We start from the raw sequence: 60,948 nt of genomic DNA, 5'->3' as shown, positions 1-60,948 counted from the left end.
GAAAAAGAAAATATTTTTAAAATATATGTAAAGTAACCCCCAATCAACCCCAGGTAACTGAGATAAGTACATTTCAACAAAGTAGGATTCCTTATTTATAAATCAAATATTTTTACAGAAAACTTGTTCACCACCTTATATACCGTATATTTTAAAGATTATTAGAGACCTCTAGCCATGAAATATATACACCCTATACAACCCTAATTTTGATTGACACCAGTTCATGGTTTCACCAGTCTGCAAACTCCAACCACAAAGCAAGAAGTGTAATGTGCAACCTCCAACACTAGGTGGCGTACAAGGCGTGCAGATGTTAAAGGTCAAAAGGTACAGTTAGGCTTTCTGATGCAAATAAACACAAAAGCCAAATGATTGAATTAGTTTTATTTCATACAATGTCAAAAAAAACATTACGTTGACAAACATTTCCTCTGTGTCAATAATAAAATCCCCATGCTCGAAAATGACACTTGGCCCTATTTATTTCATTATTCCACTTTATTTTCACTTAAGATTGACACATGGCTATTGGCATCAAATGCTAATATCACACACACACACACACACATGCACAAAGTCTAGTTGATTCCTTTAATTGTGTGGCTTACTATTAATGTATTAAAGTCTTCCCGACTTCTTCACAACAACATCGAGAACACGATTGACACGTGGCAGGGAAGACATCTTTTTTTTCTTAAAAAAAAGGTGTACACAAACAACTCACTGCTCCTCGTATTCCCCCACAATCGCACACACACACACACACACAATGCATTCATCAAACTGGAGAGACTATTTACAGGGTTTGAATTCATAAAATATTGCACTTATTGGCCCATTGCATGTCACAGCAAGTGCTGTGAGCATGCTTTTAAATCTGTTACATAATGTTAATATTATATATTTATATATTTATATATACACATATATTTATACCAGAATTTAAACATACTTCATGCAATTTCCTGCAGCTATGATCAACTATGCAACAAACAACAATGCTAAGGGACTATATATTTTTTGTCTTCTTTTGGCACAATTATTTAATTGATTGCAAGTGTTCTATAGAACAAAAGGCCTTTTCTGGATATTTAAAATAAGCTACAGTACAATTTGGACACGAGAGTTCACTTGCAGTGCTGCACGCGCCCACTAGAGAGAGCGCTTTCTCTATGAACACTAACATAAACAATGAGCATGCTCACTCCGGAAGGAAACTATGGCTGTCGATTCCTCCACCACAGGTGTGTATCTTACACTTATTTTGCTGTGTCTGTGTCATTTCTATTAGACAATTCTGACTCGTTTATGTGTTGTTAATGCTATGTTTAAGACAACTGGGAAGTCGGAAAATTTTGTTCAAAGTCGCTATGGCTACGCTCATGACGTCACACTGTGATGGCGGCGCCCATTGTGAATGCGAAATGTCAGTGTATATATCCAACATACATGTGTATGTATGTATTTATTTGTTTGACAATAAGCCAGTTAAGAATTACAAATATAGCGCAGTAGCTCTGTGTGAGGTTTTTATACTTTAATACACTGGTCATGAGAACAACTAGTCGCCATCTTTGTTGTTGAACCGAAACCCGGAAGTATTGTGTTTCCTATTACCCAGCAGTCTGGAATACAGCATGGTCAGGTTACCATGGCTGGATTTAGGAACATAAACAACACACTGGATTGGCTTTTTTAGCAGCATGCTGAGATCATGTAAAGGGCCTCTTTTGGACAGCGACACACAGGACAGAGGCCATGTTGGAAATGCTAAAAGGCCACTTTAAAAAAAAAAAAAATCCAAGGTAGGTGATTCCTCATCGTACAGTTTTGTTCTTTCTCAGTCACACACAGCCTCCTTGAGCGCCTATATTCACATATTTGTCAGCCTTACAAGATTGGAAATGAAGAGGTACACAAAATTATCACTATGATCAGTTACCGATGACTATAGACTACAAACATGGCGGTTTTTGACTGCGTCTCTAATATGAGTATATCCTGTCACGACTTATTTGCTCATGTTAGAAGGTGTTGAAGGTAAGGCGCTAATACGACAGTGTTTAGTAACTCTACCACTAAACAGATTAGGGGGGACAAGATGACAAGAGGAATTAAAAAAAAAGTCAGGGGCACTAACAGTTGCAGGCGGGCTGCTGGAGGGGCGGAGCACTGTCTGTCAGTTTGGCGGTAGGCGCTCCCGTGGTGGCGGTCGGGTCGCCGTCCAAGCTGTCGGACATCTTGTCACAAATGAGGTCAACCAGACGCTCGAAAGTCTGCTTGACGTTGATGTTGTCCTTGGCACTGGTCTCAAAGAACTCGAAACCTGTGCAAAGGAAGAGAAAGAACGCAGGCTGAAATTACAATATGTGTCTAAACCATTTTGATGTAAATGCAGAGAGTGCGCTGGGAATACAATGGCCTGGATGAATGACAACATTCACAGGCAGCGGATAATATCGCTTTCAAATCATCATGGACTCTGAATGTTCTGAACTCCTGTTTCCACGCATGTGCTTCATTGAGCAATAATGTTATTAGAAGAATGCTTTGATGTCACAGCCACTACTGAGGGCATTTTTGCATGGAATCTGAAGGATTGCTAGGATATGCTTTGACATTTTGTGCAACATTATAGTCCTTGTTTGCTTGCTTTTCCTCTTTTCTGACCTATAAATATTGTTACAATTTTGTATTCCCATGTTAAACGATGCCAGCACATCAGATAATGAGGCCTGTGTGTTTGTAAGTGAGCCCTGAAAGGAAGAGGCGCAGAGTTTGGATAATCTAGAAAGCTTTCCGTGCGGGTCATTTTGTGTAGCTGCTCTCTAGGAGTCCTCAAATCCTCAAAGCATAAAGAGTCCACTTTTGCTCATCATTGTTATTCTTATTTGTTATTCTTATTTCTATGAACTATTACCTTTCTTATTACAAAACCTTCTGGGGTACAAAATATTGCAGTTTTTACCCAAGATACCTTAAATAGTCCAATTAAAGTGGTCATTAACCACAGTCTCCTGTAGTTGTCAGGTGTGTGAAGTTTAAAAGTAAATAACCACTGTGGTCTCTCATTAGCTTCAGCTAAAAAAAAGTGGCATTAACAGGCGTGGCTATAGGCAACCTCTTGATGTAGTTTTTTTTTATGAACTCCGTAAGATAGTAGGAGCTGCATTTTAAGTACCAGGAGTGGTCAACATATCGGTTGTGTACAGTCAACTCCTCAATGGAATTAATGCTGGATATTATAACATTGGTTCTGTTGCTGTTGTGTTGTGCATGCATTTAGAAATAATATATATATACAGTTGTGTTTGTTGGAGTGAAGCCCACGCACAGTGTTAGACTGTGACATCCAATCAGATTTCTCTCCTGTCATATCTGTATGACATCTATACAATACAGTGCATCCGGAAAGTATTCACAGCGCTTCACTTTTTCTACATTTTGTCATGTTACAGCCTCATTCCAAACTGTATTAAATTAATCTCTTACCTCAAAATTCTACACAAAATACTCAATTTTGACAATGTGAAAAAAGTTTTTTTTTACATGTTTTGAATTTATTAAAAATAGAAAACAAAAAAATCACATTTACATAAGTATTCACAGCCTTTGCCATGAAGCTCAAAATTGAGCTCAGGTGCATCTTTTTTCCACTGATCATCCTTGAGATCTTTTTACAGCTTAATTGGAGTCCACCTGCAGTTAATTCAGTTGATTGGACATGATTTGGAAATATAATAACTGTCTATATAAGGTCCCACAGTTGACTGTGCATGTCAGAGCACAAACACCAAGCATGAAGTCAAAAGAACTGTCTGTAGACCTGCGAGACAGGATTGTCTTGAGGCACAAATCTGGGGAAGGATACAGAAAAAATTCTGCTGCTTTGAAGGTCCCAATGACCACAGTGGCCTCCATTATTCGTAAATGGAAGACGTTTGGAACCACCAGGACTCTTCCTATAGCTGGCCGGCCTTCTAAACTGAGCGATCGGGGAAGAAGGGCCTTAGTCAGGGAGGTAACCAAGGCCCCGATGGTCACTCTGTCAGAGCTCCAGCGTTCCTCTGTGGAGAGAGGAGAGCCTTCCAGAAGGACAACCATCTCTGCAGCAATCCACCAATCAGGCCTGTATGGTAGAGTGGCCAGACGAAAGCCCTCAGACCAGAGAAGTTTGTTTCTCATGGTCTGAGAGTCATTCAGGTGCTTTTTGGCAAATTCCAGACGGGCTGCCATGTTCCTTTTACTAAGGAGTGGCTTTCGTCTGGCCACTCTACCATTTTTGTGTAGAAATTTGGAGGAAAGAGATTAATTTAATTCAGTTTGGAATGAGGCTGTAACATGACAAAATGTAGAAAAAGTGCTGTGAATACTTTCCGGATGCACTGTATGTTGCTTACAGTCACCAGGGGGCATATTTGCATGCTCTCTTTTGGGATTGCTAACAGTTACTGCAATGCAACTTTTCAAGTTCAAGCCCCATGTGAGAACTTTGGAGCCAAACTTCCTAAATACATGGACGCATACTCCTGTTAAGGAAAGCAGAAGTTTACAGGGATTTTGTTACATTGCAATTTCAGGTTGCACTTCAATCTGGTTTCTCTCACACTTACCCAACTGCTCCGCCAGCAGCCTCCCACTATCCACAGACACCACCCGCTCCTCATCCATATCGCACTTATTCCCGGCCAGCACCACTTGCGCGTTATCCCACGAGTATGTTTTTATCTGGGTTGACCTGCAAACGACAACACGACACAGTTGGACAAGTTGCTTTGTGGGTCAGTGCATTGCGTGGAACCTCTTGGGAGTCATGGTGAACATGAGAGATGGACAGGATGGGAAAGTGGTCCGCCATTTGGCCGAGGTCATGGGCCGCGATTGCATCAATTTTTGCTGTGTGAATCACGGTGGGTAGCGACAGGAAAGTGGGTCAAGAGCTGTTCTGGGCTGAACATGCGGGCTCATTTGTGGGCTTTTTTTCTTGTGGTCACGACGACAGCACTTTTCATCCCATTTTGTCCATGCTAAAAGCTGAATGTGTTATGGCATCATAAGTGCAGTAAAGTGACCCCAAATGACTCCTATTATAATAATATTATCATGTCCTCCGTCTAAACAGTGTCTCGGTCTTTGCAGAAAAGTCACTGTGACTCACTGAGGGTGCATTTACAGAGAGAGCTTAAGGAGCAAATCTCCTCTGTGGTGAGTGCTGCTGCAGCCTTGACTAAAAGTAGGCCAGCAAACACAGCGCCGCCCAAAAACCCGGAGTGAGAGCAACGGCGAGGCGTGACGCGTCTGAGTGACAAATGTGATGTTGCCGTCCGTCCCCTGTGCTTAAAAGATGTGGATGACTTGAATAGAAAACTGTGTATGAAATGGTGCTCTAAATGTAATGGGTGTGTGTGTGTGTGTGTGTGTCACAGACAGGATATGGAGACGTCACACGGTTTAATTCAAGAGCAGCTGAGGAAGGAATGGTTGCCATGGCAATTCCTTTTTTCTTTTCTGCTCCACGTCACGGGCTAAAATGGCAGAAGGGGAGGGAGGAAGCGGAATCTAAATAAGAGGTAGTAAAGTACGTACAGAAAACATCTGTTGGTGCATGAGGGAGGATTGTATTTCTTCAGGTAATGATTGTAACATAGACAATACACAGACAATACTGTACTACCATAGAAATAAAACTCAAGCTGTAGACTTACTACAGGAAAGTACTGTGAGAGTACAAACCTAAACAGACTCCAACCAAAGCAAATCCCAAAGACAATGATGTAAATCCAATTAATCTGTTCCACACACCCAAAAAAGGTCACACAAAACGCATTTTATAGACAATAATTACAGTTTTACAATTACAAATAACAAATGAATGGACAACTGAACATTTAACCTAGTTTTGTAGGAGAGGGGGGTACTAGTTGTATTAGTACTAGTTGATGGATTCACCTTCAGTTTTAGACTTGTGTTTATTGTGCTGCATTCAAGGCTGGTGGGAAAAAAAAAACAACTGTCATAAATGAGTACTCTGTTTTGTCAGCCATGTTGCGCAGTGCTTTTTGGTGGGGCTCCGCAAGCTTCAAGTATAATGTTTCCTACTTCCCAACAATCTTGAATGCAGCATGCGTCTTGACTGTTTCGGATCTCTTTCACTATTCCTGTGTCTCCAGTGGAATACCTCCATCAGCACACTTCAGTAGGTATACTGTGTACACCATGTACTTCCTGTAGCTGCTGAGGGTGCACATTTCGACATTGTAGTGCCAAATCCGTTACTGCCACTACGCACTCACCAGAAATGACCATCACAATATTTACCCGCTCTTTCCTCTTCAGCCGCCGTTATTTCAAGGTAGTCCCACCCCTTCTGCTACGTAGGGGGCGACTTTTGAGGGTGGTGAGGGGGTTCCGATACTCATCAGGCCCACGTTTTTAAACCTGCCTTTGTATTCCGTTGAGCTGTGTCTCATCTTTGATTAGTTTATTTTTGGTTGTTTTTTTCCCCCTCAGGTGTTGTGTTCCTTCTTCCTCCTCCCCCCAGCCCAGACGTATTGTACAGTGCATCCGGAAAGTATTCACAGCGCTTCACTTTTTCTACATTTTGTCATGTTACAGCCTCATTCCAAACTGTATTAAATTAATCTCTTACCTCAAAATTCTACACAAAATACTCCATTATGACAATGTGAAAAAAGGTTTTTTTGACATGTTTTGAATTTATTAAAAATAGAAAACAAAAAAATCACATTTACATAAGTATTCACAGCCTTTGCTTAATACTTTGTTGATCCAACTTTGGCAGCAATTACAGCCTCAAGTCTTTTTGAATATGATCCCACAAGTTTAGCACACCTACGTATCTCACCTACGCAGTTTTGCCCATTCTTCTTTGCAATAAGTCTCAAGCTCCATCAGGTTGGATGGGAGACGTCTGTGCACAGCCATTTTCAGATCTCTCCAGAGATGTTTGATCGGATTCAAGTCTGGACTCTGGCTGGGCCACTCCAGGACATTCACGGAGTGGTTCTGAAGCCAATCTTTTGAGATCTTGGTTGTGTGCTTCGGGTCGTTGTCCTGATGAAAAATGAACATTTGCCCCAACCTGAGGTCAAGAGCGCTCTGGAGCAGGTTTTCATCCAGGATATCTCTACATATTGCTGCATTCATTTTTCCTTCTATCCTGACTAGTCTGCCAGTTCCTGCTGCTGAAAACATCCCCACAGCATGATGCTGCCACCACCATGCTTCACTGTAGGGATGGTATTGGCCTGGTGATGAGCAGTGCCTGGTTTCCTCCAAACATGGCGCCTGGCATTCACACCAAAGAGTTCAATCTTTGTCTCATCAGACCAGAGAATTTTGTTTCTCATGGTCTGAGAGTCATTCAGGTGCTTTTTGGCAAATTCCAGATGGGCTGCCATATTCCTTTTACTAAGGAGTGGCTTTCGTCTGGCCACTCTACCATACAGGCCTGATTGGTGGATTGCTGCAGAGATGGTTGTCCTTCTGGAAGGCTCTCCTCTCTCCACAGAGGAACGCTGGAGCTCTGACAGAGTGACCATCGGGGCCTTGGTCACCTCCCTGACTAAGGCCCTTCTTCTCCGATCGCTCAGTTTAGAAGGCTGGCCAGCTCTAGGAAGAGTCCTGGTGGTTCCAAACGTCTTCCATTTACGAATAATGGAGGCCACTGTGCTCATTGGGACCTTCAAAGCAGCAGAAATTTTTCTGTATCCTTCCCCAGATTTGTGCCTCAAGACAATCCTGTCTCGCAGGTCTACATGAAGCATGAAGCATGAAGTCAGTTCTTTTGACTTCATGCTCAGTGTTTGTGCTCTGACATGCACAGTCAACTGTGGGACCTTGTATAGACAGTTATTATATTTCCAAATCATGTCCAATCAACTGAATTTACTGCAGGTGGACTCCATTTAAGCTGTAGAAATATCTCAAGGATGATCAGTGGAAAAAAGATGCACCTGAGCTCAATTTTGAGCTTCATGGCAAAGGCTGTGAATACTTATGTAAATGTGATTTTTTTGTTTTCTATTTTTAATAAATTCAAAACCTTTTTCACATTGTCATATTGTCATAATGGAGTATTTTGTGTATAATTTTGAGGTAAGAGATTAATTTAATTCAGTTTGGAATGAGGCTGTAACATGACAAAATGTAGAAAAAGTGAAGCGCTGTGAATACTTTCCGGATGCACTGTATGTGGTCCTGTAAGTACGCAACGCCAGGCTTCAACTGTACGCCTGTTTCCGTCACATGCAGCAGATCTTTTTGCCGTGACAAGCAAGCTTGTGTCACATGCTGCTAGTACAGTGATGAGCAGCAAGTAGACATCAGCCTTAATGGTAATTGTCAGTCCAGTAAGCATCTAGGTCAAAGGTCCAAAAGCTGTATCAGCTATGAAGTTTCTGGATGTAATATTTTTGTGGTGTTTCTAGAGCGACAATAACAACCTGCAAACCTGATTACTAAAGATGGTTAGGTGTGGCCCATTTGGGATTGAATAATATGTGTGACACATATTATTTGGGCTTGCATGTGACTGCATCAGACATGTGACCTGAAGGAAAGGCAGCTTATGAGATAATGTCCAGTGAAAAATACATAGAAGCACGACTCACCAGTCTTGCACAGCGCCAAAGGACTCCTCGTTGGTGATGTCATACATGAGGATGAAGCCCATGGCGCCGCGGTAGTATGCCGTGGTAATGGTCCTGTATCGCTCTTGGCCTGCTGTGTCCTACACACAAACACACATATATGCTCTGTTCATGTCACGCTCATGTAAAACTGATTGCAAAGGAGCGTAAACCATGTAAGTGCCCTGCACACAGTTAATCACATCCTTCTATTGTATTCACGATGCAGACATCATTCTGCTAATTACCTCAATCACTCTGCACTCAGAACAGTGACTCATTCTTTCTTTTCGAGCTCAACCATGTCAGCTGCGAACATTTAGAGTTGAGTTTATGATGATAAAGTACATACAGTATATGAAGTATCTGCTCATAGGCAATGAATGTGAAAAAAAAGAAAATACTAATAACTACTCTAGTAACGTGCCTGATCATGAAGGAGGACTTGTGGGCTCGTGTGTTTGTTTACATCCTGTTTGCATAGTCACATAATGAACAACATGCCTCCCATTTTTTTTTCTGCTGCGTAGTTGTTCCACCCACAGCAAAGTGGGTTTTGCGGGTGTCTGTGAATCATGATGAAGGACTTCTGGCTGCTCCACTTGGCGCTGGTTCCACACAAGCCCAAGCTCATGGTTTGCCACAGTGCTTTGCTCTGCGTCGGAAACGACGACAGACAGCTAGAGGACTGCTCTGACCTTCACTCTGCAGCGATGGAGCTCGCAGTTAAGTACACACACACACACACACACACAACGGTGACCTTTTAACCGCTTGCAATGACACAAAAAAGGCACTTAAAAGCCACATTGTGTGCCTGGACAATAATGCTTCATTATAGTCCTGCCTTTGACTCTTGCAAGATTATACAAGATGGTACCAGACCTATTTTTTCCCTTGGGTTAATTAGACGATAGCTGAGTGCACTACTCTGATTTCCTTTTGTTGCCATTTAAAAAGACAGAGCATGACTGGAAATAAAAGCTGCTGAGTCGTGCAAATTGGAGCTCAATGAAAAGCTGGACGCGTGCGGCTCGCAGGAAATTAATCAATCTAAACAGCTGACACCAGAGTGGAGATGTGGTGGGCGGAGGCTGGATCCTGACTCCACATTTTAGCTTTTAGGCTCAAACCTTGATGAGAGAAGTCAGTTGGCATGTTCCAGCAGTGGGTCTTGGCTGCTAACATTAGCCCCTTTCACACAGGGATTCCTGCAAGATTGCTGAGTTGGACCTATGACGGAAGAGCCAGCGTTTATTCACGTGCGCTTTTTACATATAAATCAACAAGGCGGGATGTTTTCATTGTAACTGTGACGGGGGGAGTTCTATTCAATTGCTGGAACTGTGTGTGCTTTCACACAGCAACACCGTATCCCGCATTGGTGGCCTGGTGTATAGAATATGACAATTGCTTTCAACAACGTAGTGAGTCTCGGATGTCAAACTTCACGCTCCTATCTGATATTGTCTTTTACACAGGCACCCTTCCGCCCCTGTTATGGCTGTGATGGAAAATTGCCCGATCGCCTTTGTCCCCACACCATTTATAAAAAATAGCAACAGAGGCGACTCTTGCAGGCGGTGTGAAAGGCTTATTAGCTTATGTGCTTGCACTAGTAATCAAAGGGAGAGTAAGCACGAGTGGCAAATATGTTAATGTTAAAATGACAGTTTGACACTGGAACGGATTCCATTCCAATATGGGTTGTTTTTGGATGAAGTCTAAATCCTCCTCAGATCAGGCCGCACTCAGTGATGAATATCTCTGTGTATTAATAGAGCAGTGATGACACCATTCAGCAGCCTTAACCAATCACTTAACTGCAGATCTCAGCTCTGTATGGGCCCAGTTAGAAGCAGACAAGTCAGTTAAATGATGCAATTTAAACACACATAACGTGACTGGTCGGTCGCTGTGGTGTTGAGTTCCACTTTACAGTCCTTCTAGAGGTGAATGTCTGGGTCTACCTACAGTATGACAAGAGAGCACCATCTCTGCAGGGAGTATTGTAAGTATTATACGGCTACACTGCAGCTCCTAATTAATAAAGCTTCAGATGATCTTCACTTACACACATAGACACACACATTCCTGTGAAGGTGTTGCGTGCATGTTCTTCCCCACTGGGCGCCAAGCTGACTTACTAGTCTCCTGTCAGAAATGTTCAGACTTCCATCTGTCTCTGCACTTTCAAAGCACAAAGACAAAATACAGGATCGCCCTTAGGACGTTCTTTTTCTGCTGTGAGAGCAGATGCGCCCCACCCTGCTAGTTTTGTTTTTAAGCACACAAAGCCTTGACCTCTCACAGCACCTTAAATGTTGCTAATTGATGGATGAAGATAAGGACAGACAGAGAGTAGAGATGAGAAACAAGGGGGTTCGAGGTCCCCTTTAAAGTGCCCACTTGTGTTGATTAAAATCAATGTGCAGGATAAATCCAAAGCTGACAGGAACATTTCGTACCCATATCTGCAACTTGATCCTCTTGTCGTTTTTATACACCGTTTTCACTTTGAAGTCGATGCCCACGGTGCTGACGAAGGCCGAGGTGAAGGCGTCGTCAGCGTAGCGGAAGAGGAAGGACGTCTTGCCCACGCTGCTGTTGCCGATGATCAGCAGCTTGAACATGTAGTCAAAGTTTTGGTCGCCGCCCTCCCCTTTCCCTTTTGCATCCTGAGTGGCAGCCATCTGCAGCGACATTAAAAAAAGTGACCTCTTTAAAGACACCGCATGTAAAGGCTGGGATGGGACGACAGCTTTCAGTACAGCAATGTCGGCTTTATTTGATTCTTTTTCCTGGTCACATCACTCATTTTTTGATATTCACTCAGTAAACACATGGCCTTTTTTTCCCACACAAAAGAGGTTTTGGCTTAGTTTGTACACTGAATGCCCTTCCTAATGAAGGACAGGAACATATTCTGGTAATACTTTTTTTCAAGTCAAATTTCTGACTGTCTCTTAGTTTCACAACATCTTTTATATGGTAAAAATTATCTTTATTCTGGTAATAGTCTGACTTTTTTATCGTATATAACATCACAACTTCATTCTTTTAATAATATTAGGTTACAGTTTGTTTTTCTTAAAGAGCACCTATTACGCTAATTTTTTGCCCTTTTTGAGTTGTGGACTTCTATAGAGCAGCTACATACAATAACCTGCACAGAAAACTTTCTAGATCTTCCAGAATCTGCACCTATTCCAGCTGTATTACCTTAAATTTATGCTTCCCGCCCAAACCATCTGTTTTAATTTATTCCACCCACAGCCCGCCTCTGGGTACACCCACTCCACTGTGATTGTTCACCTGCCCAAAGTGCCTCCTACTCCTACTCCTACCACGAACAAACCCCACTTTCTAATATAGTGGGTAGAGTAGTTGATAATAAATGAATAAAGTCTTTGGAGAGCTAATTGAAAAGTGTTTAGGATCTATTGGCATCTCATGAGCTTCTGGAAACCCCTGACTTACCGTGTATGAACTCAGAGAATAGGAGGAGCAGCACTCATTGTCGCACACACTTTGTCAGAAGTACCGCTGGTGCAGTTTTTGCTCTGATAACTCTGCCTGGGCAGAGAGTGTATCGCGCCGACAGCCACAGCCACGCCCATAAAGAAGCCCCAAACTTCTTTCAGGGCTCACTTCCAAATGCGCAAACCTCATTGAGGTCTGAAACTTTGGCATCATTTAAAGCCTGAATATATAATTCTAACTACATTTATAGGTCAGCAAAGTGGAAAAAGCATAGTAGGCCCCCTTTTAATACGACCTTGCCAGAAAATATGACTTAAATTCTTTCTATCGCTTTACAACTATTTTCTATTATTCTTGTAAATTGTGATTTTTATGACATTTGAATTTGATTTGCATAACATGACTTTGTTCTGTTTTTGTGAATAAATCACTACTGTGGATTAAAATATACAATGAGAGTGAAAGAGGAAGCATCTGCTGGTTCAGATGGGGCACTGCATCCTCTGCCCCTGTGCATACACAGTCAGTACTTAGTGTCTGATGTAAATACTGTAACCTTCCATCTCTACATCTAACATGCTCATTTCTATGTCAGCCAGTCAGGAGAGGACACACAGTCATCTTGCTCCAAGGTGAGCCATGCAGACAAAACCCCCACTACTCTGATTTGTGCCAAACATATGCATAACTGAGCTTCATTTTTATAGAATATATATATATATATATATATACACACACACACACACACATATATATATTTAAATATATTATCCATTTAACACTTCCTGCATACACATGCACATTTTTGCAAGGGCACAGAACAGCTGCCATATACACATGCTATATTGTATGGCTCATAATGAATGGTAGGAAATGGGGGGTTAGGGGAACGTGGCGGCTAATGCTAGCAATATGATGGCGAGGTCATTTAATAAATTAAACGAATTAGCAACCATTCATAGATGAAGCTAACAGTACAGTTGGGTTATGATGAAAAACAAACCTGTCTCGAAGTCTTTGTTTCGATTTCCGGCCGTGCCAGATAAATTATGGTCCCCTTTTTTATGATTTTTTTTTCGTCCCCCCCCTCCGCGTCGCTCGTTGCCTGTGTTGAAGCGATTTCAGCACCGAGGAGCTGTTCAGCCACCTCCCACCTCCCCTGATGTGGCTCGTGAACGTCATTCAAGCACAATGGGATTTGTAGTTTTCGTGACGTTAAAATCCGGAAGCGCTATCTGTAGTTCACGGAGAACGTTGTCAACATTGCAAAGCATGCAACGGGTTACCTCTGCCCACAGCTGTTTTTTTTTTACTATAGATATGCAATAAAAAAATAAGAATAAAAAACTTGTACATAACGAGTCATAAATATCGCTAATACAGCGAGACGAAAATAGCAAACAGCCGCAATGGCAGTGTTGCATATTGTGTCCATTTTCCTCTCAGCTGGTAGACAGAATTGTTTATTTGCTTTTATTTGACGACGCAAGTACAGTATAATGGTGTCTCCTTTTACGTCACTGGCATCCCCGCCCCTCAAGCAGTAATAATGAAAGAGGTGAATATCATAAGGGGCTTCTCATTAATGCTGCATTAGTAAAGTCATACAAAAGCTGGTTATTATTATGCTGAGTGTGATTTGTTTGCCATCTGAAGAACAGGCGTGATTATATAAGCAGTATAGCAATATTCTCAGGATGGTGGAGTTATTCACTTTGCCATTTATGACATACCTTTTGTGACATAGACACATACTTTCTTTCTGTTGATATATCTTGGTGCGAGCTAGCGAGCCAGCATAGCTAACTAGTCATCTTATCACACTCAAAACAGGTCAATAATTAAGACTATTTCTAACTTGTAGACAATTTAATACCAAAAAATACCCAATATGTATTCAGGAAGTGTAACTGTGTAGATAACTACGTCATCTCCGTTCTCTTCAAATGTGCTGCATATCAACTGAGTAGTGAGAATAGGAGGACAGGAGTAGAAAAGCTTTTTGCTCCAGTCCCATAATGGAGCCACTTCTCTTTAAAAGTTTTTTTTGGGGGGGTTCTTTCCCTGAGACCAAAATATACTTAAAAAAAACAACACTATTTAATAGCTGGTGACCCAAGTGAGTTGCAAGATTGCCTACAGTCTGAGTCAGCACTGGCACTGTATACTGACTATTCAATTGTATATGCAAGTTTCACTTGTATAATATTGTTCTTTGAGAATACATAGTAAAATGATTGCTTTTGTGAGACACTAGTAACCAGGTTTTCTTTTCACATTTGTAGCATTGTCAATAGAGGACTCTATTGAAGAGATCCTGCAGGACTATGACAAGGTCCTCCCCTCAAGTAGACCTCATCCGGTGTTATCGGCCTGCACAGGCGCTCTGCTCACAGCGTTATATGCAGTCTGGAACCTCTTCACCATGCCCGGTTTCCGCAAAGTCCCTTCAGGCCTGAAGGTGTTCCAATTTTTTGTATTATTTTAACCTGTTTGCTTGCATTGCTTATCCAATCAAACATTATTGGAATGGTGGATTAATGTTAACTTGCACATTAACAATGATTTGCTTATTTTGGAGCCAAGTGTGCTCCGATGTAGCAACAAATGTGAGGGAAGAAGAAAGTGGTAAGTCTATAATTGTGATTTCTGATGCTTTTTTGGGACATAATGCAGCTTTTGTTTTCACTGTCAGAGCAAGAAATCTCGCTGATCTGGATGTGATTGTCCTTATGTGTGTGGTATGTTGTGGTTTAATGCAATTATGCTGCGGTGTATTTAATCACGCCACCTCCCATACATATATGTACATTTTACACATACCACCCTTGTACCAGAGTGTAAGTTCTAATTGTATAATAAAAATGTATCTCTGTGTACTGTGCTTCAGGTTCCCTATTTGCCCTCCAGTAGAGATCAGACGCTGAACATTATGAAGCTGCTTGAGGGCCGCACAGGTTGCCTTGCAGATCTGGGGTCAGGAGATGGAAGACTGGTGAGTAAGCTACTACATCTAAAGCAGGGGGGTCTAAACTCATTGTCATTAAACTGCATCCCAATCACCACACTGCCAGGCGCAATAGCCCCCAGATGCTGATGCTGTAAGAATGTTTCACCTCATGTTTTGTTTGCCGCCTCATCTGCTGGCTTCAAGTGCACCGGGTTCGAGATCAACTCCATTCTACTGGCATATGCTTGGACAAAAGCCCGATGGACAGGTGTTCCTTCAAGCCAGACAACTTTTGTTAATAAAGACTTCTGGAAGGTAAGAACACAAATTAAAATGTCGTGGGGTTTTTTCAACATTTAACATTACTTTCTTACACAGACTGATCTTTCAGAATACAACAATGTAACTGCTTTTCTTGCTCCAGGAGCGGTGAGTCTTCAAAGCATTCTCTTTTCCATCATGTTAGTCCATTTGCTTTATGTGGCCTGGTCTGATTGGTCGACAGATGGAAGCGCTCGGTGACAAGCTGCTGAAAGAGCTTCCCGACGATGCACTTGTCGTCGTTTGTCGTTTTCCGTTCCCCAACTGGCCTCACCAGTACACCGTCAGGTCCGGTCTCGACCAGACGTGGGCATACTACATCAGAAGTGTGCTGAAGTCAAGACTAAGGGAAGCATCCAGTGTCATGGATGAAAAAAATAGGGGACAGTCTCTAAATACGGTAGGAATGAAGACTGACTGCACTCCAGATTGAGTCTTTGCAGTATTGCTGAATGTCCTGCACGAACAACATAACATTTGCTCTAATACCTATACAAAGGACTTCTTATAAGACAACTCACTTCACACATGCACTTTAATACAGAAATTTGCAGACTTACCCTGTGTGTTGTTCTGAGCGTTGTTGTGTTCTTTACAAATACAATACTATTTGTTTAAAATTAAATACTAATTTGCATACAAATATGGATGACTTGTTTATCAAAATATACTTAAAGAACCACATAACCTGACACATTGTACAGTATTATCTCATACTGATTATTACTTTTTTTCCAATGTTTTTAATGAGTCCCCTCATCTGTATTTCAAAGGTAGCCCAATCTATTATGTTTAAATCCAGGTGGATAGTATATCGCCAATATGTTGCATACAAGTTTTAAAAAACTGAACAAAAAGAACATTGCAGCTTGTTTTTGAATTTCTTGGAAAGTGTGTGTCCCATTACATCTGGAGTAAAACGCCACTTTTCAGAAAAAGAACATCATGCCAACAGTAAAATATAGTGGAGGTAGTGTGATGGCCCTGGAAGACCTGGAAGAATTGCTGTGAAACTTTTTGATGAATCCTTAAGGTGAATGTCCAGCCATTTGTTGGTGACCTCAAACTGAAACCAACTTAGGTTCTGCAGCAGGATGATGATCCAAACACAATGAATACTTTGGAGTGGCCTAGCCGAAGTCCTGATCTGAATCCTATCATGATGCTGTGGCATGACCTTAAAAAGACGCTTCATGCTAGAAAACCTCCAATGTGGCTGAATGACAACAATTCTGCAAAGGTGAGTGGACCAAAATTCCTCCACAGTGCAGTAAGAGACTCATTGCAAGTTATCGCAAACACTTGATTGCAGTTGTTGCTGCAATTATGCTCATGCTGTAAAAATCCCAACGTGGAGGCGTTGCAATTACTGTTGCAACGACATATCATCAGTAGGGTAAAATTCGGGTTTCATCTAAAAACTGCGTTTTGTGTTCAGTAGTGTTGACTAATATTCAAATTAGTTTTTTACACCACTGTATATTTATTTATGCCAGTGGCCTATAGTGACAGGCACAATAATGAAATACCATTCCCCTTTATGCTAGAAGGTACTAAATTAATCAGTGTGTATACTCTTGTTATATTGATGTTCGGTGATGTGCTAAAGGTTGGAAAACTGGTTTGAGTCTGGGATACACTACCTTTAAGTCACCACCCGAGAGCGCTAGTACTCCAAAACAGTTGCAAAACGACGGAAGTGAGTAGTTTTAGTTAAGACTATTCCATCAGACCTTGTGGACCAAGAAATACACCAGATGAACAACAAATATTAAAATGTCATTTTGGTGTGTGTTTATTTGCTGTTGTTTTTTTATAGAGACAGCCAAGTGCTCTCGGATGACCATTGATCATATCTATGCAATTTAATGGCAAAGCACGTCAGGGTGCATTCAGACGCTGACGTCATATGAGGGCGTGACCCAGACGCCCGCCACACTATATAAGTAACACTGTCTCTTCAGAGCCGCATTGGTTGTGAGAGGGTAACGATAAGTAGTCCACAAACACAAACAAACATATGGACGTACAGAGGGCTCCGGGGCTCCAGCAGACAAAGAGCGGCAGCATGGGCGAGTCGACGCCGAGGTCCTGCGAGCCTCGGCGGAAGAGAGCGGAGGAGCGCGGTGCACCCTCGGAGATGTCCCGGATTATCACGGATCCGGCCACCGGCAAGTGCTACTGCCGGGGCAAAGTTCTGGGAAAGGTAGCTAAACACACGCAGCACGTTTTATACATGAACCCAAACATCAATAACACATTTTCTTTTTGCAGGGAGGCTTTGCCAAATGCTATGAGATGACTGACCTCTCCACCAGCAAAGTTTATGCAGCTAAAATCATCCCTCATGCCCGGGTCTCCAAACCTCACCAACGGGAGAAGGTAACCCCTTCATTAAAAAAAATCATAACTAATCGTAGTTAATCAATGAAATATTGAACTATTTCCTTTTATGTTCAGATTGACAGAGAAATCGAACTGCACAGAGCACTGCATCACAAGCACATAGTGCACTTTTATCAACATTTTGAGGATAAGGAGAACATCTACATCCTGCTGGAGTACTGCAGCAGAAAAGTAAGCAACATGCACAACTTTAAAGCCCTTTTTTTATCAGGGGGCATTTGTTTCATATGATTAATTTTATTGTATACTTTTGCAGTCCTTAGCACACATCTTGAAGGCTCGCAAGGTGCTCACAGAGCCAGAGGTCCGCTACTACCTACGGCAGATAGTCTCAGGACTAAAGTACCTGCACGAGCAGGAGATCTTGCACAGGGACCTGAAACTCGGTAAGCCCAATTACCGAGAAAATGAGACTTAAGTTTGTGCAGCATTTATGCTTTGATGCTCAAATTCTTTCTTTTCTTCCCATCCCCCTCAGGTAATTTTTTTGTAAGTGAGTCAATGGAGCTGAAGGTCGGTGACTTTGGTTTGGCTGCCAAACTGGAGCCGGCAGGGAACAGGAGGAAGACGATCTGTGGGACTCCCAACTATCTTTCCCCTGAGGTGCTGAACAAGCAGGGTCATGGCTGCGAATCAGACATCTGGGCTCTCGGCTGTGTAATGTGAGTGAACTTCCTCCTAAATTTGTCCTTCCGCGGTGAACGATTGACAGAACTAAACATTGCGGTAAAGAGCGTCCATAACAGTCAGGTTCCATTAAGGTCTGCTCAATGGATTCTTTAAGTGTGGCCAAAATGTCAGAACTTCATTAAAATTCAAGAAAACAACACCAATTTTGGCCCATGTTGAGATCTCAAGTACTGGTGCACAAAAAAAAGTGACAAATGCCACGTCTGTTTGGTACAACTAAAAGGAATTTACCCAATGCTAACGGTGACATATGTCTTATTATTGCTTATCATGTCTACTGTAGGCTGCGAGTGGTTAGCGCGCAGACCTCACAGCAAGGAGACCCGAGTTCAATCCCACCACACAGCCATCTCTGTGTGGAGTTTGCATGTTCTCCCCGTGCATGCGTGGGTTTTCTCCGGGTTTCCTCCAACATTCCAAAAACATGCTAGGTTAATTGGCGACTCTCGAAGACAGCTGGGATAGGCTCCAGCACCCCCGCGACCCTCGTGAGGATATGCGATAGAAAATGTCAACTGTATTAGGTAATACGAGTAAAAAGGTGACTATAGGGGTGTTATTTCTTGTCTCCAGTGCTCTATTCATGTTAAAAAGTTCACCACTAGGTAGCGCAGTACTTTTCATACAGCCGTCCCTCGTTTATCGTGACAAGTGAATATCCGCGAAGTGGAATTCAATATATTTTTGATCATTATTAGAGCCCTGCAAACGTGAATTAACACCCCTAATAGTCACTGTTATACTCTTATTATTATTTGTTCACACTACATTGCGCAATACTGACATGCAGGCTATGGGATCACGGCAGGGGCATAAGAGATGTGTGGTTAACTGACGTTCTCGAGATTTCTCATATTGCAGTCAAATTTCGGCCTATAACAAATGTGCATAAAAAATTATGGAACGTTATTGTTTTATGATTAATAGTATTAGGACAGCATAAGTTACATTAATACTTGAACTGTATGGCATCAGAAAGTATGAAATATTAGGGTTGTATGTCTGGTGGGATACATGGTGGTCATCTACCAGCATGTTAACTGTTTTTTTTTTGTTTGTTTTTATTTTTTATTCTACTCAGGTACACAATGCTCTTAGGCAGACCGCCGTTCGAAACCACCAACCTGAAAGAGACGTACCGGTGCATTCGGGAGGCTCGCTACTCGCTACCTTCCTCGCTCTCGCTGCAGGCCAAGCAGTTGATCGCCAGCCTACTTGCCAAGATCCCAGAGGAGAGACCCAACCTGGACCACATCTTGAGACATGACTTCTTCACACAGGTAAATGTCATGTGTGGGAGCAGAGCACTCGCCTCCTGCTCCCCCACCAGCCACGAGGTGCTGACGCACTTTGTGTCCCTGCCAAGGGCTTCAGTCCAGAGCGTTTGCCGGCGAGCTGTTGTCACTCAGCACCGGACTTCCACGTGTCGAGTCCTGCTAAGAGCTTCTTCAAGAAAGCAGCTGCGGCACTCTTTGGAGGAAGGCGGGACAAAGTCAAATACTATGAGACTCTGAGTAAGGAGGATTTACTTCCTGAGCCTTTATACGCCGCCACATTGAGATTTCTGTCGAGTTTAGTGTTGCACTTCACTGCACTGATTTGCACGTTGCATTTGACAGATAAATTAACCAAAGAGGAAGAGGAGATCTACAAACTGCAACACGACCTGGAGAGAACTGTCATCAGCCAGCAGCAGCAGAGTAAAAACATAACCGAGGTACGACTGAATTATTATGGATGATGTTATAGTATAGGGCTGCACGGTGATCGAGTGGTTAGCGCGCAGACCTCACAGCTAGGAGACCCAAGTTCAATCCCACCCTCGGCCATCTCCGTGCATGCGTGGGTTTTCTCCGGGTACTCCGGTACTCCGGTTAATTGGCAACTCCAAATTGTCTCCAAAGGTATGAATGTGAGTGAATGGTTGTTTGTCTATATGTGCCCTGTGATTGGCTGGAGACCAGTCCAAGGTTTACCCCGCCTCTCGCGCGAAGACAGCTAAGATAGGCTCCAGCACCCCCTGCGACCATCGTGAGGATAAGCGGTAGAAAATGAATGAATGTTATAATATAGTCATGTGTACAATTGTGACACCCTATGGTGTTAAATGACATTTCTGGCGCCCCTATGGGTTGTGGTCAAAATGCTATACAGATATCCTCAAAGGTTTAGGATTGTTCCACAATGACTTCTGCATGATGAGTTGCTAAGATGTTTTGTTTGATAACGGTTCAAGAATAGAAGAGTTTCTCTAATTGTTCAAACCATGTAGGTGGAATTTTCATACGGCCCTTAAATAATAAATAGCCTCACACACACTCACAAGCGAGGAGAGGTACCGCGTAACCATGCAATCAAATGTTCAAAAGATGGTTATTTTCGACCAATTTGCGTCGATGGATGGCTGCTGAGTCACAGTGGGGGGAGATGAATGCTCCGCCATTGCACGTTTCAAACCCTTCTGTACGTCACTCCTTCCCACCTCAGAATGGAAGTCTTCTTCCGCCATCTGCCCAAAGCCCTGTCACCTTGGCAACAGAGAGCTGGTCCCAGACGACAGCGACAACGCGGGATCCCATCCGTCTGATCGTCAGGGGGAGTCTGGGGAGCTGCAGCAGCAGTAGCGAGTGTGAGTTTAAACAGCACCCACACACTGGACACTTCATTGGGTACACCTGGGCCACGTGGTACACCATGATGCAGGAAGTCCTTTTAGGCACTTCCTTCATTGTGTCATGACGCTAAACACCTTACGTCTCCTTCCTAAAGGTCTGGAATACAACACCACAGGGAGCGTTGCCGACACTGTTGCCAGCGTGTTGAGGGGATGCCTGGAGAACATGCCTAAAGGTGAGTTCATTACCTCCACCAGCGCTCCAAATATCTGGCTCCTCGGTATGGTATCAGCCCGGGTCATTCTCTAGCATAAATTTATGTATAAATATGTCATTTGCATACAAATTTATACACATGAATAAAATGCTACGGTCAGGATGTTTGTGTATGGATGTGAGCTTTTCTTGTCTCATTCGAACAGCAAGATACGTGTGTTTACACTATTAGTCAATGTGTCGGTGCAGGAGTCCAGATACGAGTCCCAATCCTCTTCTTGTGTTCCTCCCTTCAGCCGACAACATTCCACAGGGCGCAAACAGCTGCAGCCTGCAGTGGGTGACCAAGTGGGTGGACTACTCCAACAAGTACGGCTTTGGATACCAGTTGTCCGATCACACCGTGGGCGTCCTCTTCAACAGTGGCACTCACATGAGCCTCCTGCCAGACAGAAAGTAAGTGCCTGTCTCTCTCTCGCTCACTCACTCACTCTCGCTTTTTGGCATTGCTTGTTCCAGCATGCTTTGCTATGTAAATGCTGCCAGTGCCAACCTACTTGAGTTTACAATAAGCCATTTTCTGTCCTTCATCATCAGGACCATCCACTATTACGCAGAGTTGGGCCAGCGCTCTGTCTTCCCCACCTGCGAGGTTCCGGAACACTTTGTGGGCCAAGTGACTGTGCTCAAATACTTTTCCCACTACATGGAGGAAAACCTGATGGATGTTAGTTTCCTCCTTCGTGCTTTCCTTCCCCACTCCACCCCTCCATAGATGGACACCGTGTTGCAGCATGTCGGAGGCTAATGCGCTGTTGTGTTCTCAGGGCGGGGACCTGGGCACGCTGACGGATGATGCACACATGCCAAGGCTCTATTTGCTGCAGTGGCTCAAGTCGGACCGCGCCCTCATGATGCTCTTTAACGACGGCACTTTCCAGGTAAACACGCCGGGGAAAACAGATGGTTGCTGTGCATGCTCAGATAAGCAATAAACAACCGGAAGGGAGGAGGAAGCGGGGCTGTAGACGACCACAATGTATCCAAATTGGCATCCTCATATAATACTCTATAGGCTGGGCATTCAGGAAAATACATTTCTTTTTCCATGATGTGGTGCATTCAGGAAAGCGCATAATTAGGAAATATCGCACTTGAAGTCTGTCGAATGTCCAGTCTGGATCAGAAATGACTTTTTAAAACTTCTGGTGCTTTTTAGAATCACAAATAAAAAAATAATAATTTTAATTGATTTTATTTGACACAAAAAAGCAAGCCCTTATTGTTTTTTTCTTATCACCCAAAAGGTCAACTTTTACCACGACCACACAAAGATCATCCTGTGCTGCCAGAGGGACGAGTACATGCTGACCTACATCAACGAGGATCGTGTGTCCAAAACCTTCAAGGTCAGCTCCTTGCTGGCATCCGGCTGCCCTGCAGACCTGCGCGAGCGTATGGTCTACTCCCTCAACATGCTGCTGCAGCGTTGCAGCTAAGGACACTATCTATCTCTCTAAACTATCTATCATGGATCTGTGCGAGTGGAATTTTTGGCGGGGATGAGGGAAGCCTGTGTGCTAAGTCATGTAGCATTGCTGTGACTGTTCGGGAGAAGAAAGGACAGATTGTGGGTGAAGAAGGGAAGATGCTGGAGGAGAGACAACTGTTGGACCGGGGATGTTGGTACGATACAGAGAGGATGTTTGTGGAAAGATGAAAGCTGGGCTGGCACCAGCTTATGGGACGATGTTGGGGGGGGGGGGGGGGGTGCGAGACTGTGTCAGTATTGTAAATTATGTACAGTGTAAGCCGCCATGCACAAACACCATGTGGTGATGCGTGTGTGTGTGTGAATGGGCCAGGGTTCAACTGTTTTTAGAAAAAGATATAAATATGTGTGAGTGTGGGAGGTTTGTAATATCACACTACCTTTTAAAAACTGTGATTTCTTCTCTTTCATGATAAGAGGGGTGAGTGAGCAGGAGCATCCTGGTAGAAAATGTTCAGTCATAACTTATTGTGTACAAAAAAAACCTGCAGTATTTATTTATTTAATAATAAAGTGCATTTTGCAAGGACAAAAAATCTGTTTTATATTCAGAAAAATACGACAATTACTACTGCGTCACACCCATACACAACCTCATTTTTCTTAACTCCCTCAAAGCGTACCCATGACCTTGGCACATTTTTTATAAATATTTCTATAAACTCTGATGGCATGGATGAAAGCTTAATGGAACATAATGACGCTCCTATCTCATTCTGCTCCAAATCAAAGCAACTGTGTTATCTTCAAATTAGAACAAGGGAAATAGGCTCAGGGAGATAGACGGACACACAACAAAGATGACCCCGACATCCCCGGCTGTTTCTCAATAGAAACAACCACTTCTATCCAAACTGTGTGATGAAACCTAGTAGCAAACTCATTAGAGAGTCCTGGCAATCCTTATGTGCTCTCTGGCTGTAACCATGGATACAAGTCAACACTGACCAAAAGTATATATTTTTTTTAGCCAGAATGTAAAGAGACGAGTCGGAGGCCATCTTCTTAGATGCTCTACCTCTCCGTTTGTCTCCAGAATGTCCTTTAGAACACCTCTACAGCTTATGTAACATCTCCGTTCCAAACATGGATTTGGATTTTGAGTCATCCCCTTCAGATGAGCTGTTCATTTGGGTGTGCTGCCGAGTTCAGCAATAAATCGTGGAGATACCCACGCCAAACAGGAGGTAGCACACATGAGAAAAGAGCGGGAATTATTCATGTTGTTTGAGGATTGCCTCCAGGTCAGAGTGTTTTGCCAGTAATGGACACTAAAGTCGGATAGAAATAGACTCTATTATTGACGCTGTGTGAGGTTTTAACCTGCAGCAGATGGGTGTCCTTGAATAGTCACACTCTGGTTAATGCATCACAGCATATCATAGCAGCCTGTAGATGCCACGCCTTGTTATGTTATACAGTGACAGTAAAAAAAAAGTGGATAAAGTCCGACATGACATAGTGAAAAAAAATATATCCTCCCATTTAGTGTGGCAGTGGTACATCTTTGGCTTCTTTGTCCCTCGTCCTCACTCAGTTTCAAATCTCTCCTTGGGTTTAAAATAAACAAATTAGAGGCTAACCGATTTGCTCGCTAAATACCGGTTGTTAAGCAGCAGCCATCTCTTGTGTCACTTCCGAGGTCCCGTGGCCTGCATATAAGCAGTACACAGTGTGGTGTAAACAAAGCTAGCAGTACTGTCAGTGGCAGTGTATGGCAGATTAGTGTTAGACTAATAGGATAGGGAGTGGTTAGCGCGCAGACCTCACAGCGAGGAGACCAGGGTTCAATTCCACCCTCTGCCATCTCTGTGTGGAGTTTGCATGTTATCCCCGTGCATGCGTGGTTTTCTCCGGGGACTCCGATTTCCTCCCACATTCCAAAAACATGCTAGGTTAATTGGCGACTCCAAATTGTCCATAGATATGAATGTGAGTGTGAATGGTTGTTTGTCTATATGTGCCCTGTGATTGGCTGGCCACCAGTCCAGGGTGTACCCCACCTCTCGCTCTAGCACCCCTGACCCTCTTGAGGAAAAGCGGTAGAAAATGACTGAATGAATAATAGGATAGGGTGATGCCAATTTTTTTTAATGCCATGCGATTGACCCGCATTATGTACGACAGGGGTGCTCATTAAGTCGATCGCGATCTACCGGTTGATCGCGGAGGTGGTACTGGTCGATCGCTGGTCGATCGTGGCGTGACATTAAAAAAAATATCATCCTAGCATCAATGCCGTCACTTGATTGATATACAGGGCAGCCATTCAGGTGACAACTGAATGTTGCCCTTCGGGTGACCAATCAAATCAAACAACGTCTCTAAGTGCAGCAGAACTTACGATGTCAGCCTATCATCCATCCCCGTTACTTGATTGACATACAGGACAACCAGTCAGATGACAACTGAATTTTGACCTTTAGGTCACCGCTTTGCATCGTTGTTTACGCAAACAACGATGCAAAGTGCTCAGCTCGTCGGCGAATTGCGTCAGATTTTAAGCCCTCGCTAAAGTTTATGGTCACTAAAATGAGTGAAGTAGCTGGACCAAGTAAAAAGGCAAAAACATATCACTTCCATACGGAATGGGAGGTGGACTTTTTTTTCACAATGTCTTTTTCGAAGTGCGTTTGCCTGGCTAACCTGGCTATCAGCAGCTACTGTCCGGACTATGCATCCCTGGCTGATTCAATTCAGTGCAAGTCATCAAAGTAAACTCAGGTACAAAAAAATGTAATAGTTAATTATGTGTGTTTTGCAATATTGGCTCATTTGGTTATGTAAGGTACATCAACATACACTGTACGTACAAATAATCCTCAATACATTTGAAAATAAATAGATGTTTTGCATTTTTGTAGTGGGTAGATCATTTTGACTCGGTCATTTTAAAAGTAGCTCGCATGCTGAAAAAGTGTGAGCACCCCTGATGTACGAGATACTAAAACAACAACAACAAACTTTCCCAATGCTAACAGTGAGTTATTATGTTGTGATGATGATTACTTTACAGTCAAAGGTGACTATAGGGGTGCTATTTAATGTCTACGGGGCTCTAATAATGCTACAAACCTTTTTTAGAAAGTCATAAACAGGTTTTCTATGCTCTAACTATGGAAATATTCAGTTTATTAATATTGAATCTTACTTTGCGGAAGTTCAGTTGTCGAGTCTGAAGCCAATTCACCGCGATAAACGAGGAACGACTGCATTAGTTTCACCTGGCCTTGTTGGCTGGCCCCGCCCTGTGACGGTCTCTTTACCTGCCCTTGTATCCTAATTAGTCTTGAGCATATTGTTGTCTCGTGTTGTGCTATCAAGTAATTTTTTTGCTGTATAGTTTTGAGAAAGTTAGAGAAATTAGGCTTTATGAGTATGACCCTGCTCCTGGTGTTGCCTGGGAAAGTTTTACACACAAGTAAGTGATTTTCATTGCTTTTCTGTATGTTTATATACTGGTTGAAAACAGCCCTGTAGGAAATTCATAATAAAGCTGTACAACACTGTATTTGCTGCCTGGCTTCATGGGTTATTTATAGTTCTACTTCTGTTGGTGGCTATCATTAATAACTGGCGGGAGGAGCGATTGCAGTAATGATTACCCTCGATGTTACTGCTGCATACAGCTGAGTCTGTTGTGTCACACTGACAGAAGGAAGAAGTTGTTGTTGTTGTTGTTGTTATAGTGCATGCAGCCAGCCAGGCAGGCAGGCTTGAGCCATGCGATGAGGCTAAGCTGGACTGACAAAGGGGATGTTTATGCGTCAGCTTCGAGCCCAAAGTTCTCTGCAGGCTGAAGACTGAGTGAATCGCTTTGGCATTGGAAGTGACTGCAGGCACATTCTCAGTTAAAACACACCCAGATGAACTACAAGGATTGGAAAGGGTTTATTGTCTATATTTCTATTATTTACAAGGTATATTTACATCATGTCTGATATCATTTATCCAGATTTCAGTCATTTTACCATTATGAAGTTATCGCTTGTGTCATACACCCAAAAAGCAAATATACACATATATCATATATTTTTGATGACTTTATACGGTAGAAAATGTAAAACTAATAATATTACACAGTGGGGGTGGCGGAACCTTTGTCTCGGGAGCTGTTGTGCCAGGATTGCATTGGGGCGTGGACTTCCGCCAACGCTCAGACGCAATGTGGACGAAGAAGTTGCTGCTCCGTGTCCTCACTGCAGTCCATCCATATGTCCTTACAGGTCAGTTGTTGTTAAAAGTAACAAATACAATCTCTGTAAACTCATAATAGGTGAAGGGAAGTAATTCAAACATATCATATTGTGAAGCGCTTTCGAAATAGAGTAAGTTTATTAGTAGCATCCGACCACATTTCAACGACAGTTAGTACCGTGTCTCGGCCATTTTGGGTTCAGATGGCTCTCAGCCTTGTCTCACAGGCAAGCTCGTTGTATGTAGTTATTGAACTGGACGAAGAAGTTGCTGCTTTGTGTCCTCACTGCTGTCCATCCTTACAGATTGTTGTATTTTGTTATTGTGGTGCCATATCCTGGGACCTGTAACACTAAATCTACACTGTAATTTATTCACTTGTCTTTAATCTGTTTATTTGTATAACGCTATTTATCTCATTCAATGTCAGCCATTTTCCAAAAGACAACCCCTTCAGTGTCGGACATTTTGACGATTTAGATTTTAGCACTGATGCCAGAGCAAAGGCTACATCATCGCCATAGTATATGATGCATTCATGACTGCTAGGAAGTTAGAAAAGCATCTAAATGTAAATAATGAAAAAAACATGACCAACAACTAAAATAAGCTAGTAGCTACTTTGATTGTGAAAATAAAGTGTGTATCTTAACAACAAACATGATCTTTTTTGTAAGCCTAATTGCACAGAATTGTGTAGAAAGCAACACGACAAGGGAGCTAATGCTAACAAAGCTAATTCAATGACTGTACCATACATGCTAAAACGTTAGCACTGATGCTAGTGCTAATGCTACATGAACCCCAGAGTATAAGTTTTCATTCAATAAATGTCAAAATGTCAATTTAAAAAATGGCCAACATAAAGTGTTATTTGCTTTGATTGTCAATGGAATATATGACCTACCAACAGAATTGTCTTTTTGTGAATTGAGAATTGTGTTGAAATATGACATTCATCCCAATAAGGAAAGTGATAGAAAGATGAAATACTTGGCATTGCAGGGATAAAAAGGGGGTTAAATAGGAGGGGGCGTTATATCCTTATTTTTATTTTCACCTTCACAGGCACCTATACTTTAAGATGACTAATATAATAAATGATAACACAACTCATTGCATTCCGTACATACTAGCAAATGGGGGAGGGGGATAGTGTTTCACCGTGTCAGATTGCTATATGGATAAATACAGGAATAAGCATATTGGCAACATTCTATTTCTGCAAGTTTCTGTTTGCGTTCTTGTTTTAAACAGAATAGTGTTGCAATGAGACAAAGGAAGGCGTTCAGCAAATCTTCCTGAAATGTGTCAAGTATTTAAAAACGGCCCTGCCAAGTCGAGGGAGGGAGCTTCAAAGCTGCGTTTCAATCCAGTGACTCACTGTAGAGGGACAAGGCAAATCCTACACACACGCACACACACACACACAATTGTACATGCAACTACACATTGCCCATCTTCCTTGGGATTTATAGCTGGGGCTGCATTACTCAATAAAAACCATGAATGTTCAACATTCTGCGTCATATTACATTTACATGCTTAAATACTGTATTGAAAGGACAATGCCATAGAATAGGGGTGTCCGAAGTGTGGCCCGGGGGGCTTTTTTATTTTAAATATATTTTAACCAAAAAAAAACAGCTAAAATCAAAAATTCAGTAATTTCAAAAAGGTGATTGTCCCATCCACCGTATCACACCTAAGTTCACGTGGAAAAGGTTATAAAGCCATTTTTAAAACTTTGGGACTCCAGCAAACCATGGCAAGAGCCATTATCCACAAGGACGAAAACCCCTGCTGAACAAAAAGAACATTAAGGCACATCTCAATTTTGCCAGAAATCTTGATGATCCCAGACACACACACACACCAACAGTAAAATATGGTGGTGGTAGTGTGATGGTCTGGAGCTGTTTTGCTGCTCCAGGACCTGGAAGACTTGCTGTGATAAATGGAACCATGGATTCTGCTGTAGGATGGATTCTTCCTGAAGGAGAATGTCCGGCCATCTGTTGGGGACCTCAAGCTGAAACCAACTTGGGTTCTGCTGCTGCTGCTGATGATCCAAAACACACCAGCAAGTCCATCTCTGAATGGCTGAATTGCAAGTTTTGATTGATTGAATTTGATTGGGTGGCACGGCGGGCTAGTGGTTAGCGCACAGACCTCACAGCTAGGAGGACCACGGTTCAATTCCCACCCTCGGCCATCTCTGTGTGGAGTTTGCATGTTCTCCCCGTGCATGCGTGGGTTTCCTCCCACATTCCAAAAACATGCTAGGTTAATTGGCCACTAATTGTCCATAGGTATGAATGTGGTTGTTTGTCTATATGTGCCCTGTGATTGGCTGGCGACCAGTCCAGGGTGTACCCCGCTTCTCGCCCGAAGACAGCTGGGATAGGCTCCAGCACCCCCCGCGACCCTCGTGAGGAAAAAGCAGTAGAAAATGAATGAATGAATGAATTTGATTGTTGTTGCTGGTGGCCCAAACATTTATTAGGTTTGTATCACTTCTTCACACAGGGCCACATAGGTTTGGATTTTTTTCTTGCTTAATAATAAAGTTTCATTTAAGAACTGCATTTTGTGTTGAGTTGTGTTGTCAGTGACTAATATTTAAATTAGTTTGATGGTCTGAAATATTTAAGTGTGACAATCATGCAAAAAAATCACACCACTGTAACAATGGTGCTCACACCAAATAGTCACACCGAGGACAGTTTGGACCTGTTTACTTTTTATGGCATTGTGTCCATAGCGAAAATATAATGAAATGTGAGGAGTGGATATGAGATGTTCCGTAAAACAGTCATACACTGTGAACATCAACATCATCACTTCAACCGGTGCTTCCTCTGTGACGTGATGTTGGCGTCAGCGTAGAATAGATGAGCGAGATGCTGAGCTACACATGCCCACCCAAATAGAACGCATTTCTCCGAGTATTTGAATTCATAAAGAAGCCCAGTGCATGCCTCTGCATTGAAAATAACCCAAAAAAAAGTGTGTCGTGAGGTCGGACTGGTCAGGGACAATCACTGCGGGCAGGATTTGTGTGAGAATGAGCCAATCAGTGCCACACGTCTTAATAATAGAGAGGCAGACTGCAACTGAGATGAGTGGGAGGGCCCTGTTTCTATGACAACTGTGTCTAACTTCATGCTCCATGTGTAAACATCTGCAATTCATTTAGCTGTTGTCTCTTTGTCATCCGTCATTATGTGAACAACATCTTAAAGTTATGCTTTTTCCACTTTTCTGACCTATAAATGTAGTTACAATGTTGTATTCTTGTGTTAAAACATGCCAGAGTTTCAGATTATGACGTTTGCACATTTGGAAGTGAAGTTTGAGATGGCTCATAACGCACGGTTTCAGTGGTAAAACTGCCCTTTTGTGATGTCACAGAGGAACAGACTTCCTGATATGGGCGTGGCGCCACCCTCCCCCAACTCAGCTTTTCTTTTGATGTTGCTAGCAATGCCTCGTAAAGGAAAGCCACATTTGTTTACATCTTGAAGTAACCTCTTTTCTTGAGAAACTTTGGACTGTACAGTCTCTACTTGCGTGCATGGGTTTCTGGCGGCTCTAAATTGTCCATAGGTATGAATGTGAGTGTGAATGGTTGTGAGTGGTTCTCCGGATACTTCCTCCCACATTCCAAAAACATGCTAGGTTAATTGGCAACTCCAAATTGTCCATAGGTATGAATGTGAGTGTGAATGGTTGTGAATGGTTCTCTAGGTACTCCGGTTTCCTCCCACATTCCAAAAACATGCTAGGTTAATTGGCGACTCCAAATTGTCCATCGGTATGAATGTGTGAATGGTTGTTTGTCTATATGTAACCTGTGATTGGCTGGCGACTAGTCCAGGGTGTGCCCCGCCTCTCGCCTGAAGACAGCTGGCATACCCGTGACCCTAGTGTGGATAAGTGGCATAGAAAATGGATGGATGGATAATTATCATGCTACCTTTGTTTGCATATGTATGGGCAAGTGTGTGAGGGGTCCCCAACCGCCAGGCCGGGGACCGATACCGGTTCGTGGCGCATTTGAAATAATAAATAATTTATTAACGACAGCATTCTTGCCAAATTAATTTTGGCCTGTGCCCCTTGACACACCAATATCACTGTCTACTCTCTATAGATATAATAATACAACTGGATAGGATGTCATCATAGAAATTCATTGGAGCTAGGAGTACATCTTGTTTTTTTATATCTATGTTATATATATATATATATATATATATATATATATTATATTTATGCTGTATTTTTCTGCCACACATTGCTGGTCTGTGAAAAAAAGACCCAAATCACACTGGTCCGTGGTGAAAAAAAGGTTTGGGACCCCTGATGTAAGGTACTGCAATGCTGCCATGCAGCTGTTATTTCTGTCTTAAGAAGGTTCACCTGCGCATGTGATGAAGCAACGTTTAGAAGATGTGCATGCAGACAAACAGCTTGACTCACTCACGTTGGTTCAAAGTGATGTGATAATAATTGCCAGTTTGGTTGGAGTGTGTGTGTGTTTGCTGAAAAGCCCACCTGGAGTAGAACACTTAGGTCTGACTAAGACCTCCTGAAGTCTAGCTGCATGGCATGTCTGTTTGCAGGTCTTTTATCTTTACAAAAGAGCATCGTATCCGGATAAGAGTCATGTTGATGGTCTCATGACAACCGTGCTTTGTAGTCTAAAATACAAATATTTAAAAGGGGCTTTTACGATTCAGGACTGTCCAAATTTGCCATTTGTTTAATTATCGGCCCTATACACATTCTAAAAACAGCGTTTAAAAAAAAAACTAATCAATAAAACAGCAAAAATTGACAAATCAGCGGTAATTTTACATTAAGTCAAAATATGAAGACAAAAAAGCAGTAATTTAGTGAAAACATTGAAAATTTACAAGAATAACATTATTTTAGAAGCATGAAGTTGAAATATTGAAAAGAATTGTTGTAATACTATGGCAAAAAACGAAAGAAATTAGGTCATAATGGTACAAGATTACAGTCAAAATATAATGATGTATAATAATGGAACATTTTTTAAAAGTATAAAAAATATTGAATATTTAATGGCAATGAAGTTAAAATATTAAGAGAAATAATTCTAACAAGAAAAAAGTTTTTTGAGGGTAAAATTGCAATATTATAAGGAAAAATGTCATTTTAATAGCATAGAATTGAAATATTCGAGAAAAGGTTTGCAACAAATGCAATTTTTTGATAACTGGGTTGGGGAAAAAGTTATATTGTGGGAATAAAGTCAAAATATTATTGGGTAAATAAAGTCATAATATTAGAACAAGAAAATGGTTTGATTGGTAGTTTATTCCAGACTGGTCCCACTGCTATTGGTCAAATAAGTAGGGAGGGTCAGGTTTTACGTGTATATTTTAAACTTATTATAATTTGAATTTATAGTTCATATGATTTCATTTGAGTTGTGTTTCTCCTCATCTGTGAGTTTCCAAGCACTACACAGGTCTACACTCCTGGACTTGGTGGCTTGTGCTTGCCAACATAAACATGTCTCTGGGATTCCAGCAGTACTTAGTATCAGCATGAACTAATTCAAAAGGAAATGTCTTCCATGCGTGAGTTTTGCCTGAGCATGTTCAGACAAGCTTGAGTGAAATCCCCCCAAACCAAGAATGACGATACTTCTACTGGCCTTCGGGCAAATACCTATCATCGCTCTCTGAGCTTCTGTCTCAAGTAGCTTGTGTTTGTGTAGAAGAGCAATGCCCTATAGTTTACAATTGGTAGGTGGCATTGGGGCATGTTTCATCGTGTCAACATGCAAATGTTAGTCTTCACTCATGTTGAAAGTAATGACCATTGTGGAAACTGGCTTTCATTATATTACTGACATACTTTAGTTAATTAGTTTAGTTAGTTTGTTCATATTAGTGGTAATGATATTATTCTGGTAGATTATTATAAATTATTTCCAAAGGTAATAAAAAATGAACAATAAAATAAAAATAATAAATGTAACATGTTATGCATTATTGTGTCATTTGTATTTCTTTATTGTATGTACCTAAACATAAAAGATTAACATAATAGAGCAAGTATTGTTATAAGCAACATCTTCAGCGACAACACTTCAACTAGCCGGATGTTGCTCCGCCCACTTTCGTGGACACATACAAAGTCACGTGACAACCTAATATTATATCGTGCTAGTTTTAGCTTGCTTGGCTAAATCTCTTACGAAGTCTGCTACCTTCCCCAATTTTCTGTCTTAAACATTTAGAGATTTTGTCTGCGGTTTCTTCTCCGCTACTTGTGGAGTAAAAGGAGGTGTGCACGGCGAAAAGACCCGCCTTCAATTATGGACTTCAACGTCAGATAAACACGGAAGTGAAGCAGCAACCTTCAGCAAGGTAAACAGAACCTCGTTTTGTGTTCAATACGTCGCATTTAGTGGTCACAACATTAGGTACACCGGCACAATTGCATCCAATAGCTATCTTTGCGATATTGTCCCCTTCTCATCTAAAGAGACGAGGAAACCAAAATAATAGAAACGTATCTTGGTGTGTTTAAAGTATAAAGTACTAGTTTACAAGGATCACTCTGAACGCAGCACCTACCCCTCTTTTGCGCATAGCACTTTTCGTTAATTGTGTCTCGGGTGAGCTGGAGCCGAGCCCAGCTGACTTTTGGGGCAAAAGGCAGGGTACACCCCGAACCCTGGTTACTATTTAGCCACAAGGCACAGACAACCAATCAATTAAGAGTCTCCAATAAGGCTACCTTTATATTGGGATGTGGGAGGAAGTTGAGGTACCTGCAGAAAAACCACACAAGCAAAAGGAGAACATGCAAACATGCATGCAAACTCCAAAAAGAGCAGTATTATTGTTATTGTTACAAAAAATAACTTTTTTGGTAAAGTTCTTAGGTATACCTAATTTACCTGGGTGAGACTCCACATCATATCACATCTCAGGCTTTCATATCTTTCATATTACCTCACCAGAACTATCTATTCTTGTCACTTGAAGGGAAAAATGTAAGTCAATAACAACAACAACAACAAAAGTAACCAACAGCAACAATGTTAATGTATGATGACAACCTTGTAAGTCCGTGTTATTGATATGATTTTGAACTTCAAGAGATTGTCCATATTTTACTGTTAAATCTGTGCGTGATATGTTGTTACAAATATTTCCTATGTCCTTCAAAAGATGTACAAGCCATTTACTGTACCTTATTTTGAAGAAAAGTGCTGACAACCTTGAATAGTGAACATCGTCTGTCTAATTGTTGTATTTCTGTGAAGTAATTTGGTGAAAATCTATCCCACTTAGGGCTGTCTGTGTCCTTTTGCGTACCTATTGGTTGGCAATAGGTGACTGTACGCACTTACCAATTAATTTAATATTATGTGATGTAGCCTCCGCCTGGAAAAGGTAACATCCCATTGTCCTATTGTGAAATTAGAATTATAGAATTTGAATTATAGGTTTTATACATACCTTCGGTCTCGGGCTGATACTGGCACTTGGGGGCATGATACTGGGCCTGATACCAGACAAACCATGTTATGATCACATACTATTTAATCAAAAGACCATATTTAAGACTATATTTTATCAGTATCACTGCCTGGGGCTTTGAAACAGTATCATTTTGGCCTTTTCCCGTATAATTCATGGGTGGTCTCTTGGGCCAATTAATGCTGTAGTATGTGATAATGAATCATATTGTTAATTACACTCTTTTACCTGGTTATTTCACATATTTTTTGTAATGATAGGTCAAGAAAAATGTCTAATATACATCTTATTATGCCAGGTGATTTGTTTTGACTCCACATGTCAAATGTCTTATTTGGTCAAAATGTTTTTGCACTTTCATTTTCTTATGACCTGCCACATAAGGGTTTATAAAGGGTTTTTTCCCCCAATGCCATACTTAATTGTCAAGCCATGATATACTGTACTGTATATTGGGGAGCATGAGGAATTATGACATCATCCCAAAGTAGCTCAGATAACCGATTTAATAATTTAAAAGAAAAACAGAAGGCCGACAGAAGGGCAAAGAAAAACCTGTTGCCTGCTCCTGTCGTCATGATACAACATTCATTCATTCATTCATTTTCTACTGCTTATCTTCACGAGGGTTGCGGGGGTGCTGGAGCCTATCCCAGCTGTCTTCGGGTGAGAGGCGGGGTACACCCTGGACTGGTGGCCAGCCAATCACAGGGCACATATAGACAAACAACCATTCACACTCACATTCATACCTATGGACAATTTAGAGTCGCCAATTAACCTAGCATGTTTTTGGAATGTGGGAGGAAATCGGAGTACCCGGAGAAAACCGACGCATTTATCAAGTAAACTAAATTCTGCTTCTCTGTGAAAATTTCACCTTTTGAGTCACCCTTCCTCCACTTGCAAAGCGAGATGCCATGCCACAGCTACGTCTATTGATTCTTCATGTGGATGTTTTCATGAATGATAACACGTCTCGCAGAATGGGAACCCATGTTGAGAACGATCAAAATATATTTTATGTCTGTATTCATCGAGACAGGAAGGATCATGCTTGTGCGTACTAGATGCCAGTTGGAAATGAACTCTCTCCCTAAGCCGCTCCCTGTTGTGCTACTTGAAGTAACTGAAATAATCTCGCCTTTGCCTCACAACAAAATATTACCAAGGCCCTTGGGGGACTGATACTATTAAAACTCATCTTACTCCTCCTGGAAGGTCATATAACACTGAGATGTGTCTTGGTCTTTTTGTAAATGTATTGCACATGTGTTCTTCAAACAGTAATGCTATACCACCAACATCTGAGCCCATTACTGCATTTACATCAGTATGGAGACTTTGGTAACTGTACTTGTAATGAATTGTCCTCGTAACGCTACACCAGCAACATCTGATCTCCTGGTACATGTATATTAGTATGCATTTTTAATGGTGTTTAGTTCTGCTTGATGGAAATCATGTAGTCCAAGTCATTTGTTGGATTTTATACAATGTCAACACAATGATATTTGATCTGGATCACTTTCTGTAATACATGTGAATAGACTGAAATTGGAATTGGACACTTAGCCCTGCAGAGCTGTAAATCCACATTGAGTTTGCAAATATTTGGTTTTGTACTAGGTCATATACTTTGTGCAAATAGAAATAAAAACACAAACGCAGTTGTGTAGTTATTTACAAGGACTCTGTGTATGAGTTTACACAAATATATACACACACATCCAGTGTTCCCACATAATTTAACATAATTTAACAGACACACCCTGTCAATCATGTCTTTGTGTGGCCAGCGGCAGCTTATCTTGGAAGGTGGAGGGAGTGGTGTTCCTGCTAAATTAGGGGATTGTTTGATTACCTGTTGCTACAGTTCCTCAACATGATATATAGTAGAGCAAATAATTTTCACATTATGGCTTTGTTATTAAAAGGTAGGGTGCTGGGTGTAACGGTACGAGTACGCAATTAGATTTTTCTGTACAGACCAGTCTGTACGGTACGAAGTAGGCGTGTTTCGAGACAACATTTTCACTTGAAAATCTGTTATCAATATCAAGACGATACCAGCACGACTCATACATGCTGTAATTTCCAGTGTATAAGCCACTACTTTTTTCTCACACTGTGTCTTATACAGTGATTTGACTAATTTATGATGAAAAAAGAACTACCGTTTCCATGAAGTAGTGAATAGGACAAAAGTGGATGCTCATATCACGTTTTGAAGTCGTCTGCAGCAATCGTGTTTTGATCTGACAAATGAAGTGTAGAATTATTAAAGCTTGTGTTTTTGGACTGCTTGCACCACAGCAGCTGTTGAATTCAGATGAAAAATAATGGTAATGGTAATGGTTTTATTTCATTTGAACATGCATCAGGTTACAATTGAGAGCATCACATAATCAGTTCACAGTTCCACGTGTCCAAAAGGAGTAGGAAGAAGCTAAGCTTATTAAATCCTACCCCTCCACCTGGTACTTTTACAATCAGTAACTGTTACATTTGTTCACCTCCTGCCTCCCAATATAATTTAATCTATTTTTATGCTGAGAATATTGAGTGGAGGTAGAAGGTGCAAGGTTTATAGTATCTCCAGTGTGTCCAAAAAATACACCAAAAATATACCAACAGTTTTCAAAAGGCTGCACTACTCCTGATAAAAAGGTCAGCTCAAGCTAAAGCGCTAATTTGCCTCAAGACGAAAAAGAGAGAGAGACTGACAAAGTGTGTGACAAACAAATTATGAGGCTGTTCAATTCTGATGCTGAAGAAGACAACTTTAGTTGTTTTAGTTCCCAGGAAGAGGATGACGACGACAATGAATGACTTTTGTGGTAGGCTTCTGTTTAACTACCCGTATTATATGTACTATTACTGTTAAGTGATGGGAAAAAAACCATTTATTTAATAAAAATATTTAAAGTGGCTTTATTTAAAAAAAATAATAAATGCTTATTCCTGTAGACCAGAGGTCGAAAAACTTGTTTTTGTTTTGTTTTTTTAAACCTGGGCCCAGCCACACCCTGACCCTAGCTCCAGTGGCCCCAAGGTAAATTGAGTTTGAGACCCCTGCTGTAGATATTGTATTATTACATTGTATTATTTCAACAAATGTGCCTTCACTTCATTGGAGAAGACCACTGTATTGTGTGAATGCCCACACCGATAAGGACACTTGTGACACCGGCTCACCCTGCCACAAATTAAGTGATTAATAGAGATGGTTTACTCTTAGCAGGGTTTGTTCGCCAGAAATTGTATGACTCTGTTCGGAATGTACCATGAAATGCCGGGTGAACAATGGGGCTGATTATTTTAACCGACTGGGACGAAGATAATGACGCAGGATCCTCACAGCAAGACTGTGCTCACTCTTATTCGTAATCGTAGTCAGAGCACGACGAGCAAAGTCATATTTGTAGAGCGAGCCTGTTAGATGTAGATAGTGCGGATGTAAGAATGTGAGCGATGTCGGCGTATGTTCATGGATGTCTGTCACACAGACATGGATGTCTCTCACACAGCTGCACCTGACTGATAGTAAATTAGTTTGACCTCCATGTTTGTGCAACTTGCTGTCAATTGTTGTTAATGTCAATTAGATTTTTGATGGGTATTATTCTATCAATGATTCATTCATTCATTTTCTACGTTTCCATAAAATAGCCTCACATTGTTAAAAAACAAAAACAAAGAGTCATAGTGTAAAAACTTTATAGAAAATATGCAAACAATAATCTGCTACCCAAAATCATAATGCAGTTCTTGACAATAAAGAAGAAATATGAAATTTTACTTAAAACACTGATAGTACATATGCAAACAACACAACAAGAACCTTCAGCATATCCGTATGTGATTGCAAAGTGTGTATACAATGTTGCTACTTAAAATAGAGTTAATAAAGGTTTTATGATGGTGACGGTTTGGTATTTGCAATAGTGGGAGTGTTGTCAAATCCCTATGCATTTTAATTGAGACACAAAGGCTTCTAACATACAGTAAGTGATGAAAGTAAAATAGAAAAATGCATCTCCCAAGCGACTTGTCAGGCTTTGACAGACATCAGCACAAACGACAGGCTCATTGTTTAGCTGTCTCATGTATTTGCTGAATCATGTAGAAGAGGACTGCATGGACCAGTTACATGATAAGCACATTTTCATTATCTCTGCATCAAGCAGTTGGTGATAAAGTTGATGATAAAGCCACAATCTGATAAATAGATGAAAGTGATGTTATCTTTGTACCAAATCCTTCTTGTGTTAACTACAACGACCAAAGAGGTGGTTAAACTTTTTTTTTGTAGAAAAACTGAACAGTGTGGGGGGGCATTTTGATGTTATATTATCTTGTATGAATAGGATTTTAAGTAATTCAACAATTAAATCCAATATGGGTAAAGCTTAGTTGAAATTACCCTTTTTGAGGGCTGTAATCGACAACTTGCCAACTTACTTGTGAGCATGTGTAGTATGGCAAAAATTAACATTTTAGCCCCCCCCCCCAAAAAAAAACGAGGGTCGCAGGGGTGCTGGAACCTATCCCAGCTGTCTTCGGGCGAGAGGCGGGGTACACCCTGGACTGGTCGCCAGCCAATCACAGGGCACATATAGACAAACAACCATTCACACTCACATTCATACCTATGGACAATTTGGAGTCACCAATTAACCTAGCATGTTTTTGGAATGTGGGAGGAAACCGGAGTACCCGGAGAAAACCCACGCATGCACGGGGAGAACATGCAAACTCCCCACAGAATTGATTGGTGGAATTGAACCCTGGTCTCCTAGCTGTGAGGTGTACACGCTAACCACTCGACCGCTGTGCAGCCCTGCCCTTTTATTTAGTAAAAAAAAAAGTATCACACGTAGCATTCTGGTCACTAGGCGTCGATGAAACAGATTAGATTCATGGAATCAGCCATGGCATGCCCGACATGACAGACTGAAAAAAATAACGCTCTCCTCCCATTTTGTGTGGAAGTGGTGCAGCTTCTTACTTTGTCCTTCTTTCCCACACGTTTAAGTTTAGAGCATAGAAATTAGAGGCCAACTTTGCTTGGTAGCTCAGCCTGCTCAATGTGGTGTAAACAAAGAATATTAGGACTGTAAAGGTGCTGTTGCTGCTGTTTTTGTCTCACTCTCTCAACTGTCTCTCTCACCCCACCCCCACCCCAGTTTCTCTTCTTCTTCTTGTCTGTGTTTCTTCTTGCTCCGGTCCGGTCGCTCCAAATTCGCATAACAAAAACATCAATAATGGCAAATAAAATTAACCAATGCCAATTAACCTAGCATGTTTTTTGGAATGTGGGAGGAAGCCGGAGTACAAAAAAAAAATTCAAATAAAAATATAATAATAACGTGGAAAAGAGAGTGGAAAATAGCTGCCACCAATGTTCCATTTGAGTCTGATTTCCTGGTAATGGCTAAGGTAATTGACCATTTTGATGTGCAGTCTGTATTTTTTTTTTTTTTTTACAATAACTAAGGGACCTGGTGTTGCCATCAGAGAATTGATGAAAAGCGGTCCACTAAGCTAAAGTTAATTTCCATTTAAGCACCAAAATAATACCAATTATTTTAAGTCAAAATAGCAACTAAATGCTGATTAATATTCTTCTTGAATATATCCATATTTGGTAAGGTGGGAAAGGTGTGAGCTGGCAGCGAGTTCCATAGACGGCATGCCCTTGGTACGTAAGAGGATTGGTGAAGATGTGTGCGAGACCTGGGGATAGTTACACAGTATGGATGTGCAGTAGAGGAGGATCTTGTTGTCCTCAAACTAGCAAACACCGGGGGGATGATCGAACCAATTTCCAACGATGGCTTGAAGAAGAAATGTCTGTAAAATGTGCAGAGAGTAGCAACATCTCTTCTAAGGTCCAAGGGGTAAATACCAGCATTGATTGGGTCTTCAATGTTCAGAAGACGCAAGGCCTTCCGCTGAAGTCTGCATAGAATACTGAGAGCAGTATTGCCAGCTCCACTCCAAATGGGTGATGCATACTCCATGAGGGGTCGAATGTAGGACTTGTAGATGGTAACTCTGGCCTTGAAGGGGAGAAGATCCCTTGACCGAGCCGCTTTGCAGTCTTCTTAGCAAGATATGTAATATACGGGGTCCAAGTAAGAGTGTTGGTAATAACAACACCAAGAAGGGTGATGCTCTTGGTAGGCTTCAGCTGACTGCCCATGAAGTGAAGAGGGTTGGTGTGTCTTGTCACGCTTCCTGCTGATAATCATCTCCTCTGTCTTGCTAGCATTAAAAGTAATGCACCAGTCAGATGCCCACTTCTCAATTGCGTGTAGGTCTTTTTGCAAACTGTCAGTGCACATGACACGATCTGCAGGATTCTTGATGGCTGCATGGAGAGTTGAATCATCAGCAAATAGGTGAAGATCGTTGTCAAGGTGTGAAGCCAGATCATCTATGAACATCAGAAAAAGAAGGGGACCAAGGACACTTCCCTGTGGCACGCCTGCAGATAGAGCTTTAGGAGTGGAGATAAATCCATCCAGGACCACAGCCTGCTGACGATTAGCTAAGAATGAAGATATCCAGCTGTGTAAGTCACCACAGATACCAAAAGATGTGAGTTTGGCTAGTAGACCATGGTGCCATACTCGATCAAACGCCTTCTTGATATCGAGAGCAATAATCCGAACTTCTTGTTGAGTATCTAGACAATCATTCCACCACTGAGTGATATATGCCAGCATGTCAACAGTAGACCTCTTCTCCCGGAACCCATATTGAGAGTCACAGAGAAGTTGGTTTTTGTCCAGAAATTTGCGGATATGGTCACTGATGCAGCCTTCCATGACCTTTGAGATAATTGGTAGGAGGGAAATGGGTCTGTAGTTAGATGGATCTTGTTTGCTGCCCTTTTTCAGTACGGCTACTACATGCGCCCTCTTCCACTCTGTGGGGACAGTCTTACTTGAAAGTGAGATGTTGAAAAGTTTAGACAGGACAGGAGAAAGCTCTGGAGCACAGTTCTTCAAAACGGTGGCTGAAATGCCATCAGCCCCACTGGCTTTCGATGTATCGAGGTTGCAAAGTTTCTTGATGATGATCTTGGGCCAGAACACCAGAGAAGAGATCACCTTGGGGGTTTTAGGTTGTAGATCTGGTGGAGCCTTTCCTCTATCATCAAGATGAGCATTGGCAGCAAATATGTTGTTTAGGAGCTCTGCTTTCTCTCTCGCGTCATTAAGTACTTGACTATCACCTGTTTTCAAGGGAGGGACAGCAGATGTTTTATGGCTGTCAGTCACAGACTTCACGAGTTTCCACCACTGTTTGCTGCTAGCATACTTGAGTTGTTCTTCAAGATGATGTGCAAATTGAGTCAGAGAGCGGCGTAAGGTACGCTGGCATTCTGCTTTGGCATCCGTGTAAAGAATCCAAAGTTCCCTAGTACGGGTCTTCTGCCAGTTCTTGTAGGCTTTTTGCTTGACTTGAACTGCGTTGTGACACTTCTCATTGAACCATGGCTTTTCAGAGTAGCAATGTTTTATACTCCTAGATGGAATGAACAAATCCATGGCCTCACAGACATTGTCCTTAACAAAAGTCCATGCAGAGTTGACATCCTGTTCTCTTGCAAAAGAAGACCAGTCAGCCTCTGATAGATATGAGCGCATACCACCCCAGTCAGCTTTGTCGTATAACCAAACTTTCCGCTTACTGGCTTTGCTGGCAGTAGGGAGTCTATAGTTGACTTCAGTTGTAACAACACAATGGTCCGATGAGCCGAGAGGAGCATCAACAGAGACCACATGGTTGTCGGGAGAGGTGGTAAGGAGGAGATCGAGTTTTGAGCAGGATCCATCCCTTCCATGTCTTGTTGGGTCTTCTACAAGTTGGGTGAAATTGTGTATTATGGCAAAATCAAATGCGGATTCCCCATGATTGTCTGTCTTGCTGCTACCCAGCCACTCTTCGTGATGAGCATCATGTCTCCCAGGACAATGATCTCAGCTCGGGAATGGATCCCTTGGATAGATTCAATATGCTCAGTAATAACATCATATAGGCTGTCATCAGCAGATGGAGGCCGATATACACAGAACAAGAAAACAGTCCTTCCAGGAAGACACAGTTTCAAGCAGATCATCTCATGAAGGGGATGTTCATATTCAGGTAATCTAGTCGCAGTGAGACTATCCCGGTAGTAGAGTGCTATCCCACCCCAGCTAGAACCATCAGGTCGATCGCGTCTAATGTTAGAGTAACCAGATACAGCAAATACATCGTCATCAATCTTATTATTCAAGAATGTCTCTGAAATGAAAAATACATGAGGATGCTTGGTGGTGAGAAAGTTCTCAACCGATTCCCAATTAATGCGTAGCCCTCTAATGTTCGTGAAACTTGTAATGAATTTGTTCTGGAGCGGGCCAGGATTTGGATGAATATCCCCACAGCACAATAGAAACAAAAACAAAGATCCAAATAAACAAGAGACAAAATCGTAGTCATTCGTTCCAGGATTCATCAACGTGAAAGCAGTCCGATTCGAGGCCTTCTTAATATGAAACGTAACAATAGCAATAGACGGAATGAGCAGTCAACACAAACCGAATTTAAAACCAGGGACCAGAGCCACTTGCTCCTGGGACTGAAACAGGGTTACCCCCTTCACAGCCCATACGGATGCAAGCTAGGGTTGTCATCCCCGTAGGGAGCCTGGCCGGCCTAAAAGATTCAGAAGAATTCTCAGGCCTCCCCTGTTAAAGGGGCTGTGGGGATATGGATATGGAATGTTTCAACATGGGTTGTGTTTTATTTTATCTGTACAATATGCTGCAGGCCATTAAAGGAAAATGAGCTGCCGGCTGCGAATTCCCCCACCCCCTGCCTGCCCCAGCCCCCCTCCGCCCTCCAGCGGGCACATTGTGAACCTCTGCACTATGTAATTAAAATACCTCTAATGTATGTCACTGATTAAATATCACGTGAATAGCTGCTCATGAGTGAAGGTGCTACAAAGGTGGGGGTCTCTGCAGCTGCAGATGGGCAAGTGCGCAAGCAATCACAACTTCCTTTCCAACAAGACAAAAGACTTGGCTGTCTAAGCACAACGCTTCCTGCAAACTGAATTATCCCAAATGGTTCTTTTCCTTCCAGATAGCTTCCTGAACTAATGAGCCATTGCAAGCTCGCCACAATGGGAAGCGTGCAGCTGCAGAAACCTTCTGTGTGTGTTATGTTTACAAAAATCGCAGCTCCGTCTTTTTAAATGAAAAAGTTAGTCCTTCTTCTAACCAATGATCTTTCCAAATGTTTGACTTTGCTCACTTGATGTTGTTTAGTTTGCAGCCAAGTGGACGGAGGGGCGCGTACCACACTTCCTGAACGGGGAGGGGCTCTCAGGGGCTGATGGATGAGCTCATTTTAACCCATTGTGTCCACTTCCCTCAACAGGTGCGCTTGAGCCGTTTAGCGGAGTTTCAAAAAACAGTGCAGTTGCCTTTTGTGTTTGCTTTAGATTTTTTTTCCAGTGGGAAAGACTAAAAAAAACAAACAAAAACAACATGAAACAAGTGGTGTTTTTAGTTGGTTCCCAATTTACAATCTGTCCTGCTTGACTGGCTGATGCAAAACAAACAAAGAAACTGAAGAGATAAGAATCCCTGAGAGATTAGAGCCTATCTGAAAGTCCTTTGCGACGTTGATTATATTAGGGCTGTCTTTGACTAAGGATTTTCATAGTCGAATCTTATTTGGTAGATTTTGTCCGTAGTAGACTAAGTTGGTTTCCACACTGAAACCTCGTCGGGTCAGCAAATTATTTTAGCGTTTCAGCATCCAGATTGGGAAAACCTGAACTGATGCCTTGTCGTTTTTGTACAGACAGCTGAAGCGCTATTTTATAAAACGAATGAACTCACCAACCCATCACCAACCACATGCCCAGAAGTGAATTTTGATGAAAAGCCAACATTATCTAAATATTTAGACGGACATGATTATGAGTTTTGGTCTATATCGCCCAGCCCTATTCTGTTGTCTTCTTCAACCCGGCAAACAAAAAGAAATCCCAGAAACGTTCCCTTGTGAACAGGGCCTAATAGTCGAATGTTTTGGAGTTTTAAGAGCAGAGCTCATGGCCACCCCATGAATAAACAGACCTCATTTGCGACTTTTCCCACTTCAAAGAAAAAGGCTGAAACACTGATGTAAAAAAACATGGTAGGTGTTCAACAACAGTACATTTTGTTTAATTGGTGACAGAAAGCAAGACAAACAAAACCCAAACATGGTGGCTTTTGGCAAGTGTGTTCATCACACGTCAGAAAAGTACACATAAAACATGGACTGGAGTACACATAAAAACAACAAATTGCCAAAACTATGTGAGCCACCTAATTTCTTGCCTTAAAATTCACTACCAGGATATGAAATGAAGTTCATGGCATAACAGTCAAATTGTTGTGTGATATGTGAGATTCTTGCACTTAAAGTCCTGGAGTTACAGTATCTGGAGTTATCTTTAGCCTTTTTCAAAATACAAAAATATGTGGCAGTAAGTCCTTCAATGCCGACCGTCTTTCTAGAGTTCAAAGCTGGCGTTGACCTCAGCTCCTTTGGATCGTGCCACTGACAAATGGATTTTATCCATACGTGGTAAGAATAAGTCTTTGTTAAACACACACATCATTTTCAATTCTTTACTAACATAAATTGGGCAGTTATTTAAAATCAGAATGGTTGAGTGTTGATCACACCGTATTTTTATATGATTTGACGGTGAGAGAATAGGAAAGACTGCTGTAAATTCTGTTTTATGACATTAAATGACATTTTGGTGTACACGAGTCTGTGAGAAGCAGGCAGCCCTTTATTTGAAAGGAGCCAATTCTGAACTATGAAAAAAAACCTCACAGTGAGCTTGTCAACCCTTTGGAAATTGCAGGATGTCATCACTCAACATAGCAGTCTGACTCACAGTGTCATCTTACTAACATTAAAATCATCACGCAGCAACTTAACACTTAAAAGGTACCTAAGAAATGTGCAAGTCCAATACAAGTCCAAATAAACACCAGCTACAGTATTTTAACATCAACCCATAATGCATTACTGCCATAAGAGCAGTTCATTGGAGGACAAGCAATATAGAAAATGGTGGATGGCGCTGCAATGCTGCCTCTCTCTTCCAGAGGAAACAACAGCCCAGAGGAAGGCTGATGTCTTTGCAGCACCCCAATGAATGCATGTTTTAGACGCAATGTTTTTATGAGAAAATGTTTTTTTAAAAGGTATTTATTTCATTTCGAAGTCAGAGACATGCATGTTTGCATATTTGTCAGGTAGTACTAAGTTACTGTGGGATGAATGTAGTGTTTTTAGTCAAGTTTTTTTTAGTAAAATGATACCATGAGTCAGACTGTTCATGTTGTTAGACTGTTATGTATCCTCTCCTTGTGAGATTTCCAATGAGTTGACAGGCATGTTGTGAGTGCACTGATCGTGATTGGCTCCTGCCAAAGAAAGAGCTACCTTTTCCTCATTGACTTGCCGACGTAGTATTTAGTAGTAGTTCTGAAGTAAAGGAGTTGTCACAAGATTAGAATGCAGGCATGGATGAGCCCCACCACTGTATAGGCTGTAGGGTTCAAAGTTTAAGAAAAAGTAGCAGCTTATACACTGGAATTTAATAGTCGAATCAGACCTCCGAATCTTGTCATAGTACACTGCATCACACTTTCTAATATGTTGCCCCTCTAATGTAGCTAATAATGTAAACACAACAGCACCCCTGTAGAACACCATTGCAAACCACAACCACAATGATAAACAATAAATATAAACAATCAGAAGTATGATTCATACTGGAACAGAACTGGAAGTGGTTCTGTCTGTCTTGTGTGTTTGAAGAAATGTGATTAGATGTAAAATCAATATCACTTGATATAGACTGTGGTACACTAATGTAATCAAAATAGGCACAACCATATGGTAAAGATGGCTCAGTGAAGTTGTAGAACAATAGTAGAATGATATTTCCCTTATGAGCATCATTTTGACGCACATACAGGGAGATTGATTAGAGCTTTTCAAACAAAATACCCTTGTCAAGAGGCTCTGTGTATTGTATTCTATCATCAGGCTGATAAAAGTATCCAATTAGGAAAGCAGTGTGGTCTACTGCACGCTATCAGTCCTCCAAAGTTCACACATTTGATTGGAGAGTGTGAAAAATGAAAAAAGGATTATCCAGGCATCTCAGCTGCATTATCTCTTCCACAGATCAGCACTCTTAATTCATAAAATGTAATGGAAAACTCTTGAACTTCCTTGCAGGCATACATATATGACGTGTACGCATACTGTATCGAATAGTAGGTAAGCTTCATTGATGCAAAATGAGGCAAAATCAGAAGGTACAGTGTGTCTACAAGCAATCAGTTCTGTATGAAAGCCTGTCTGTACATTCCAATACATTAATTTTAATATGCCTAGAGTTTTTACATGAAATATCTTTTTTTTAATTTGCAGAATTAATTTGCCTCTCGTGGAATTGGACAAAATGCATGCATTTGAGGAAATTTCATGAACGGTAGCACAAATGGACTTTTGCATCAGAGTTTCTTTCAAACTGCAGGAAAGCAGCAGCAGCAGGTGGAAAACCTCCTGAAGTCCTGCAAAGGCCTTGGGTGCAATATGTCACTGAAGATGCACTCTTTGCATTCCCATCTATATGATGAGTATAAGAAACAAGCCAAAAAGCGTCGTTCAGATACTGAATTCGGTTTCGGATGATATCGGTAATGTGGTGGTGGACAATAACACAATATCAGATATTGGTAAGAAAGCCAATAGCGAGCATCTCTAATTCTTGCCTAGCCCAAAGTTTTGTCAAGTAAACTCAACTCTATGGAGAATAGTCTCTGTATACAGCCTTCTTCTTGGTATGATGGAAAAGACTTTGAATGACCGTACTTGTATCGCTAGTCTTTCTACAAACATAGCACGGTGCAGTCTGTCTGTAATGCGAATCTCTGTGAATGAGAAAGCCTAATACAGTAATTGAGGCCCACTGCTTGGAATTAATGAAAAGCGCCACTTGAACCCAGCGACAGATGCTCAAATGGGAGAAGGGTTGGTCTTCTGTGCCTGTGAGGTTGTCTGGGTCGTTGTATTGATGCTACTGAGCTGTGGAATGACATCAGTTATTGTGTATCTAATACATGAGCAAGAAGGTCAATACCATACATGAACAAATACTGAAATACACAGTACTTTGGACAGTATTGTGTGGATCTGGGGTGGGCAAACGTTTGAATCTGGCCCGGCAGTTGCTTTCTAAGTATTTCACAATAAAAAGTATTTCACAAAAGAAACTGGTTATGTGATGCACTCAATTGTATCCTAATGCATGTTCAAATAAAATTAAACTAGTAAAATAAAAAGTACAAATAAAATACATTAAATAAAAGATACAAATTGAATTTAATCCAAAACTAAAAGATCAAATAAAATAGATATTAAAATATTGAAAACATGAAGCAAAGCAATAAAAGTATAAAAAATAAAACCAATAAAAATAAAAAGAAAGAACTAAAAGACACAGGACCATGCGACTCACTCCGAGTTAATAGCCAGAGAATATAAAAGAATAAAAGACGAGACTTAAAGCTTTTGATGTTGGGGGCCTTTTTTACTTGGGAGGGGAGAAAGTTCCATAGCTTGGGGGCCAACCACAGAAAAGGCTCGGTCTCCCCTGGTCTAAAGTCTCGTCTTGGGCACCACAAGTTGGACTACAAGTTGGAACTACATTTTCATGTAGTTTTTGTAGCCAAATTTAATTTTTAAATAGTGGTCTTTGAGCTAGGGTAGATGAGTGTCAGGTCAAGCTGTGACCTGTACCAGTAAAGGGTCAGTTAACAGATGTCAGGGCACAATATCCTGTGTTGTGGTTCTTGTTGTCTTTGCAGAGCTCATTGGGGGAGAACCAAAAGGCCAGGAGGGTCTTAGGTATTTACGATCATTTACCCAGGAGGCAATAAAGATAACGGGGTGAAGGAGGAAGTATCTGGTCCGGGAACAGGATCCTGGTCCGTTCCCCACACATTTCCCCAACTCCACCCCATCTGAGGAGATCTACAAAAAGCCCTGGGATGCAAGAATCGGGGCTGACTTTCCTTCTTATCGTCGGGAGGCTGCAGGCGGACATTGGAAGAGAAACTCAGCCCAGGATCCTGTGTTTTTGTGAAATTATTCTGTCTGATCTTGTTATACAATACATAGTGTTAACTTGTACTAGTGTGTGAGTTTTATTCCTTCTCATAAGTGGAGATTAACGAATACACTTGGGTAGATGAAATTTACTTAAACAAGTGGTCTTGGAGGCCTCAATTAGGTTGCGGAAAATTTCTTCTACAACAGTTTTGGTGACCCTGATGTGATCTCCAGAGAAGGAAAAAAAATACCTTTTTGGGTGGACGGAAAGTGTTTGGAATATCAGGGCCGGCCCATACAAAAGGTAAGAAGAGACCTGTTTATTCAAACTCTTCATATTGGCTGTTACTTCATGAAGATATTCCTGGACTTTTCTGAATCCATAGTTTGCCAACTATTAAGACGAGACAGAATAAATTGACAAATTGGGGTACTTTCCCAGGAGAATTTCAAAAATTCTTCTAAAAAAACCAAAGGAGGTTTCGGACCTGTGGTATAAAATAAATCGGGTTAATGGCCCTGAAGAACCTGATCAATTCTTCTAAACAGACCAAAGGAGGTTTCGGACCTGTGGTATAAAATAAATTGGGTTAGCGTCCCTGAGGAATTTGAACAATTCCTCTAAAAAGCACCAAAGGAGGTTTCGGACCTGTGGTATAAAATAAATCCTAGATGGGTTGGAGGCCCAGAAGAATTTAGTAATTCTTCTAAAGTACCAAGGGAAGGTTTTGAACCTTTGGTGAAAGCCCACTGAAGCATGAGTGTAAGACGTCGTGTGTGAATGTGTATAGAAAATAACAAAAAAATCGCAAAACTTGGAAGGTAAGTAGGGGAAAGATGACGGAGTTTATGTATAAGAATGAACTTATTAAGGTTAACATGGATAAAGTAAATGCACACACAAAGGTGTGGAGATCACAGTTGGAAGAAGTGTGGCCTTATTATAAGGCCACCTTTAGCGGTTTGGAGTCAGATAAGGAGAAAAAGGAAGCCTGGGTAAGGAAGAAGATTAAACAACTACAAGAAAGTGGTATACTGCCCAGAGATTATGATGTGAAAAACCTGTATCAATCAGTGACACAAGCAAGAGAAGGCCTGATGAACAAAATAGAGGATCTGGAAAAGCGACATGAATCAGTTGGGTTGGTTAAGAAAGGGGCCTTAAAAAAAGAGAATGGCTAAATTAGAAGAGTTGCAAGTAATGTTATACACCATAGGGAGTGCTGTAAATATGTCGAGAACAGTAAAAAAAAAGACATCACCTTCTGAGTGTGATCAGAACTCACCACCATACTCGATTGAAGACAGCACATTACATGTGCAAGCTCCAACAGCGACCATCATACGCGGACAGGTAATGTATGAAAATGATGGGGAAACGACGGGAAGGGGTGAAAATAACAGGATGTCCAGTGTATCTTTCCTCACAGGTCCGGAGGGCGTGAAAGAGGTGGACAGACCCCTCACTAAAAGTGATAGCGACTGCATTAACGAGTGGTCAGATAGGAGTTTAAGACATGCCAAGCAGACACAGGATTTCTACAAAGAAGCACGTGATATGTTAACTGACCTGAAGGAACAGGCCAAACATCCAGAACTGGCTGAGGTCAAGGAAAAGTGCCTCTACAGGGGGTCATTAACAATAAGGGAGGAACAATTAATGAAGGAAATTGAACAGCTGAAATTGCTAACACAACTGGCATGAGGAGATAAGGAAGGTTAAAGATAAGTTGTGGATCGGTCAGAAGAAGGTTGGAGAAGAGGAGGATGAAGAGGAAGGTGGTTCAGATGGGGAGTTAAAAGGAGATTGGAGTACAGGAAGTATACAGATGGGCAGTAAGAAGACAATAAAGCGGAGGACTCAGCGTCATGCAAGTAGGACAGCTAAGATGTTGCCGTGTGTGTCAGAGGTATCAGAGATGAATGTACAGGCACCCCTTCTTGCATCACCATACAGCCCTCACCCTGTCTATGTGCCTTTTTCTATCACAGATCGTACATGTATTGCTGAAAAACTACCCTCGCCATCTTCCGGGGGTGCACTTTTTATGCAGCGCCTTACAGAGGCAACACATGATTTTACAACCGCAATTGACGACCTTCGAGCCATCCTGGGGGTAAAATTGACCCTCAGTGAGTTGAGGGATGTCCAACAACAGGCTGGTATCGATGACATGGCAGACAGTGAACCTGCCACAGGTGGTATAATGGGCAATTTGGGCCAAATATTGCGACGTATTTATCCTCCCTCTACTTCTCTCCTGGCTCAATGTACTTTTTCTGTGATTCCTGGTGAAACTGGTATGACTTATCTTGTCAGGTGTCAGTGACACCACCTTATTCCCTCCATGTGGATGCCATGACCTGCCCACGACATGCTTTTCAACAACAACAAGGACAGCAGTCTTATCAGCAGCAATGGACTATTCAAGGTCCTCAAGGGGACATGCTTCAATCATGAACCATTCAACCAAGCCCTTGCCTGAGGGGGAGGTCAATACCCCTCACACCAAAAAGGGGGACAAGGAGCCCGGCATGCATGGTTTGGCAGATCCATGCATCCCTGTGACTGGAGATAAAACTGTGCTATCAATGATGCTTGACACTGGTGCAAAGTACTCCACCATCAGCAGCCTTCCTCCATCTCTCAAGCTCAGCACAGGAAAAGTCCCATTTGTGAGTTTCTCTGAGGTTCCCTCGGCACTTCTGCTGACCATACCACCAACTATCAAGGGACAAGCATCTTACGTGGACCAAGATGGCTACAGGTCACGTTTCCCAATGGACTACGGCTGAACTGGTCATGGGCAACTGGGTTCAAAGGTCATGGTGGCATTGGACATTACTGCATAAAGTGATCAGTGTGCAGATCTATTGGGCAGCCTTGACCCCGGGGATGCCGGACGAGCCTGGAAGTCTTCTCTTCTCTAAGTGGTCCCCATGGCGTAGGAGCCTGCACTTGTTTACACCTCTCATTGATTCGTTACATAGTATTTTGAATTATGACAGGAATGAGGACGATGTGTGTTTGATAGGTTCTCCTCAATCCAATGTGATTTTATGAATCAAGCATTTTGCTTCCATAATAATCTAGTGTGTTTTCTTCTCTCCCTCACTTTCTGCATCAGCTGTTAATTTTACTGTCATGGAACATCATGAAGTCACAAGGGATCATGTCTCCCATTTGGCGTATGCAGCATTGGTCAGCTGCTTATTTGTTGCAAATAATGGTGAGCTGACCACTCTTCGAGCCTTGGTCAACGCTCAGGCCATTTGCAAGTTTTTTGCTGCACTGGTGTTGACGCCCAAGTGGCAGGAATCGTACATCGCTCTCAAACAAGTTTTTTTTCGGTGGTTGACTTACATCCTATACTGAAAACAACACTCAGTAAAAGGTGTTCTTTTCAGGAGGGGGATGTGGGTAAGTGAACGATTTTTATCTATGTTAGCGTTCAGCTTGAGTCCACAGAGTTGTTACATCCACCTGGTATGTAGTAGGACTTGGAACATTTTTTTTTTTTGGAAATACGGTACACGTCATGTTCCACTTGTTGATAGAACTCACAACGTATAGTTTCGCGGTTTACATTACACTTTCAGTACATCTATAATATGGCTGTGATGATACAGGAAGGGGTCCCACATCTGGGTACAGAGAAGGTAATGGAAGAAACAAAGGCAAGAGCAGATCTATGGACAGATGGGTTGTTGAAAGTGATGGTGGTAAAGCAAGTGAAGATGGGAACATGAAAGTGATGGAGGCAAAGCAAGTGACAAGTAGACCTTTTAGTTGAACTAAGGGGAGTTATAAGAGGGCTGGAGCTCTCAGAAGGTAGGAGGTAATGTTGTATGGGTGGCGTGTGATACGTTAAGAGTTGGTACAGTGGAGAAAGTAGGATAGAAAATCGTAACAAGAAAAGAAGATAAGGACATTTTGAGGCTGTAAAATGCCTGGTTGTAGGTATAGAGGACATGCAAAAGCGGGTGATCTTAGCTCCCTAGGAAATGCAGGCAGTAGTTTGCTACAGTTCAAAATTGCAGTTGTTTTAGAGTTGTAGTTGTTTTAGAGATTGAAGGTATGTTATCAAAGTTGGTATAATTAGATAGTGTTGTAAGCAGCACAAGAGAAATAATTTTTTGGCTATCATAGAGCCGTAGTAAAAAACAAGGATGGAGTTTGGGTTTCTAGTGATGGGTGCACTGTCCCCTCTGCTCAGCTGCTCCGGACGAGGCACGTGGACTTGGACAATTAGGTAAACAATAAATGATACACACAAGGACACACAGGTGTCATCCATAGATGGTAGATAAAGCTGAGGTAAGATTGACGGAATGAATCAAAAATGTAAAAATGAAATAGCAAAAATATGCAGGATCCAAAAATGGGTTGAAACACTTCCATTAGCTCTTATAGCTGTTGGATGTGCCGTAAGGATCCAGATGAGGTTCACACCAATTGAACTCACTGGATGTCAGCAGTTTCCTGGACCTACTGCTGGCACAGGACCCATGGATGTCATGGAGAAAATTATGTATGACACTTGTTGTATCACAATGGTTGGTGAGTAAAATTTTCTGTACAGGTTGTTGATACTGCAAAAGGGGGTCCTTAAGGTGTACTTAAGGTTTGAAAAAGAGTGTGGACGCAGCCCAGGTTGATAGGCCCATACTGGGTGGCAGTAAGAACGTCGCATTTCCTCTAGCAGAAGGAAACAGAAGTTTGTGGTTCCAAACACTTTGGAGAAAACAACATCTACTCTTGAAAATAGTATGCCTGTGGGATGTGGACCACAGTATAAGCTGTGGTCCAAAGGGGGAATTGTAGCCAAATTTAATTTTTAAATAGTGGTCTTTGAGCTAGGGTAGATGAGTGTCAGGTCAAGCTGTGACCTGTACCAGTTAAGGGTCAGTTAACAGATGTCAGGGCACAATATCCTGTGTTGTGGTTCTTGTTGTCTTTGCAGAGCTCATGGGGGAGAACCAAAAGGCCAGGAGGGTCCTAGGTATTTACGATCATTTACCCAGGAGGCAATAAAGATAACGGGGTGAAGAAGGAAGTATCTGGTCCGGGAACGGGATCCTGGTCCATTCCCCACACATTCCCCCAACTCCACCCCATCTGAGGAGATCTACAAAAAGCCCTGGGATGCAAGAATCGGGGCTGACTTTCCTTCTTATCGCCGGGAGGCTGCAGGCGGACATTGGAAGAGAAACTCAGCCCAGGATCCTGTGTTTTTGTGAAATTATTCTGTCTGATCTTGTTATACAATACATAGTGTTAACTTGTACTAGTGTGTGAGTTTTATTCCTTCTCATAAGTGGAGATTAACGAATACGCTTGGGTAGATGAAATTTACTTAAACAAGTGGTCTTGGAGGCCTCAATTAGGTTGCGGAAAATTTCTTCTACAACATTTTCAATACAAATTGAACTTGAATTTGTAATTTTGCTGCTTGATAGTTGCTTGATGGCTCTGTTTAATTGATTTAACGTTTGTGTGGGGATGCATTTCCCTGACGGACCATTCAATTCATCAGAACTCATGGCAACTGTGTCTTCCTTAACCACAAGCAAAGGCATTACAGTTTGTTGAGGATCCATTTCTGAAAGACTTGGCAAAATTGGCCAGTGATGAATTGCATCAATAAATGTACAGATTTTTGCATTTAATTCACAAACATTGTATCTACTGTCATAAAAGTACACATGCCATGCAGGTAAAATTGTCACGCTGCGCTGTTACCTTGTGTGTCGGTTTGGGGGTATGCCCGGTTCCTGTTGTTATTTGGACTCTTACTGCTCTCTTTATGCATCTGCAGATGTGGACCTTCCTTGAGTTGGGCGGAGCTACCTGACGGGCGCAGCTGCTGCCAATCATCCTAATTTCCGGTTCCCTTCTTAAGGCACTGAGCTGCGGCAGGAGGGTGCTGGATTATTCCTTTGTGGACGTGACAGACCAGCACCTAGCTGTGGCCCTGCTCCTGTGCCCCTCCAGTGCTGCTCACGCCTCGGCCACGCACCCTCCTACCCGTCCGGTAGCCCGCTGACCTCTAAGACTGCTCTCTGTTCTTTCTTGTATTTTGTGTTGTGCCTGCGTGCACTCTTCCACGGAGCCCCCTCGTTTGTGCTTCGTCACCTTTAGTTTATTGCGTCTCGCTCACCTGAACTATTAAAGCAGCTTAACCTTACCTGAGCTTTCTGTGTCCTGCATCCTGGGGTCCAACCTCTCCGCCACGTGGCCAAGTCGTGATAAAAATAAGTGTAAAAGGTAAAAAATTGAAGACTAAATATATAAATGGACTTGGAATGGAAAAAAATAACATAATACTTGACAAAATTCAAATATTCCAAAATGAAGTGCTGTCTGCTGGGTTGAATAAATTTTATAGCAATGCACAATGTTTTTTTTCCAAGCCGATACTGATCCCAGTAACATCCTACTTCTCATGACCAATAACCATTTACAATAACAATAACAAACAAAGTTAGGTTTGACAAGCGGTACATGTATATTTGTCCTCGCCAGGTATAAAGACATTGCTACTATTAGAAAAACATTTAAAAAATAGCAGCGTCTCAGAAGTACAAACCGTGGCTCCAAGGGGTGTACTAGCAGATTAGAGGCAGCATCTTCATCAATGGTAAAGGGTTGGTCATCCAGCACCATCATTTCCTTGATGAAATCATGGTCAGATCATCTCCCACTTGTCAAATGCAGCAGGAATAGGAACAAGCCCCGGGCGCCAGGCGTCGTAACGATGGGTGTGATTCGGGTGGCTAATAAGGTGTGATGTGTTGAAACTTGATATTTCCCTAATCGCACAATGTTTGTTTGCAGAGCATTTGAAACATTTGGTGAGAAACAGTGACGAAGTCCCACACGATTGAAGCCATATGAGAGTTCCAACAGGCCATTTGCAGCATGCCACTGATACAGGTACAGACTCTACAGGAGCATGCAATTCAGCCGTACCAATGTTAGTCATGCTTGCTTGAAACCGCAAATAAGCAATTCCTTTGTAAATTTTTTGCATCACTGGACATTTTAATATCTTTAGAAACAGAAAAGCCTACTGAATGTAGTTTTATGAGTATTCTTCATAGTCGTGATGTAAGGTGATTGTCAACACGCTGTTATATATACAGTACATCTTTCTAGCTATTATTTCTGCCTGGTCACGCTGTATGTCGTTATTGTGCTGCGCGGTGTGTGCATCAGCTGGGTCGTGATGTCTCGGGGTTTGGAGGGTTTATCAGGGAAAAAGTCAAGACGGGCCGCATTACGGCTCGCATTCTATCAGAGCTGGCTGCCATGAGAGTGGGTTATTGTGGCAGGGGCTGGGAGTGGAATGGAATAATCAGGTACACAGATTCTAAGAAACATTTTGCTGTGTGCATGTGTCCCTGTGTACGAGTGTGTTTCTTGGGCAATTACACACTGATTAAAAATAGTGTTGAGTCATGCTGGGGTGCCTCACTCCAGTGGCTTTCAACCAGAGGCAGCAGACAGCCTCCTTGCTTTGACCAGCTCAGAAGGAGGGGGGTTGAAGGGATGGGGATGGGCTGATGTTGGTTTGAGGAAGCAAGAGGAAAAACACAGGGAGAGGCACTTCATACTGCCCACACAAAGAAGAAATCTCAACCTCTCTAAAGGAAAGTGGTGAAGTATGGTGGGGCTGTGCACTTGAATCATAAATCATGAAAGAGTTCAGATGCTTACCTCGCCGTGGACTGAATACATAGCATCATGCAGTGGTGTGATGCCCTGGACAATAACTTACATCTAAAGGAAAATATGGACTTGTTCCCCTTTTTCCTACAAGATGTTCAGTGACATGCATGTAAACGTCTCAATTAGATCATACTTGGCTTTTTAAAAGTCAAATGAACATACATGGAGTATGCGATTGGAAACTCGATCTCTCTCATGCATGTATGTGGTATTGAGTTTCGAGTTCAGTTTGTACACTACAGATAAGTAAATAGTAATCGGTTTCTCTGAAGTATCCCAAATCGGGTGGCATCAAAATATATAATTGAGAACCACTGAGCTAAACTATGGATGTAACTTTAGGTTAGGGATGTCCGATAATTATTGCTATCCCAAATTATCGTGTATACCCAGATGTTAAATTTGAAAAAAAAATTTGCAGTATTTTTGCTGGGTAGTTTGAAGAAAAAGTAGTAAACATTGCATCCAGTAGTGCTTAAAAGCAACACAGTCCTCCCAACCAGACCTCTTGACCCCTAGCTTCTTCAGCCATCATCTCTCTTTGATAGAAAATGATAAGTTCTGATAGTTTGGAGAAAATGTGCGGCCACTCGGCTGACAGCTGGACCAATCAGATAATTTGACCTAAGATTCCTTTTAAGAAGACATACTGAAACACACATAGCACACAAGACTAGAAACGGGCTAATACATAACCTTATGCTATGTCATTTTGTTAAATCCTGTGCTGGTTGTACCATTAAATATGGGTTTTTACCATTATTAGAGCCCTTTAGACATGAAATAACACCCCTATAGTCACCTTTACAGCCCTAATATTCTTTGTTTACACCACATTGCACAGGCTGAGCTACCACGTATGGTTGGCCTCTAATTTCTATGCTCTAAACTTAAAGGCATGGGGAAGAAGGACAAAGTAACAAGCAGTACCACTTCCACACGAAATGGGAGGCGAGCATTATTTTTTTCACTCTGTCATGTCGGGCATGCCATGGCTGATTCCATGAATCTATTCTGTCTCATCGATGCAACATTACCGACGATGGCTGTGACCAGAATGCTATGTGTGATTTTTTTTTTACTAATAATGGGGCCTAGTCAACCACGAAACAAATGATTAGCAATCAATGAATTAAAACTGCCATCAAGCAAGCGATGACTATGTCACCAAAGACTGAACTAAATATGATTGTCAAAACTATGAATATTTCATGTCTCTTTGTGTAAATCGAGTAACTTGATAGAAATACGACAGAAGGAATATTGGGAAGTTGAAAAGGAATGTACGATATCATGTCATGGCGGTTACATTTAACAAACACTAACATGCCATTCATTTTCGACTTGACACTTGGACTCTGATGACTGAACTGCTGTGAAGTGAGGCTGTTAAGTTACATTCCCCGAGTACCAAAGTGGATCGTTTGTGTCGTTCACTCCTTCCAGACATTGCCACCATTTCTCATGCAGTGACTTTATGTGCTGTGACATTTTTTTTTTCCCCACTTGGCGGATGGTGACTCATACTCGGGCAACCCTGACATTTCCGGCCCTTATCACCCTATGCAGTCCTTCATATTTCATTACATGTCTATGATGGGATATGTGATGCCAGACACGCCCTTTAATCACTGCAGTCACTGCAGACCTTTTGAAGGGAGAACAGGTTGTGTGTGTAGTGGGAGGGGGGGTACTTTGAGTCTTTAGATAATTATGATGCACAGCAAAGTATTTATTTTTTCTGTCAAAACCATTTCCTATAAACAGTAAAACTTAACCATTATGCAGTGAAAAATGTCATCAGGTGCTTCCCGAATGAATGAAGCACGGTTAGATAAACAATGAGTGACCTTGTGCAGCAACATGATTGTGCTGCCGAACCCGTTTTAAACTACAGTAAACCTCGGATATATCGGATTCAATTGTTCCCACTGGTTTTGTCCGATATAAGCGAAATCCGTTATATGCGTATACCGGAAAATGTCCGCCACATTCATTACACGGACGCACAATGCCATGGGGGAACTTTCTTTGATCCATGTTCACAGCCAAAGCTGAAGATTATAACATCTTTGTATGAATTACAGACATGTACGTACACGAGCATGTACAACGAAATAAAAAAAAAAATTCTCAAATCTGTAGAAATGCCTTCTTGTTGCTATTTCGTTGTACATGCTCATGTACATGTCTGTAATTCATACAAAGATGTTATAATCTTCAGCTTTGGCTGTGAACATGGATCAAAGATGGATCAAAGGCCACGATACGGCCATCCATATATGCGAGGGAAATTGGAACGGGACTGGAGATTTTGTCCGAAATAGGCGAAATCCGTTATAAAAAATCTGATATATCCAATGAATTTTTATTGGAAATGCATTACAGAAAAATTGGTTCTTTTTTATCTGTCCGTTGTGAGCGAATTTCCGATATATCCGAGTCCGATATATCCGAGGTTTACTGTACTTTGCTTTTATTAATGGTGCAGTTGTATTGTAAACAGAGCGTTCAAATAGAACCTTTTGTCCTTTAAACATTCATTATGAACTGCTTCAGTGTAATCTCGGTTAGAAGGCCAATAGAGGCCTGCCAGTACTTAAGTTTCAGAAAGTCTTAAAGCAGGTTTGGGCAAACTACGGCCCGGGGGCCACATGCGGCACACCAAGCGTTTGAATCCAGGCCGCCAGTTGCTTTCCAAGTATTTCAACTCTTATATTTAAAAAAAATCAATTTTGTAGTTTGATGTGGTCTAAAGTGCTCCTGAAAAAAGGGACATGAGAACACATAGCTGACACTTTTGTGTATGATACTTTTACAGATAAAATTAGACAAATAATTCAATGCGGACTGTTAGAATTATAAGCGTAAAATAGTGTGTGTGTGTGTGTTAAATATATATTCTGGCCCCCCAGACAATTTTGTTCACTCAAAGCGGCCCGCTGGTCAAAAAGTTTGCTCACCCCTATCTTAAAGGCTTCAGAAAGTCGTAACGAGAAACAGCTCCGGCCTGCAATGATCTGTGAAGTCCACTACAAGACTCGTTAGAGGACATGCCACCCTGGAGGCCCACCAATCCAAATTTGGATCAGCACCAAACCATTCATCTTCATGGGGTCCCACCCCCGGCATAGGCCTGCATTTTATCATTATTAACTGAAAATAACTACTTTTGCATCCATTGCTCACAAAAAGCTGAAACTCATTTCTGAACCCCCAGTTCTACTTCTTGGCCTTCTCTCTTTCAGGTCTCCTAGGGCACCCATTTATAGAAACACATGCACATAACTCATAACATACCTTTACTTGAGTCTGTAAAGGTGACTATAGGGGTGTAAGGCTCTAATAATGTTTAGAAGGTCGTAAAAAGGTTTTCTATGCTCTAACTATGAAAAGATTCCATTTATAAATAAGGAAGGCTACATTACAGAAATTCATTCATCTGGAATAATAATAGGCCTGGTTTAAAGTCAGCAACAACAGCAACAGCAGAAATCCATATTTGTATTATAGAATTCTTTGCAGGATTGCTGCAAACCACCATGGAGGTAAATAATATTTATTGATAATGTGATTGCATCTTGTTCCTTTGTTCTCATTGCTAATATGGTTGTGTTTTGTTTTGTTTTTTTAAATCAAAGCCTCTATTATCCAAGAAAAATTATTCCGCTTTCCGTGTCCTCTGAAGCGTTTGACAGGAGCCATAGTGTCCTACCAGCACTCTGCACACTTATCCCCCGTCTAGCCGTGAGCTGACACTTGGTGAACGCACACAATCTCTCACATGCTCAAACACACGCTTGCACACAGGTTCACAGATGCATGACACACCTTCACAGATTTTATTTCTTCTGCCACCACCACCCCCAAACACACACACATTACATATACATTATTAACAATGCAGTGTATTCTGACAATAATTTAGGAAATCAGATGAAAAGTTCAAGTAATTTGCTCAAAATTTGTCAATGACTAGTGCCCGGACAACAACATTTTGCTCAATGGCAGTTATGTTTTGTTATATTTTTTTTCACATTTTACACACATGTGCTTGGCAGCTTACTAAAGGGGTGTGCAGACATTTCAACAGACATGACAATGACAGGCCTCCACGAGGCAACACCGGACGACAGCAAGGACTCGACAATGTGGAAGAGACAGAAGCAGCACGAAACCTGCGTCTCATCCGTGAGGCACAACAGACACCTGAAACAAAGACCTCAAAGAGTCGGCTTGCCAAGGAAGTGGATGAAAAGAACATTTTAAAAGGTAAAACACGGCAGGCGGAAAGGGCGGCCCAGTAGAGGACGACGGAGGTGAGGGAACTTCGATACTTAATTTGTTATAAAATAGAGCCGGCAAATTTGTTGATTATCCCATGCCTTTCACGTA

At 41.8% G+C, this 60,948-nt stretch overlaps 3 protein-coding genes across 3 annotated transcripts; 2 read left to right on the top strand and 1 right to left on the bottom strand.

The window, feature by feature from the left end:
- Nucleotides 1-371: 371 nt before the first annotated feature.
- rab3c (RAB3C, member RAS oncogene family) lies at nt 372-13,282 on the bottom strand. The gene is made up of 5 exons (XM_058071374.2): nt 13,141-13,282; nt 11,123-11,347; nt 8,637-8,755; nt 4,617-4,741; nt 372-2,329 (listed from the first exon to the last, which is right to left on the bottom strand). The coding sequence occupies exons 2-5, from the start codon at nt 11,345-11,347 to the stop codon at nt 2,139-2,141; spliced, it is 660 nt and encodes a 219-aa protein (XP_057927357.1). The 5' UTR covers nt 13,141-13,282; the 3' UTR covers nt 372-2,138.
- Nucleotides 8,306-16,208, top strand: LOC131128481 (ATP synthase subunit C lysine N-methyltransferase). The gene is made up of 8 exons (XM_078789591.1): nt 8,306-8,360; nt 9,185-12,659; nt 12,733-12,769; nt 14,423-14,598; nt 15,028-15,132; nt 15,244-15,402; nt 15,466-15,516; nt 15,593-16,208. The coding sequence occupies exons 2-8, from the start codon at nt 12,624-12,626 to the stop codon at nt 15,839-15,841; spliced, it is 813 nt and encodes a 270-aa protein (XP_078645717.1). The 5' UTR covers nt 8,306-8,360; nt 9,185-12,623; the 3' UTR covers nt 15,842-16,208.
- Nucleotides 16,209-17,392: 1,184 nt separating this feature from the next.
- plk2b (polo-like kinase 2b (Drosophila)) lies at nt 17,393-26,407 on the top strand. The gene is made up of 14 exons (XM_058071578.2): nt 17,393-17,614; nt 17,683-17,790; nt 17,869-17,985; nt 18,071-18,200; nt 18,293-18,476; nt 19,586-19,784; nt 19,871-20,018; nt 20,124-20,221; nt 20,992-21,133; nt 21,274-21,354; nt 21,632-21,791; nt 21,933-22,062; nt 22,163-22,276; nt 22,643-26,407. The coding sequence occupies exons 1-14, from the start codon at nt 17,429-17,431 to the stop codon at nt 22,832-22,834; spliced, it is 1,989 nt and encodes a 662-aa protein (XP_057927561.2). The 5' UTR covers nt 17,393-17,428; the 3' UTR covers nt 22,835-26,407.
- The last annotated feature ends 34,541 nt before the right edge of the window (nt 26,408-60,948 follow it).

This window comes from Doryrhamphus excisus, linkage group LG3 (assembly GCF_037039965.1).
Source record: "Doryrhamphus excisus strain RoL-2023G ecotype Guam linkage group LG3, RoL_Dexc_Guam_v1.1, whole genome shotgun sequence".
Classification (NCBI taxonomy): Eukaryota; Metazoa; Chordata; class Actinopteri; order Syngnathiformes; family Syngnathidae; genus Doryrhamphus; species Doryrhamphus excisus.
This window is presented reverse-complemented; position numbering and strand designations above follow the sequence as displayed.

Excerpts from the sequence above, each read along its gene's own strand:
- rab3c (XM_058071374.2), bottom strand. The coding sequence starts at position 11,347 with ATGGCTGCCACTCAGGATGCAAAAGGGAAAGGGGAGGGCGGCGACCAA. Across the intron at positions 8,756-11,122 it reads GGATCAAGTTGCAGATATGG|GACACAGCAGGCCAAGAGCG; the intron begins GTACGAAATGTT and ends GTTTGTGTGTAG. Across the intron at positions 4,742-8,636 it reads TTTGGCGCTGTGCAAGACTG|GTCAACCCAGATAAAAACAT; the intron begins GTGAGTCGTGCT and ends TGTCGTTTGCAG.
- LOC131128481 (XM_078789591.1), top strand. The coding sequence starts at position 12,624 with ATGGGGCACTGCATCCTCTGCCCCTGTGCATACACA. Across the intron at positions 12,660-12,732 it reads TCTGCCCCTGTGCATACACA|CCAGTCAGGAGAGGACACAC; the intron begins GTCAGTACTTAG and ends TTTCTATGTCAG. Across the intron at positions 15,133-15,243 it reads GGTCAGGAGATGGAAGACTG|AATGTTTCACCTCATGTTTT; the intron begins GTGAGTAAGCTA and ends TGATGCTGTAAG.
- plk2b (XM_058071578.2), top strand. The coding sequence starts at position 17,429 with ATGGACGTACAGAGGGCTCCGGGGCTCCAGCAGACAAAGAGCGGCAGC. Across the intron at positions 18,201-18,292 it reads GCACAGGGACCTGAAACTCG|GTAATTTTTTTGTAAGTGAG; the intron begins GTAAGCCCAATT and ends CATCCCCCTCAG. Across the intron at positions 20,222-20,991 it reads AGAGTAAAAACATAACCGAG|AATGGAAGTCTTCTTCCGCC; the intron begins GTACGACTGAAT and ends TTCCCACCTCAG.